Raw genomic sequence first — 72,089 nt, forward strand, 5'->3', positions numbered from 1 at the left:
TGGGCTCTCAAGCTGGCTGCCAACTGCCAGAATGACATCACAATGGGACGTTGCCAACAGTAACAATGGGCTCTCAAGCTGGCTGTCGACTGCCACAATTACATCACAATGGGACATTGAAAACGGTAACGAGGTTCCTGCCCCTCTACCAATATCTGAAGGGGCTGCTCATCAAGTTCTGGTTGCATTTTGGTCCCACGATCCTGGTGTTTTGGCACAAGGCAGGGAGTGGGGAGGGCTGATCGGAGGAGGGGGGAGGAACTCTCATCGCCCCCCCCCCCCCCAAAACCCCCCAACCCCTATCCCCCACTACCCCCCCCCCCCCCCCCCCCGCCCCCGCCCCCCCCGCCCCCCCCCCCCCCCCCCCCCCCCCCCCCCCCCCCCCCCCCCCCCCCCCCCCCCCCCCCCCCCACCCCCCCCCCGCGCCCCCCCCCCCCCCCCCCCCCCCCCCCCGCGCGCATTGGGGGACGGGACTTAATGGGTCCCACTTGGTCTAGTATACACTATAATGAAGGTGTGCACTTAAGAGCAACAATTGAATACAAAACAGTATAAATTGGTGAAGGAATCACTTCTAGCACAAAATTTGTTAATGGCACTAACCATTCAGGATACCATAAGTGATAGGAACTCATATAGGTTAAACCTTACAAAATACTGCACCACTTTACAAAGGCATGTTTAAGCAATTCTGTGGTTCAAATGCTACATAGCTGTTGAATTAACTCTTGTTTCACTTAAAGCTGGGAATGTCTTGAGATCTTTTTTCTCATTCTCTAAAATGGCTGGATTATCATAAGCCTCCAAAGATCTGGCCTGCTTTTCCTTTTTATCACCATTTTCATCATCACTCTTCTTGCAGCAACCACACTTACGAAAACACCGATTGGAACAACATATTGTAGCATGCTGTACCACTCCGTCCCATGGTCTTAAAGAATGAAACCAAATTGGAAGGAAGTTCCATGTTTGCAAAACCTTTGGCAAGTACCTTGGACATTTTGCTTGCATAACGTTGATAACAATAATAACAATTACAAACACCAGAATAGGAACACCTACTCCAGCCAGAACCTGCCAACCAGCAACAGACAGCCCAAATATAATTAGAGGGAGCAGCAGGAAACACAAAATCAAGTAGGTAACAGCAAACCACCTATAGCTGGATGTATAAGTGCCCAAGGCTTTGGCTAGACGAATGGGCACGCGCATGAATGGCAGAGGGTACCAAATGAGGATCCCAGAGATATTAAAAAAGAAATGACACAAAGCAATCTATAAAAATAAAAAACAACTTTTAGTATACATTTAAAGTCTATTTTTCAAAATTAAAAAATTATAATTGAATATTGATTAAATACTTATGTTATCATTAGAACTATTAATAATTATGTACATATAGATTCTTACTTCAGATAGCTATTCATGTATAGAACAGCAAAACATGACCATTAATGTTATTATTCAGTCCTTCCTCTACAGTTCAGAACAATTAAGACCATATTTGATGTCCCAAATTGGATGTTTTGATGAGTTATGAGTTTCAGCAACATAGAACTAAAAGATCTTTGACTTCATTTCTTGCTACACATCATAACCTGTACAGTGCAATGGTGCTGCAGGTAGAGACCAGTCTTCCAGCTCTAGCAATTTGGGATAAATTCTGACCTTTGGTGATGGAGTTTGCACATTTCCTCTCTGACTGTGTTGTTTTCCCTGGGTACCCTTGTTCCACCCCACTTCCCAAAGACATGCTAGTTTGTGGGAAAATTAATAATGGTAAATGTGGCTGAAGGAAATCAAGGGGTTTTCTATCGTTGTATGTGATCTCGATTTTTTTGGGGAAATAAGTGAACCAGTATGAACCTGATGATCCAAATGACACCTTCTTGAAAAAAGTATTTTCGCAATCCCACTACCACCTCCCTGCTCTCTCCACAAAGCTGCAAATTTAAGTTTCTCCTTCTGAAGTATTTTTAAAGTCACTAATAATTCTGGTTTTACCACCATCCAAATGTCAAACAAAAACATCTTACTTCCTCATAGAGTCAAAGTCATGCAGCGTGGAAACAGGCCCTTCAGCCCAACTTGTCCAAATCGACCAACATGTCCTATCTATACTATTTCCACCTGCCTGCATTTGGCCCATATCCCTCTAAACCTGTCTAATTATGTCTTAAACATTGCAACAGTCCTGCCTCAACTACCTCCTGTGGCAGCTTGTTCCATACACCCACCACCCTTGGTGTGAAAAAGGTACCCCTCAGATTCCTATTAAATCTTTCCCCCCTTCACCTTAAGCCTATGTACCTATGGTTCTGGAGTCCCCTACTCTGGGCAAGAGACCCTGTGTGTCTACCTGATTTATTCCTCTCATGATTTTATACACTTCTATAAAATCACCCCTCATCTTCCTGCACTCCTCGGAATAGAGTCCCAGCCTACTCAACTTCTCCTTATAACTCAGACCCTCGAGTCCAAGCAACATCCTTGTAAATTGTCTCTGTTCCCTTTCCTACTTGAAAACATCCTGAGTACTTTTGCAACATATCTCAAATATGATTATCAACTCTCCCATCAGATGGTTAAAATTCCCTAAATTTTCAATCAAAAACATTTATATTCTTGATCTTGGTTAACTATGGGAAAGAGGCAACTGCACCTGGTACAATTGACAGGCAATTATAGTCGGGGTGAAAACATCAGCCAGGATTATTGCGTTTGATCACTCTTGAGCCAATCACTCTCAGAGCAAAGGATAAATAAATCCAGTGATCAAAATGACACATGGGGAAAATATTACCCATTTGAACAAAAGACTGGATCTAATCCTGGAATGGTTCATTGTTGTCATTTGCCACATTTAGTAAAGGATGTTTACAAGAAAGATATGTTCTCTGATTATCAATTCAGGCCTCTGGATTGTCGGACTATACCACTGAACGATCTGCCAAGTATATAAAATAACAATTACTAAAGCAGACTGGTTGTTTGTGCTCACCTGTAAAGAATCAGCTAAGGTTTCTCCTGGACTGGCAAGTGCAGCTATAATAGCAGTAGTGGTTGTACCAATATTGGAACCCAGTGTAAGGGGATAGACTCGCTCAATACTGATCACACCAATTCCTGACAAGAGGGGAAAAAATACAAACATGATACATAAAACACAAAAGAAGGGAAATATTAGAACATTTTAACCACTGATTTCCCCATAAATGTTTTCCTCAAAACTTACCAACCAATGGTGTAAGAGCAGAGGTGAAAATAGAACTGCTTTGAACAATAAAAGTCATTCCAGCACCCACGAGAATGGCAATATATCCTGTCACCCAACCAAATGGATATTTGAAATCTGCAAAAAGATTAGGATTTAATTCAATACGGATTATTTTGCCTGTCAGAAATGACAACATGTAAATTATGGTAAAATAACTAATATATGTTTTGATATTATTGCATGTACATTCGACATTGACATACAGATTAATTGTGTTACATGTATTCAAATGATTAAAGGTCACAATGGCAATTAAATTACATCAATGTACAATAGAGATCAACTCCAACTGCTTTGAAATTTTCCTTTTTAATATTTAAAAAATATTTTAAAAGTTTTGTCTTTTTACGACAATGGTCTTTGCCAGATCCTTCCTATTTATTGTACATTTTTTGCAATATGTTTGAAAGGGATACAATAAAATTGTATTGATCCAAGATTGTAAAATATATTTATATCTTACATGAAGGAAACAATATATCTAAAACTATTGTAAAACCCAATAGTGTCTCTATTTAACATGCCATCATTTTAACAATAATCTCTTTTTATATTGGAATTTTACAGCATATGTGTTACATCAAATTTTTAAAAATCACAATATCAATTGAGATAACTTTCAACCATCTTTGCCCTAGCAGTAACCTAGAAGAGAGTATTGTTGTCCGAGGCCATAGTCTAAGAATGTTTAACATTTATACTCCTTTTATTTCATTGATTTCAGTGGCAGACTACAATCAGGAATTGTAAATTGCAGGAATCCACTCCACTATATTAATTCCCAAACTAAAAAGATTCACATTTCTGCAGCTTCTTATAGATTTTTAAATACATTTGTATTTTAAAACATATTTTAATAATCTCAAAAAGAATAACTCCGGTTGATAAATACCTAGAATGCCCAGAAGTGTTTACAGTTCACAATCTTCAATGTCCAAATGTCTCACAGTGCAAAATATAATAAATTATTTAAGATAATCACAAACTATATAGTATGCAGGTGAAGTGCGAAGAAAAATATACATTTTATCCTAGATATTTAAAGTTTATTTTTTCCGTTTACCTGTATTAATAATTTTTTTGATAACAGCGGCGACCTGTCCTTTTAACATGGAGTTGAGAAGTTTGACAATGAATATCAAGCAGCTGCACAGAATAATCAAGGAGCCTGCAAGAAGGATGAGGCCAATTCCTAGATCTGATATGGAGGCATTCACAAATAAATGGTGACCTAAAATCAAAAAGGTAAACCAGAAACAACATCTCGATTAATTAATCTAATGTATATACTGAAATGCTTCTAAATACCCTTATGTTCAGGAATAATGTTTTATATCGCAGAGTACAGCATCCATACTTTGAAACTGCTTTTGATATTTAGCAAATAATGGGACATGGATGGGTAGACAATTTCATTTACATCACATAAAAACATCTCAATGTGCTTTACACATAAGTAATTAGATAAAAATTGCCAACAAGCCAAAAGTTGACAGAGAGTTAAAGAAGAGATGTAAGCTCAACAATTTTTAAAGAGTGTCTTCTTTCATTTATTCATATCTACCAGTATTCTTCACTGTGCCAAACATGTATTTATACAAACATGACAAAAACCTCTTTCATTTTTTGCTTTTGTTCTTAAATAATATCAAAATAATCGAATGAAACATTCACTTACATTTTTGAATATATATTGTTTCTGATATATTTTTCAGAGTCAAAGTATTATTGCCATCTATCCAACAAAATTCGGGTGATGTGCAATTGAGTGAATTTGGGACAGTCACGTTTTTTTCAACCTACAAGAGAGGAACAACCATTTCAATCATTTTCAGTCACCTTTTCCGTAGCAAATGCTGTCTGAAACTCTACACAATTACATCGGCAGTACCAGATGTTCCCTAACCATTAAAGTACATTAAAGTACATGTAAAGTACTTTTTTTCTATCAACCTTAGAACTATTTCAGTCCTCTTTCTTTAAATTAATATTTATTGCCAATTTTCCATGATAATAATCTTTTATTTTCTTTCTGCTTTGGCATTCATTTATATATAGCAACAACATTCATATCTTTCTCAGCATCTGCACAGATTTTCATTCTTGTTATCTTATTTTCTTCTATATCTTCCTCCTCACAGTTTTTAACCTGTACTTTTTTCATTGGTCGATTTATTTCTTTTGACACTCCTTAATTACTCCTTATTATTGCATAACTTTTGTCTCTCTGTCATCCATTAAATGCCCTTTCAGGTGACTCCGTGATGTGAGGGCAGAATCTCTGAATAAGAAGGTGCCACAATTAAGATAAGGGTAGATTTCTTCTCTCAATGGTCCTTGAGCCTTTGTTCCAGTACATTGTGAAGGCCGAATCCTTGAATTTATTCAACCCTGAAATAAGATTTTTAATCAATAAGGTAATCAAGACTTCTGGGGGCAAGAGCAGGAAAGTGGACCTGAATGTGTTGGATCATTCAGAATTATATTGATTGGTGGAGCAGGCTCAAACTCCTTCCCTGCTTCTTATGGTCTTATAAGTCCACACTAACATATCGCCACCTGCATTTATTCAAAAAGAGCTACAATTTACTATAAAAGAGATAAATCAATCTCAAACGGTGTTTGCAAATGGCTGAATTTTATAAAGCATAAAAAGACAAATAGCATACATGTAGCTATGGGCTGGGTACCTTGAAGAACTCAACTATAGCATGTACATAACTGGTATATTGTGGTACCCAGTCACAAGTGTTGATTAGCTGAGAGTCACTGTTGTTTATACAGGATATGTTGTTTACTTGTTTGTATGGGCCGCAATAAGTTTATTTGGCCTTCCATCACAGCAATGTGATGGATGTTTATGTAAATTATGTTGTGTCTTGGGTCTATGTGTTTGTAATGTATGGCTGCAGAAACGGCATTTCGTTTGGACCTCAAGGGGTCCAAATGACAATTAAATGTATCTTGTATCTTGTATGTAACACAAAAAGCCCTACAGACATTACACCTGCCTTTAACCAGGTTTAAATACTATCTGATCCAATGCCACTATCATTCAATATTTATATTTTTCAAGCTAGCAACAAATGGAGGTAGAAGAGTTGGAGGTGGGGGCAGGGGAGGGATAGGTTAAAATTGCCCAAAAGCTGGAAATGCAGTGGGCAAGTCTTCTGTAAGCTCTGATGTAAATCCTGTGCACAATTCTAGGGAAAGAGTATTTAAAGCCCAATGCTACAGCACTCCCATTCTGACTGGGCACTGGAATTTGAAAGCAACTACTCAGCAGCTACATTGGAGGAAGGCAAGCAATTGGCAAAGGTACACTGGTTAAAGTTACCAAAGTTTTTGAAAGGACTTTTCAAAGGACTTGCATCACTTATTATTAGATTTATTATTGCAAGCTCAAAGACAACGATTGTGTATCAAACACTCCTCCACTGTGACTGTGTCTTGGCCTGAGCAGAGGCAGCTTGGTTTCTGGAGGAGTTCTGTCACCCAAAAAGACATCACACCCGTAACCTTTCAACAAAATATATCACATCTCTCCTCCCTGTCACCCAAAACCCTTCTCCTGTCTGAATCTTCTTGCCAGAAAAAAACAAAGAGAGCCCAAAATTTCTTTCTCACACAGAGATTCCACAAATTGTATCTGGGCCACAGTAACAAAGGTGGCAGCTTTTAAAAGTTTCTATAGTTTGCTTATACCACTCGACTATTATTCAATAACAAATTGTGCTCATTTTCATGATCATGTATCATATATAAGCAGTCACTGAACCAGACTGACAAAGTTGGCATGAGGTAACTACATTTTTTGTTCACTTGCCATTTCATTTGTGGTCTTGCACCATTCTTTGATGAGGCTTCGGTTTGCTGCTGCTGGATTTCCTGTTGCTATATCATTTATTACAGATTTGTCCAACTGAAATGAAGTAATTATTTTATGATTTAGACATGTCAGAAAATACCAAGTCATCGATTTTTCACTGAATATGGAATTCATGCTTTAGGGAAATGAACACAGGCCTTGGGACACAGACTGACAAAGCTCATTGTTGGTTATTCATGGACAAAGCTTATTTGTGGATCTTTTGGTGTTTTCCTGTAGTTTTTTATAGTTGGAGTACTTAATAAGCCTCGTTAGAAGGCACCCTTGTTAGTCTGACAAAAGAGTCGGGTGAGGTAAGGACTTCAGGCCTTGATCCCCAAGACACACACTTAATGTACACCAGCATTGACAGAGGTTCAACAGCTTCAAGTTGACTTTTACAAATATCATTTTTTTATTTCAAAGCTGAATTACAGTTCCATTGTGGAATATGAACTCGTGTTCCCATATTTACTGCCATGTATTTGCATATTGTATATGGTGTAGTGAAAAACAAAATCTCAATATCCTTCCAAGGATCATTATCAAGTAGGATCGGATCAAGACTCTGAGATAGTAAAGAGATAGCAGTTCAGGTTGCCAAAGGTTTAATGTTGGTTTAGAGCAAGAGTTAGGGATGTGGGGGCAGGGGTATAGAAGGTGAGAATTTTAGGGAGAATAATTGAAAAATATAACCATGACAACAACCATATCCAACTTTTCACTATAAACTCCAATCTATCATGGTTTCCATTCAAAATGTTGACAGAGGATAAGGAAGAATAACAATTTAAATTAATAAATCAGCATTCCAGATTTCATGATGGTGTTAATATGCAAATGTTCTCCTTTCAGAGTGAACAATTATAATTGCAGTAGTGAAAGGACTGCAGTTCAAAATATGCTCAACATGCAGAAGAATGCATTCTGCATAAAATAAAATGATGCAATACTGGAATAATAAAGCCTAATTGTGAAACAATGAAGTGTTGCAGTACTACACAGAAGGAAGTCACAACCCATCATATTCATGTCAACAGAATAATCCCATCACTCCCCTGACCCTCCTCCTGTTTGTCCTTGCTGCCCTGTGATGTATCCTCACATATATGACCGCCACTTCCCTTTGATTGCTTTGCCAATTACAGGCACTAAAGGTGTAGATTGCAGTAGGTAATTAACTCTCCATCATGTGTTTGGGATAATGGAATAATCTGGAGCACCCTGTAGAATTTCATCTCGTAACAGTGAAAACATGCAAACTGTATACAGAACACACACAAGATCTGGACCCCAGGTCAGTGGAACGGTGAGGCAGCAACATTAACTGTGCTGGCACAGTGGTCCAGCAGTTAACATGACTGCTTCACAGGTCCAGAGACCCTGATATATCTGTGGTTGTGTCGCTGCATGTAACTGTGTGGATTTCTGCTGGGTGCTTTGGTTCCACCCCACATTCCCTATATGTACTGAGAAGTTGAGTAGCTGTTGTGAATTACCCTGTCAATAGCAAAAGGAATCAAGGAGGAGTCAATGGGCAAGTGAGAAAGGATAAGGTACAGGGCTACAGGGAAATCAGTAGAGGGGCAATGGTACTAATGGGATTATTCTTCTGGGAGGTATCATGGACCCAATGAATTGGATGGCCTCTTTTTGTGTAAAAGTAAGAAGGAACTGATGCAAAAGTTGAACTATTCCTCACTTAATCTCCAAATTGTATAGTATAGTATACAATTTCTTTCACAGAGTTAAGTCAAAGAGAAACATTTATTCCTCACCAAAAAACAATATAAAGCTGCCCCTTGATATATCTCTTCGGCCCAAGTTCACGCTGGAAATATTTGTCCTACTCAACCGGACTATCAGTTCAACGACACTGCGATGCGGGGAATCAAAAAGTTTCCTTTTTGTTTTTACAGATTTTACGATTTTCTTCAAAAATTCTAATGGACAGTATGATGACAATTAACTGTATAAATTAACCATGTATTTATAAAGGAAGTTCAGTTTAAACACTCATCCAGAAGTGGCCCAAATCTCAATACAATGCTCTTTCAGCGCTAAACTACAACGTCTGCCCAATAAAATGCTTGTCCCAATAACACAGTTGGAAACTATAGAATTTTAAATTACACGCTAACACTGATCCTTGGAGTGATCTTATTTATCTTAATGATATAAAGCATTATGATTTATCCGTCAAATAATTGATAACTTTCACTAATATTCTTTATTAGATTCAGTTGCACAATAACTATTTCACACCTTGTGTACTGTAACCTGTAGGAACCTATCAAGGCGATAAAGTAGGAAGAAAAATTGTTTAAAAGGACACAAAATGCTGGAGTAACTCAGCAGGTCAGGCAGCATCTATGGAGAACATGGATAGGTGACGTTTCGAGTTACTCCAATACTTTGCGTCCATTCGTGAATTAATCAGCATCTGCAGTTCTTTGCTTCTACAATAAAAATATTTTCATAGTTTTATTTGATAATATTAGTGTGAATTCTTCATCATCATAGTGGGTGTCATGGAAAGCATAGATGGTGCCCTGTTAAATCAGGCCCACTCAGGGGATATGAGATGTGGACATTTATGACTTACCCACCGTAGTTACACCAATATTCCCCTGAAACGAAGAAACAAGGAAGTTGCCGATGCTGGTTTACAAAAGGAGACACAGAGTGCTGGAGTAAGTCAGTGGATCAGGCAGCATCACATGATAACATGGATTGGCAACATTTCAAGACAGGGCCCTTCTTCAGACTGAAGACTATCCATCTTCTCCTGAGATGCTTCTCCTGGTCCACTGAGCTACCCCAGTCTTCTTACTCTATAAATGATATAGTTAGGGTTTACACTGGGATCCTTGGGTTTGAAGAGGTGAAGGGAGAAAGGAAAGAGGTCTGGATGAAGTCTGGAGAGAAGTTGGAAGTCAAGTAATTAAGGTGCAAACTTTTCCCAACCAGACCTTTGGTTCAAGATCTCCAGGGTATCAGCAGCACCCAAAATATCCCTCCATATTTGTGGCCAGCACAGAACTGAGGCTCGGCAGCCACTGTCTTGCGCTTGACTCTCTGACACACCACAAGGTTCTGGAGAGCTCGGTCTGGCAGTTAGATACTCAGTGTTTCTTCCCACGGCACCTATCCACAGAGAATCTATCCTGGTTTAATATGAATCCACAGCACATGGCTTACCTGCACAATAAGTTTGGTGAGGGGATTGGTAATAACTTTTAACATATCTGGAGCATCTTCACCACTCTGGATATCAAATGACTTGACAATAATTTCAGTGAGATAGTATAGATAGCCAGAGGCTGCTTCTATCGGCAGTAGGATTATCACCGAGAGCCAATTAAAGAAATCATGTACAGTTGCACCTGCAAAGGCTCTAGGAAGGAAATAAATATGATTAGCACATTCACAATCTTTATCATTTTTTACAAGATTGACCCTGGCATCACAACCCAGGCCCCCACCATTCTCTGTGCAATGAAACCTGCCCTGCACATCTCCTTTAAACTTGACCATCCTGTGAAAAGGTTCTGACTGTCTATCCTATCTATGCCTCTCAATCTTATGTACTTCTATTCTATTCACTTGGACCATCTCTGACATTTCTAGATCTCACCGTCTCCATCACAGGTAACAGACTATTGACCGACATCTACTACAAACCTACTGACTCCCATAGCTATCTTGACTACACTTCTTCCCACCCTGCTTCCTGTAAAGTTTCTATCCCTTACTCCCAATTCCTCGGTCTATGCCGCATCTGCGCCCAGGATGAGGTGTACCATACCAGGGCATCGGATATGTCCTCTTTCTTTAGGAAACGGGGGTTCCCCTCTTCCATTATAGATGAGGCTCTCACTAGGGTCTCCTCGATATCCTGCAGCTCGCTCTTACTCCCCCTCCCCCCATTTTTAACAAGGACAGAGGCCTCCTTGTCTCCACCTTCCAACCCATCAGCCGTCGCATACAGCATATAATCTTCCAACATTTTTGCCTCCTCCAACGGGATCGCAATACTGGCCTCATCTTCCCATCTCCACCCCTTTCTGCTTTCTGCAGAGACTGTTCCCCCCCAAAACTCTGGTCAACTCAACCCTTCCCACCCAAACCACCCCCTCCCCAGGTTCTTTCCCCAGCAACCGCAGGAGATACAACACTGTACCTTTATCCCCCCCCCCCCTCTCTACTCCATCCAAAGACCCAGTATTTCCAGGTGAGGCAGAGGTTCATTTGCACCTCCTCCAAACTCATCTACTGTATCCGCTGTTCCAGGTGTCAACTTTTCTACATCGGCAAGACCAAGCACAGGCTCGGCGATCGTTTTGCTGAACACCTCCGCTCAGCCAGTCTTAACCTACCTGATCTTGCCTGTGTTTGTGAGGAAAGGTCTTCATCAAGGCCCCTGCAATCTCCTCAATAACCTGGCATAGACTATGAGGTCCTGGGAGTTGCCACCTTAATGACCCACAAGAGCCCCACCACCACTCTGATCTCACTATCCTCTCTGCCCTTCTCATTAATGAAAACTGATGCAAGGTACTTGTTTGGTATCACGCCTACATCCTCTGAGTCCAAGCATAAATTCCCTCCTTTTTCCTTGAATAGTAATGTGCATGACTTTTTCTTTCTTGTTTTCTCTTGTGAAGCACCTCTACTCACCAATCCTTCTGCCAACGGAACCAGTTTCCCCTGATTTAGTTCATCAAAATCACATGTAATTTGAAACACCATTATCATGTCACGGCTGAAAGGGGAACTCCAATTTCCTTGCACAACTGTAGGTTAGTTCATCTTTGGTTTCATTCTGGTAAATCTGCACAACGCCCCAGTTTAATACTGAACTGCCTTCTCAAATTGGCCTGTTACAGTCCACATCTCAGGTAGACTCCAGCCTCTTTACATATATGCCAATTAGTTTCTACTTTCTCTCCTCCTTCAAGATCAATCACTTTAAAACTCTCTGTATAAATCTAATCTGCACATTCTTTACCAGCCTCTTTGGGCAGTGAACTTCCCAACGGCCGTACAAAACATTCGTGGACTGCCTGCCTAAAAGAATAGGACTTCTGCCCTTTCCTCCCCTCCCCTCCTAAACTGCTTTGTTCGGATGCTGTTAGCTCAGAACTTAAAAACAAGAGTCCACCCGGGGAAGGCATACCTTCTGAATTCAGTTCGGTCTCCAGATTGCATCAGAGCCACGATGGTGTTGGTCACCGAGGTACCGATGTTGGTTCCCATTATCACAGGAATGGCTGATCGCACTCCTAACACTGAGGGGGGGGGGGGGGGGGGGGGTAAATAGGAAAAGTGAGATGAGCGGGAGATTGAAAGTTGGAAGGTGTCTGTCGCTGCCACACCTCTCCAACATTAAAATTGTTTTTTCAAACAACAAACTCAGCGCCAGCGTGGTGGATCTGAGAACACAGTGTACTCACAGCCAGAGGACACCATGCTGACCACGATAGAAGACGATGTGCTGGAGCTTTGAACTAGAACTGTGACCAAGATGCCGATCACCAGGCCGGCCACGGGATTTGACAGAACCGCGTTATCTTTGAAAATATCTCCCGCGGCTTTACCTGCAGAGCAGCAAATAGCAACAGACATTAAAACAAAATGCAGACCATTCTTTCGTGCAGCTGTAAGTGCAGATGAGAGGGAGCACCTTCCGACCCTGTACCCGTGTGGACGAGCAACAAGTGTCCTGCTAACATGGGAAGCCCAATCTGCAAAGTGTTTCTCTCCTAACCTACCATGCAAAGCTGAGCCTGTTTCTCGCCTGTCATTAGCCATTTCCTACCCCTGGTTCTGATTCGATAACAGGGCATAAAATGTTCAGTCGAGAACCCCAGATATCTCACCTCCAACAAGTTGGAAGGCCGAGCTGAGGATGTCCAGCGAGCAGACGAAGAGGTAAAGCAATCCAAACAGTGAAGCGATCTTCAACACTGTGATCAGCACTCGAAACACCTTCATCTTGGTGTTCAGTTCTGTCAACGAGAATGATTATTTAAAGGGTTATTAAATCATTTAAATGATTATTTAAAGAGTCAGGGATCAGTGTTTTCTGCCAGAGAATAAACGCGGACATTGGCTGGGCATTGTACAGGGACAGATAGATACCTGACCACTTGACGCCGGTAGCCTCGAGTTTAGGCAGTGCCCATGGATCCTCAGGCTCATTCTCCGTCAGGGTGATGGTAGAGTTAGCAGGGTGCAAAGTGGTCTCTCCGATTCCTAGAAGATCAAAGATTGATGAGTGAAAGAGTCAATACCAGCACGCTGTGGTCACAACATAAAGATCTGGATACACAAGAAACTGCAGATGCTGATTTTTAAAATCAAAACATGAGGTACTGGGGGAACTCAGCGGGCCAGGCACCATCTCTGGAGGGAATTGATAGATGACCTTTCGGGTCTGGACCCTTTTGACTGAGGTGGGGCGGGGGAGAAAGCTGGAAAAGAGAGGTCGGGAGGGATGAGCAAACCAAGGAGTTGTGGAGGGATCCATTCATCCCTTCCCACCCAACCCATACGCCCCCCAGGTACATTTTCCTGCAATTGCAGATGTAACAGCTGACCCGACACGTCCTTCCTCAGTTCCATCCAGGGATCACAGCTGCGATTCCAGGTGAGACAGAGGTTCACGTTCACCTCTTCAAATCTCATCTACTTAATTCGGTGTTCCCAATGTATAACGTGGCCCCCTTTATATCGACGAGATCAAGTATAGACTAGACGCCCATTGTGCAGAACACTTGCGCTGTGTTTGCCGCTTATTGCCAGGTTTCCCACTCTAACTAACCATTGTAACTCCCTTTCCCATTCTCAAACCAACGTTTCTGCCCTTGGCCTCCTCCGTTGCCAGAGTGAGCCCACAAGCAAACTGGAGGAACCTTGCCTCATATTCCGCTTGGGTAGCTTACAATCCAACGGTATTAATGTCGGATTCTCCAACGATAAATTATACCCCCTACTCTCTTTTTCCCCCCAACCCATCCCCACACCAATATGCCCCATGAACCACTCCCCCAATCCCACCCCAGTCCTGCTTCATTCTCCTCCTTCCAACAGTCTCCTATCTCCAGTTTATTTCCTCTCTTTCCCCTCTGCTACCCACTCCACCCCATGGCTATACTTCACTCCCTGTCTTACACCCCCTTTTTCATCTCCAGCCTTTGTCCACGCATCTACCAATTTAACCCCACTCACCTGTATCCATCTGTCACTTGACAAGCTTTGCCTGCCTCTATCTCTCTTTACCACCTTTCTCTGCTCATCCACCCAGTCCCTTCTACCCCCACCCCTCCCACATCTCCCTCTCTCCATCGTTGTGAAGAGGGGGGGGGGGGGGGGGGGGGGGTCCGGACGCCGCGAAGCATCGTCTGTCGATTCATCCACAGATGCTGACTGACCGCTCCAGCGTTGTGTTTTCCATAAGGAGCGGGTGGGTGCGTGGAGCCCCGACTCACCGTTCATCCTCGGCTTGCAGTCATCGTCGGGCTCCGCGGTATCTGACCTGCCCTGCGAGCCCTCCAGCCCAGCCTGTGACTCCATGGTCGCCTGCAAGGAGCAGTGGTCAGATGTTAGTTCGATTCCAGACGGAGCCTGTTGGAATTTAATATTAGCCCGCTTTTCCCTTCTATTCCTGCAAATTCTCTCAGATAATATTCACCCCGCGAGAAACTCCGCATTAACTTTCTGCTCAATAGAATAGGCAAGGAAAGTCAAGGGAGAAGATAACTCGTATTTGAAAGTCAACGACAGCACAAAGACACAAGAGCTTTGAACGCGCTCTATCTAATATATTAAAATTAATTTAAAAAAACGAATGAGTTTGAAAGCAAAATAGTAAAATAAAGTTATTTTAAATTGATAAATAGTAAACTATTAAGTGTCAATTCCGTGGGGTCTGTCGTTTACATCGTCTGCTCACCGATTCTTGCTGGCAGAAGTTAAAGAAAATCCTTCAATATTGGTTATGAGATCTTTCCCTCGCACCCTGGGCACAGTTTATATATAGTTTGCGAGGGAGCGAACAGAATGACGACGAATCATGTGATGTACTTCCTGAAGAATTACCTGACTGGCCTTTTAACCTAACCTGCAAAGTGAAATATAGCAAGTATATTGCTTTGGAGATAGCGCCAGGTCGGCGTACACTTAAATCTATGCAGCTCTTCAAGATAGCTGTAACTTATTAACAACAGTGATTAATTCTTAGTTTCACAATCAGATCTGTCCACCTGTCAGATGCAGATCCAAAGTTAAAACTTCCATAGGTTATCTATGTTTTGGATAGTTAGAACGTTAGGAAGGCAGAAATTAATGGCACAGAAGAAGGAGATTTTGTCAAGACCTGTCCATTACTGCTTTAAAACTTCCTATTTCTCATCCATTGCACTGTGTACAGTGGTACAGCAAGTGCTCATCTGAGTACTTCTTAAATACCCTGAAAGATTCTGTCTTCGGGCAGTGCGGTCCAGACCCATGCCATCCTATAGCTGATCAATTCTTTACTGACCTGCCCTCTGGTCCTTCTTTACTCTATGTCCCCAACTTATTGACCTATCCACTGAGAATAATATGTCCTTCCCATTCATAGAACAATACAACACAGGAACAGGCCCCTTGGCCCACTATGTCTGTGCTAAACATGATTCCTAGTTAAACTAATCTCCTTCACCTTCATATGATCCATACCCCTCTATTCTCTACATATCCATGTGCCTATCTGAAAGCCTCTTAAATGTCATTATTGTTTTTGCTTCCACCACCAACTCTGTCAACTTAATCCAGGCACCTAAGTCTCTGAAAAAAACTTGCCCTCAAACTTCTGTCTGCAACATGTCTGTAATGTAATGAAACAGTCTGAAGAAGGGTCTCGATCCGAAACGTCACGAATTTCGTCTCTCCAGAGATGCTGCCTGTGCCACTGAGTTATTCCAGCATGTTGTGTCTACCTTGCTCTAAGCGCAGCCACTCTCACCTTAAGGTTATGCCCTGTAGTTTTTAACAATTCCCATCCTGGGAAAAAGGTTCTGACCATATGTCCTATCAGTTAATTTATATGCCCTATCTCATAATTTTATATACTTCTATCAGCTCTCCCGTCAACCTCTGATGCTCCAGGGAAAATAATCCAGGTAGACATAAGGAACTGCAGATGCTGGATAAAAATAACCCACCAAGTGTGGGAGTGACTCAGCGAATTAGGCAGCATCTCGGGAGAACATGGGTAGATTTTGTTTAGTTTGGTTTATTGTCGAGGCACAGTGAAAAGATGTTGTTGCATGCTAACCAGTCAGCGGAAAGACCATACGTGATTACAATTGAGCCATTCACAGTGGACAGATACCTGATAAAGGGAATAATGTGTACAACGTTTAGTGCCAGATAAAGCCATTAAAGTCTGATCAAAGATAGTCTGATGGTCTCCAATAAGGTAGATAGTAGTTCAGGACTGCTTTTGTGGTAAGATGGATCAGTTGCCTGATAACAGCTGGGAAGAAACTGTTCCTGAATCTGGAGGTGTGCATTTTCACACTTCTATACCTTTTGCCGGATAGGAGAAGGGAGAAGAGGGATTGGCCAGGGTGCGACCCATCCTTGATTAGGCTGGTGACCTTGCCAAGGCAATGTGAGGAACAAATGGGAGTCAATGGAATGGAGTTTAGTTTGTGTGATAGTCTGGGCGACGTCCACAATTCTCTACAAATTCTTGTGGTCTTGGATGGAGCTGTTCCCAAACAAAGTTTTGATGCATCTTGATAAAATGCTTTCTAGGCGCATCTGGTGGAGATGTTGGGGTCAACACAATGACCCTTCGCCTAGGGACCCCACAGGAAATGTCACCTATCCATTTTCACCAGAGATGATGCCTGACCCACTGTTATACTCCAGACTTTGTGTCTTTTTTTCAAATTTAAATCACCATCCTAATCTTCTGGATTAGTTTACCATAGGGACTTTATCAAATGCCTTACTAAAATCCATGTAGATAACATTCACTGCCTTACCCTCGCCAACCACCATCATCATCTCCTCAAAAACTAATCTTATCACATTCATCCTAACCTGGCCTCTCATAATGTTAAACACCTCAATTACATTACCCTTCCATGGCAATAATCCCAGCCTAGATTGGTTTTACTTCATATCTAAAACTCTCCAGCTCTGGATATATCATAGTAAATCTCATCTGCAATCTCTGCCATGCAATTACAACCTGTAACATGGTAGCTAGAACTGTTTGCTTTACTGATAATTTATACAGCTCCTCTGTGATTTTCTTATTCTTTTTGCAAGGCCTGCCAATAAAATAAGTATCCTGTCATGCTTTCTTAATCATCTTATCTACATACCCTTCAGGTACATAGAGACAAAGTTTGTTTTGGATTTCTACATTTCTGTTCCCTGCCATTTATTATGTAGGGTCTCTTCAAATGCATAGCTTCATACACACTGGAGTGAGTTGCATTTACTCCTGATCTAGTCCATTGACAACTCCTTAAAGTCTGCAGCATTATTCCCACTCAGCCAATTTTTGATTAATCTACAACAACCTTAATCATGGCTCCCACCTTTTTATGTTTGAATCATTGGCATAAACACAATGCAAGCAGCATTCCAGTGATTAAAACACCCTTTAACCATTACCCTTTGCTCCCAGGCATTAAACCAATTTGGATCTAAATTCCATCAACCCTTCCCCAGCCCACCTGGCCAATCGATCCAGATTTTGCTGCAATCTTTCACAACCATCTTCACTATATGCAAAGCCGCCCACTTTTGTATCATCAGCAAACATGCCAATTTTGCCCTGTATGTTTTTATCCAAATCATTGATGTAGATGACAAACAGTAACGGGCCCAGCACCGAACCCTGAGGCACACCACTAGTCACAGGCCTCCATTCCGAGAAGCAACCTTCCATCATCACCATCTGCTTCCTTCCATGGAGCCAATTTGCTATCCATTCAGCTATCTCTCCTAGGATCCCATGCGATCTAACCTTCCAGAGCAGCCTACCATGCGGAACCTTGTCGAACGCCTTACTGAAATCCATGTACACAACATCTACAGCTCTGCCCTTATTGACCTCTTTGGTCACGGCTTCAAAAAACTCAATCAGATTTGTGAGACACGACCTCCCATGTACAAAACCTATCCCTAATCAGCCCTTGTCCATCCAAATGCCTGTATAACCTATCCCACAGAATACTCTCTAGTAACTTTCCAACTATAGATGTTATGCTCACCAGCCTATAGTTCCCAACATTTCCCCTGCAGTCCTTCTTGAAAAGAAGCATAACATTTGCCACCCTCCAGTCTTCTGGCACCTCTCCTGTATTTAAGGATGACTCGTAAGTTTTGAACATTAGCTAAAGATCCCATGATATTGTCCTGCCCTTTCAAGCTGTGATGCACTTGGCTTGTAAAGCTTGCATATGTGTGTTTCCTAGAACTAGGTCCAATTTTCTTTTTAGGCTGTCCTCAGGGTTGAAAATTACACACGTCCATTCTGATTTTGTAGGTTCTCATGTGGATAATGAGACCATTGTGGGAACCACAAACTCTTCAACAGATGGAGCAGAAGCTAACCAGCAAAGATGGGTAACTTGTGAAGTGCAGATTTCCCAATGCATGACCTTGAAGTCAATCCCATTTGATATGTTCATTCTCTACTAACTCACTATCCCTTTTGGGATAAATAAAGTTCTATCATATCGTATCATATCATACCATATAACCATATATAACCACATAACAATTACAGCATGGAAACAGGCCATCTCGGCTCTTCGTGTCTGTGTCGAACACTTACTCTCACCCAGTCCCTTCTACCTGCACTCAGACCATAACCCTCCATTCCTTTCCCGTCCATATACCTATCCAATTTATTTTTAAATGATAAAAACAAACCTGCCTTCATCACTTCCACTGGAAGCTCATTCCACACAGCTACCACTCTCTGAGTAAAGAAGTTCCCCCTCATGTTGCCCCTAAACTTTTGCCCCTTAATTCTCAAATCATGTCCTCTTGTTTGAATCTTCCCTACTCTCAATGGAAAAAGCTTATCCACGTCAAGTCTGTCTATCTCTCTCATCATTTTAAAGACCTCTATCAAGTCCCCCCTTAACCTTCTGCGCTCCAAAGAATAAAGACCTATCTTGTTCAACCTTTCTCTGTAACTTAGGTGCTGAAACCCAGGCAACATTCTAGTAAATCTCTTCTGTATTCTCTCTATTTTGTTGACATCTTTCCTATAATTTGGCGACCAGAATTGTACACCATATTCCAGAATTGGCCTCACCAATGCCTTGTACAATTTTAACATTACATCCCAACTTCTATACTCAATGCTCTGATTTATAAATGCCAGCACACCAAAAGCTTTCTTTACCACCCTATCTACATGAGATTCCACCTTCAGGGAACTAGGCACGGTTATTCCTAGATCCCTCTGTTCTACTGCATTCCTCAATTCGCTACCATTTACCATGTACATCCTATTTTGACTTGTCCTGCCAAGATGTAGCACCTCACACTTATCAGCATTAAACTCCATCTGCCATCTTTCAGCCCACTCTTCCAAATGGCCTAAATCTCTCTGTAGACTTTGAAAATCTACTTCATTATCCGCAACACCACCTATCTTAGTATCATCTGCATATTTACTAATCCAATTTGCCACACCATCATCCAGATCATTGATGTATATGACAAACAACAGTGGGCCTAACACAGATCCCTGAGGCACCTGACAAACAGTTATCCACCATTACTCTCTGGTATCTCCCATTCAGCCACTGTTGAATCCATCTTGCTACTCCACTATTAATACCCAACAATTGAACCTTCTTAACCAACCTTCCATGTGGAACCTTGTCAAAGGCCTTACTGAAATCCATATAAACAACATCCACCGCTTTACCCTCATCAATTTCCCTAGTGCCCTAACCAGGGGCAATCATGGGCAAGACATTCCCTGCGTCAGTGGGCATGTTGCTTTGCCCAAGTGCTTAGAGCACATTTTTGAATATTTTCTCTATCCTCCCGGTAATCACCTCCCATAACAGAACTCAGGATAGAATAGTCTCAGACAGGCAAATGACATAGCCAGAGATGTCACAGAATGCTGGAGCACCTCAGCAAGTCTGAGCTACCCCAGCAGTCTGTATCTTCTTTTGTAAACCAGCATCTGCTGTTTCTTGTTTCTAAATGGCGTACCTAGCCTGACATAGATGTTAGAGAATAAATAGGGCTTTGATACCGAGGATGATATTCTGGAAGAGAATGCTGACATTCGTTCACTTGCCCCTCCATTAAGTTTGGAGGATTTTGAAATTAGAGTCTTGGTGTATTCTTCTGGTGCCTTGAGATATCTGCTGTGAATTGTCCAGACCTCAGCAGCAGATAGGAGGCTAGGAAACCCCCTCTCACTGAAGTCTTTGACTTTGTACAATGATATCAATCACTACATATGACCTTTATTATCATAAGGTATGTTGTAAAATATACTTGGCTAATAAAGTAGGATCATTATTATGATTATGAACTATAGTTCTCCAGTTCTGCCATCATCCTTGTAAATCTCCTCTGCAACATCACTACTGCTGAACCTAATGACTGAAGTAAAGTAATTGATGAAACAACTGCTGATGGTTGGGCCTGGATAACTTCCCTGAGGAATGCCTAGTCAGCCTGTGATGATTGACCTTCACTGACCACAACTGTGTTCCTTTATCTATATAACTAAAAGTCTGATCTTGACCGCTTTTGGCTCGCTGTGGTGCGATATCCGAGAGATCGTCGCCACCTACGGCCGTCATTTTTGGCCACCTCGCTCAGAGCCCCCCTCCGCCTTCCGGGATCGGAGGATTATTCCCATTGATGAAAAATCAGAGAGATATTAATATTTTTTAAAAAAATCCCCATTCTCTCTGCTGCCCACGCTAGCGGCGGGGGGGGGGGGGGGGGGGGGGGGGGGGGGGGGGGGGGGGGGGGGGAATATAAAACCCGAAAGTGTAGTCCCTCACTCAATCTCTGCCAGTCTGCCAGACCCAGGAAGCGAGAGGGTCACGGCTCTCTGAGCTGCGAATAACACTGAACGCAGGTCTACTCCACGGTGAGTCCCCTCGATGCGACTGTAAGGTAGCTGCTGCCCAATTGTTTGCCTCGCCTTTTTAACAAGTTTGTGTTCACAAAATGAATTTTGGTTGTCATGTGGCTGCAGCCCAATTGTTTGCCTCGCCTTTTTTTTAAAGTTTATGTTCACAAAAAGAATTTTGGTTGTCAGGTGGCTGTAGCCCAATTGTTTGCCTTGGCTTGGCTTTTAATATCGTTGCAACAGTTGGATGCCAGCCCAAGAATCCATTTGGCCCACAATGTCTACACTAGCCCTCTGGAAACCAGTACCTTCGGCCAGCAACTCCCATACTAGCGCAACAGACAGCCCCCCCCCCACTGGCGAGCAATATTGGAATTGGTGGAGAGGTGGAATATTGTGTTGGTGACCAGCCCTCCCTTGTGATGCTGAGACCCAACGGGTCCCACTTAGTCTAGTACAGGATATAACTCCAACCATTGGATTATTTCCCCTCAGATGCAGTGCTGTTGTCCAAAAATGAATAAAGGGATGTATTAAGTAATATCCATATGGCATTCAGTCTAACACCAATGTCAGGGATTATTCAGGAGTTATGGAATTATGTGGATAGCAGGTACTAATATAAACACAAAAAACATCTGTTCAAATGTAGACTACATTCAATAATTAGCTTTGAAATAAAAATGACAGCAGGGTAAGCAAACAGTACTGTCTACAGAGTGCAGGCTAGTGACCCACAGCAGAACACTACTCAGTAAATATAGTTTGAAATAGACATGACCATGAAACGTTCTTGTATGCATCAGTCAGATGTAAGACAATGAGGGTATAAACTTCCTTTATACAAGTTATGGGCCTATGGGTGATTTTTTTTAGGCAACTACGGGTGACTAGCAGTGGTGGCCGGTAGTACTCTCCTCAATCGCGCAAAAAGTCGAAGTGTCTTTCTGGTCGCCGCTAAATTTTCAACATGTTGAAAATTTTTCGCCGATAGTGGGTTTGACGCCAATGAGCGTAGCTTGACTTCTCCTGAAGTTGGTGCTGTCATCTGTTGTCACCAGGATGACGTAGGTTGTCACAGTTTTTACGGCGACCTGCTACGACTATGACATTCGCCGGCAGTTGCCTAAAAAATCGGCAAGTGGGACAGGCCCATTAGACAAGTTATTGGTCATCAATGCAACAATTCATGTGGAGGAAGCATAGATATGACTTGAAACAACCGATCTGGCAAGTTTGAATTGGATATAGCATCAAGCTAATTAAATAAAATGTTTTCAACCTATATTTGGGATCCTGGCCCAAACATCTGTAGTTGTTTCATTAATTATCAGATCATTAGGTCAGCAGTGTGGATGTTCAGGAATTCCATTCACAGTTTTTTAAACAAGTGAATCAGCCTAGCCTGCATGCAGCAACATTCAGACAAGGCTGATCAGTGGAAATAACTTTCAAGGAATATATTTCTTATATAACAAGGCTTGGAGGATATTTGAAGCAAAGGAATTTCTTTTGTGGGTTCGTGAATCTACAGTATATTTTTAAGCAAACTAGTTAATATTCTGTGTGGAGGGAGAAACATTCCCAGTAAAGGTTTACTAAGAACTCTGGCAAAACATTCCCAGTAAAGTTTTACTAAGAAACTCCGTCTCTGGTATAAAAGTACTTTAGAAGTAATTTACTATTAATTGAGTTATCTATTAAGACGCAGCTGATTATAAAAGCTGCTATCCACAATCTTTGCTGATTGGTTCAGTCACAACCTTGTTTTGCCTAAGTGTAGATAAACTCTCAGTGTCTAAAAATTAAAATTCTTATTTTATCTTCAAATTCTTACATGGCCACACAATCCTATCTCTTTAACCACCATCTGCACCACCTGCACCACTATCATCCATTCCTTTCCCATCCTGAAACTCCAGTCCCCTGACTCCAATCTATTGCAATCCCCTCCCTTTCTTCATCCCAGCATTGGCTAACCATCCATTTGATCATCTGGACCTCACATTCAGGATCTTTCCCCCTTAGCTCGTCCAATTTTTTCTGCTCCTTTTATGAACTTCTTCAGGTTCCATCCACTTGTCCCAACATTGTTTGCTCTTGCCAATATATTTCTCACTTTTGTACTTTGTGTCAGAATATTCATTTGGTTACTGACATTTTATATAACACTACTAAATAAATGCTAATTGTTGTTGTTTGGCATTTGTTGTTTGAAACAAAACAAATATCAATGATTCAATGGTTCATTGGTACTTTATTTGTCATATATACCAAGGTACAGTGAAATTCAGTTTTAGAAATTATAGTAGGCATTCGGCCCTTCGAGCCTGCACATTTCAGTATCATGTCATCCAACTCAGACCCGTTTTCTCTCCATACCCCCTGATAGCCACAAGGGCACTTAAATATACATCTAAACCCTCTGTGGCAGAGAGTTCCAAGATTCATCTCGTGAAATACATCTGTAAGGATGTATATCCTTAAGCTGTGAGTCCTGGATAACTCGGGAACAATCAGTATAACAAATCGCAGTTTCTACAAGATCCCTCTCAATCTTCTAAATTCTAGGCAAGTCTATCCATCTTTCCTCATAAGGTCCCAGTTTGTAAGTCTCTGCACTCCCTCTATGGCACTACTTTCAGTACATATGACTTTACTGACCATGAAGGCCCATTGTCCTGGCGTAGTTGCGGGGTCGACCTGGCCAAGCATAGCATAAATACTAATCTCTTCAAATGGTATCATCATTACCTACTAAGTATAATATGAAATGAGTAGTGTTGCATTGCAATGATGTCTTAATAGTCTTAATAGTGTGATGTGCAATACTTCACCCATAAATATTCACAGAGCAGCTATGTATTGGTGGATATTTGTGCATTTAATTGAATAATGAATGCTGTAAATGTAACTCATCACACAAACATAGAAACATAGAAAATAGGAGCAGGAGTAGGTCATTCGGCCCTTCGAGCCTGCACCGCCATTCAATATGATCATGGCTGATCATCCAACTCAGTATCCTGTACCTGCCTTCTCTCCATACCCCCTGATCCCCTTAGCCACAAAGGACACATCTAACTCTTTCTTAAATATAGCCAATGAACTGGCCTCAACTACCTTCTGTGGCATGGCTGATATCATTAGTGAAGTTGGCAACATAGGTGCTATAAAAAAAAAACATACCTCAATGGTCTGTTAATTCATTGATTGTGTTTTACCCCAAATCATTCACATTTATTTGTTTGGCAATTTACCAAAGTTGTTACTACAATTAATTGTAAAACAAACCGTCACAAACAATATTATGAAAAATTGGCTGATTATTGCACATGCACCATTTACTGCTGAATTTACAACTGAAACTGACACCATTTGAACATTTTGAAAAATATGATAGAATTTATGTGAAATGACGTGAAGCAAATTTGCTATGAGCTATCTTTCACAGTTAAAGAATAATTAATCTATCAACAGTTATTAAAGATTGCTACTGTCAAAGATATGCCTCGGATGGACTTTCATATGGTTTCATACAGCCAGCAGTTTCAAATAATTATGTAATTGTTCTTTTTTATAGCACCTATGTCGCCAACCACTAATGATATCAGCCAATGCCATTAACCTGATTTTTTATTCAGCACTGTACAATATAGGTGTGCTTAGATACAAGTTGGATTAAACATTAACTGTGTGGTAACTTAATGGAAGAGACTGTCGAAAGGGTAGCAAGAACCTCGCCGGTGCGACGTGGAGGTGAGTAAGCCCAGTGCGGTGGCGAGGTGAGTAGACCCGGTGCGGCGCGGAGGTGGGTAAGCCCGGTGCGGCGGCGAGGTTCGGCGGGGGAAACAGGTTAAATAAACTACATACCTTTTGCTTTGTCCTGCACTTCCAAGGATCTTTGGAGCAAATTCCTCTCCACAACGAATATAAACCTCACCACCAAAGCCTCCGGAATTGCAAGCGATGGTAGGTTTTGTAACAACGCCACTATCGCACAGTGCCACTGATGGTAGGTTTTGTAACAACGCCACTATCGCACAGTGCCACTGATGGTAGGTTTTGTAACAACGCTACTATGTCAAAAGTTTTATACACCTTGGTGGAGCGAGCCGAGGGCCCCCTAGATCTCGAGGCCCTAGGCTTAAGCTTGTCTACCTTATACATAAATCTGGATCTGCTGATCATCCCCAATCAGTACCACATTCTGCCTTCTCCCCATATCCCCTGACTCTGCTATCTTTAAGAGCCCTATCTAGCTCTCACTTGAAAGTATCCAGAGAACCAGCCTCCACCACCCTCTGAGGCGGAGAATTCCACAGCCTCACAACTCTCTGTGTGAAAAGGTGTTTCATCATCTCCGTTCTAAATCGTTTAAGCCTTATTCTTGAACTGTGGTCCCTGGTCCTGGACTCCCCCAACATCGGGAACAAATTTCCGGCCTCTAGCGTGTCCAAGCCCTTAATAATCTTATATGTTTCAATAAGGTACCATCTCATCCTTCTAAATTCCAGAGTATACAAGCCCAGTCGCTCCATTCTCTCAGCATATGACAGTCCCGCCATCCCGGGAATTAACCCTGTAAACCTATGCCGCACTCCCTCAATAGCAAGAATATCCTTCCACAAATTAGGGGACCAAAACTGCACACAATAGTCCAGGTGTGGTCTTACTAGGGCCCTGTACAACTGCAGAACGACCTCTTTGCTCTACTCCTCTTGTTATGAATGCCAACATGCCATTCGCTTTCTTCACTGCCTGCTGTACCTGCATGCTTACTTTCATTGACTGATGAACAAGGACCCCCAGATCCCGTTGCACTTCCCCTTTTCCCAACTTGATACCATTTATATAATAATCTGGCTTCCTGTTTTTGCTACCAAAGTGGATAACCTCACATTTATCCACAATAAACTGCATCTGCCATGCATCTTCCCACTCACCCAACTGCCCACTCACCCAAGTCACCCTGTATTCTCATAGCATCCTCCTCACAGTTCACACTGCCACCCAGCTTTGTGTCATCTGCAAATCTGTTAATGTTACTTTGAATCCCTTCATTTAAATCTTTGATGTATATTGTAAATAGCTGCGGTACCAGCACCGAGCCTTGCAGTACCTTCCTAGTCACTGCCTGCCATTCTGAAAGGGACCCGTTAATCCCTACTTTTTGTTTCCTGTCTGCCAACCATTTCTCTATCCATGTCAGCACTCTACCCCCAATTTCATGTGCCCTAATTTTGCCCACTAATCTCCTATGTGGGACCTTATCAAATGCTTTCTGAAAGTCCAGGTACACTACATCCAATGGCTCTCCCTTGTCCATTTTCCTAGTTACATCCTCAAAAAATTCCAGAATATTAGGCAAGCATGATTTCCCCTTTGTAAATCCATGCTGACTAGGACCGACCCTGTTACTGCTATCCAAATGTGCCGCTATTTCGTCTGTTATGATTGATTCCAGCATCTTCCCCACCATGTCAGGCTAACTGGTCTATAATTCCCTGTTTTCTCTCTCCCACCTTTTTTAAAAAGTGGGATAACATTAGCTACCCTCCAATCCACAGGAACTGATCCTGAATCTATAGAACATTGGAAAATGATCACCAATGCGTCCACAATTTCTAGAGCCACTTCCCTAAGTACCCTGGAATGCAGACCATCAGACCCTGGGGATTTATCAGCCTCCAGTCCCATCAGTCTACCCAACACCATTTCCTGCCTAATGTGGATTTCCTTCAGTTCTTCCGTCAGTTTCACCGAATGATCGTTGAGGAGGTAGCGAACATAGAACAGTACAGCACAGAAATAGGCCCTTTGGCCCACAATATTTATGCTGAACATGGTTATATTAAACTAATCCCCTCTGCCTGCACTTAATCTATATCTCTCCATTCCCTGCATATTCATGTACCTACGTATCTAACAGTTTCTTCAATGGCACTGTCATATCTACTTCCACCACCATCCCTGACAGCATGTTGGTTCTAAAGCTTGCAAAAAAATGTCTATTGATTCTAAAGCTTGCAAAAAAATGTCTCTATTGGTTCTAAAGCTTGCAAAAAAAGTCTATTGGTTCTAAAGCTTGCAAAAAATGTCTATTGGTTCTAAAGCTTGCAAAAAAATGTCTATTGGTTCTAAAGCTTGCAATAAAATGTCTATTGGTTCTAAAGCTTGCAAAAAAATGTCTATTGGTTCTAAAGCTTGCAATAAAAATGTCTATTGGTTCTAAAGCTTGCAAAAAAAAATGTGTATTGGTTCTCAAGCTTGCAAAAAATGTCTATTGGTTCTCAAGCTTGCAAAAAATGTCTCTATTGGTTCTAAAGCTTGCAAAACAATGTCTATATGATTCTAAAGCTGCAAAACAATGTACTATTTGCTCTAAAAAAGCACATACCCTCGCTCCCCTCCCCCCCCCCCCCCCTCCCCTCCCCTCCCCTCCCCTCGTTGGCTTGGCTTGGGTGTGAAGTTGAAAGCCACTACTCACTGCAAATGGTGGCTTGGGTGTGGCTTGAAGTTGAAAGACACCACTTACTGCAAATGGTGGCATGAAGTTGAAAGGCACTACTTACTGCAAATGGTGGATTGGTTGCTTTGGCTTGAAGTTGAAAGGCACTACGTACTGCAAATGGTGGCTTGGTTGCTTTGACTTGAAGTTGAAAGGCGCTACTTACTGCAAATGGTGGCATGGGTGTGGCTTGAAGTTGAAAGGCACTACTTACTGCAAATGATGGCTTGGGTGTGGCTTGAAGTTGAAAGGCACTACTTGCTGCAACCGGTGGCATGAAATCGAAAGGCACTACTTACTGCAAATGGTGGCTTGGGTGCTTTGGCTTGAAGTTAAAAGGCACTACTTACTGCAAATGATGGCTTGGATGTGGCTTGAAGTTGAAAGCCACTACTTACTGTAAATGGTGGCTTGGATGCAATGGCTTGAAGTTAAAAGGCATTACTTACTGCAGATGGTGGCTTGGAAGCTTTGGTTTGAAGTTGAAAGCCACTATTACTGCAAATGGTGGCTTCGTTGCTTTGGCTTGAAGTTGAAAGGCACCACTTACTGCAAATGGTGGCATGAAGTTGAAAGCCACTACTTTCTGCAAATGGTGGCATGGGTGCTTAGCTTGAAGTTAAAAGGCACTACTGTAAATGCACTTTCTTCCTGTTTGCACTGTATATTGATTTTAGATAAAACGCTACCACTTACGGCTGTGATTTCCGGCCATCTTACTCAGTCCCCCTCCGCTGAGCAGGTGCAGAGAATTCTTCCCATCAATGAAAAATAAAAGTGTTATTAGTTTAACAAAAAAATGTTGAGAATCTCTCTCCTGTCAATCACTCCATGAAAGCCACACTTTTTCCGGTGGGGGTGAGGGGGGGAGGGGTTATAAAACCTGGAAATGTGGGTGTGGCTCAGTCTCTACAAGATGGAGGAGGGAGAGGTCACAACTCGCTGTCTTTAGTGGCTTTGCACCCTACTTCAAATGGTATGAAACTGCACTTGAATTTGGTGGCCTTGCACCCTGCTAGAAGTGGTAAGACACTGCACTTGAATTTGGTGGCCTTATACCCTGCTTGAAATAGAATTTCAAGGATTAGCCGTGAGTCAACTACCAGCCCACCAGCCATGAGTGAGTGAGTTGCCAGCACAACAGGCTTGATTGACTGAGACGCCAGCCCAAGAATCCATGTGGTGCACAATTTGCATACTAGTCCTCTGGAAACCAATCCCTTCAGCCCACAACACCCATACTAGCGCTCCAGAAAGCCCCCCCCCCCAACTGGCCACCAATATTAACATTGGTGGAGAAGTGGAATATTGCGTTGGATGACCAGCCCTCCTGTGTGATGCTGGAACCCAACGGGTCCCACTTAGTCTAGTCTCCTTTAAAATTTGCCCCTCTCAGCTTATAGCTATGACATCTAATATTTGACATTTCTAATATTTGACATTGGCAAAAAGGCATCCTCTCAATGCCCCATTATGGCTCCCTTTACAAACCTGACTTCTTAACCAACAGAAAATGTATTAATTTCTTAAGCTGATATCGGAGTATCAGGAGAATAATTTCTTGAAGGTAAAGGTCACATTTCTAGGCAGGTCCGCGCCTCCTTCATCTTGAGGGAGTCTGCCCTGATGGATGTTTCCATCAGCAAACATTGTCTTTGTTGACTGACTCTAGGGAACAAGAGCAACAAGAGCATTTTCTACCTTAGTGAATAGTACCCATTGAGTCGAATGTGTTTAATGTGTTCAATTACACCTGCAGAGTAGAGATCCTTAAAAGAGCAGATATGTTGTTGGTAAGACTGTGCAGCACGCAGCACACAACTTAGGGAGTGAATATGTTTTCTGTTGGTAATAAAAGTAAATTCCCAGGTGCCTATACTCACAGGAAGTTTGAATGAGGAAATACTGGAGACACTCAGCAGGTCAGAAAGTTCATCATGATGAGTTTTCATTGGCTGCATCAGTCTGGCATATATGCCAAGACTCGGTCAACGTTGGACATAATGAGTGACTATACACTATTTAAAAAATCAGCTACTGTAAGAGCAGAGGAAACCATAATATATTGATCTGATTGGCATGTAATGAAATGAATTGAGGTGCTAACTCTTCAAGATTATTACATCCATTCACAATCAGTGATGAGAATGTTTTTATGGTACTCCAACTGAATTGATTTTAAGGAACCGCGCCAAATAACCATTCAAAGATACATGGATGAGAATAACTTATGGCATCTCAATTAATGGAAGCTCAAAATTACACTCAGAACAGTTGGATGGATGTGGTCAATGTAAACATAGAGTAATTACTTTTGATTAATGTTTTTATTCCTGCTACTGTGGTGGGTGTGGGTGTGGGTTGGATAGGGAGCTCCTGGAGAATTGGCATCTTTGGGAAGATGCTTACTTCCACCATGGAGCATTGTTCGTACCTCTCTGGCTTTTGCCCAGATCCCTCTCATAAGGTCGCTATTACTATGGTTGAGTGGTCACAACAATGGGGCATGCAGTTCAATCCTTCCAAATGTGAAACCATGCGTGTCACCAGGAAGAGGAATCCAGGCGAAACATCTTACAATATCCTTGGGGCCACCCTCGAAGAATCCAAACAGACCAAGTATCTAGGCATCAAATTACAGAACGATCTACGTTGGAATGGTCAGACTCATCATGTAACGGTGAAAGCAACAGCTGTCCTAAACTTTCTGAGGTGCAACTTTCATCATCGTTCAACTTCTATCAAGGAGAAGTTATAATTCACCCTTGTTAGACCACATTTGGACTACGCAGTTGCAGCATGGGATCCATACACAAACAGAAACATTTCTTCCATCGAACGGGTCCAAAGGCAGGCAGCTCGATTTGTTACAAATACCTACGAGAGAGAAGCAAGTGTTACCAAACGTCTGAATTCACTGGGGTGGAACACTGTCCGAGACAGACGTAAACCTCACCGTTTGACCTGTTTTACAAATTGTTAAATGGTCAGCTCGACATAGTTTAGCAAACCTACACCAAACACAAACCGATTAGGAGCAGATGAGGGCATTCGATCCAATTTGAGATACCAGGCACCAAAGATATGTACAGCAATTAATTCTTATCCGGCACAATTAAAGTCTTCACCCTACCATAGTTACTCAACCAGACGCAACTAAATTTAAGGTAGCTCTTCTTCTCTAAGAATCATTTTTTGCTTAAGTCCACCCTCCGCCACCTCCAGTTTAAATTCCATTTGGAATATTTTGGAGGACCAAGAACTGAACCAAGAACCAAGAAAAGTATTGCAAAAGCATAGAAACATAAAAAATAGTAGTAGGAGTAGAAATAACAGGATTAGGCCATTCAGCCAGCACTGCCATTCAATGTGTTCATGGCTGATCATCCACAATCAGTATCCCGTTCCTGCCTTCTCCCGATATCCCTAACTCTCCTAACTCTCTTTTGAATGCATCCAGTGAATAAACCTCCATTGCCTTATGAGGCAGAGAATTCCACAAATTCACAACTCTCTGGGTGAAAAAGTTTTTCCTCATCTCAGTTCTAAATGGCCTATCCCTTATTCTTAAACTGTGGCCCCTGGTTCTGGATTCCCCCAACATTGGGAACAAGCTTCCTGCATCTAGCGCGTCCAAACCCTTAATAATTTTATATGTTTCTATAAGATCCCTTCCCATCCTCCTAATTTCCAGTGAATATAAGCCCATACGGTCCATTCTTTCATCGTATGACAGTCCCGCCATCCCAGGAATTAACCTCGTGAACCTACTCTGCACTCTCTCAACAGCAAGAATGTCCCTCAAATTAGGAGCCCTAAACTGCACGCAATACTCCAGGTCGGGTCTCGCCAGCACCCTGTACAACTGCAGAAGGACCTCTTTGCTCCTATACTCAAATCCTCTTGTTATGAAGGCCAACATGCCATTAGCTTTCTTCACTGCCTGCTGTACCTGCATGCTTATTTTCAGTGCCCTGTGTTCTTGGACACCCAGGTCTCATTGTACCTCCCCATTTCCTAATCTGACACCATTCAGATAATAATCTGCCTTCTTGTTCTTGCCACCAAAGTGAATAACCTCACATTTATCCACATTATACTGCATCTGCCATGCATCTGCCCACTCATCCAACCTATCCAAATCACCCTGCAACCTCATAGCATCCTCTTTACAGTTCACACTGCCACCCAGCTTTGTGTCATCTGCAAACTTGCTAATGTTACTTTTAATTCCTTCATATAAATCATTAATCTATATTACTAAAAGTCTATAAAAGTTCTTGACCGGTTTTGGCGATCTGTGTGGCGATTTCCAAGAGAACGCCGCCACATACGGCCGTCATATTTGGCCACCTTGCTCAGAGCTCCCCTCCGCCGTATGTGTGCCGAGGGTTTTTCCCATCGATTAAAAATGACAGAGATATTAATGATTTTATAAAATTCCCCATTCTCTCTGCTGCCCCTGTTGGCGGCAGGGGGGAGGGACTATAAAACCAGGAAGTGGTGTGCCTCAATCAGTGGCTGCAAGCTAGAGGAAGGCAGAGGGTCACATTTTTCTGAGCTGTGAATAACATTGAACACATGTCTACTCAAATGTAAGTGTCCTTAGTGGTTCTAAAACGCTTGCAGAATGTGTCTATTGGTTCTAAAAGTTTTGCAAAAAGTGTTTATTGGTTCTAAAATGTTTGCAAAAAGTGTCTCTTTTGGTTCTACAATGCTTGCAGAATGTGTTTTTTTGGTTCTAAAATGTTTTTTAGGTTCTCCCCTCCCCTTTTCCTGCTCCCCCCCCCTTTACTTTCCTCTCCCCCCCCCCCTCTCCTCCTCTCCCCCCCCCCCCTCTCCCTCCCTTCCCTCTCCTCTTCCCCCCTCTCCTCTCCTCTCCCCCCCTCTCCCCCCCTATCCTCTCCCCCCCCCCTCCTCCCCCCCTCCTCTACCCCTCTCCTCAACCCCCCCCTCTCCTCTCCCCCTCCCCCCCTCTCCTCTCCCCCCCCTCTCCTCTCCCCCCCCCCTTTCCCCTCCTCCTCCCCTCCCCCTCTCTCTCCCCCTTTTTCTCCCCCCCCCCCCCTCCATCCCCTCCCCCACCATTCCTTCCTCCCCTAAACCCCCTCCCCTCCACACATCCCTACCCCTTTCCCTCCCCCTCCCTGCTCCCCACCTCTCCCCCTCCCCCCTCTCCTCCACTCTCCCACCCTCATCCCCTCTCTCCCCTCTCTCCCCCCCCCCCTCTCCCCCCCCTCCCCCTCCTCCCTCTCTCCCCCCCCCCCCCCTCTCCCCCCCCCCCTCCTCCCCTCCATCCCCTCCCCCACCCTCCCCTAAACCCCCTCCCCTCCCCAAACCCCCTCCCCTCCACACCCCCTCCCCTCTTCCCTCCACCCTCCCTTCCCCTCCCTGCTCCCCACTTCACCCCCCTCAGCACACCCTCTCTCTCCCCCTTACTCTCACCCTCTCTCTCTCCTCCCCTCCTCCCCCACCTTTCCCCCCTCACCCACCATCCCTCTTCTCCTCCTCTCCACCCCCCTATCCCTCTTGCCCCTCTCTCTGTGTCTCTGTCTCTCTCTCTGCCTCTGCCCCTTCTCTCTCTGCCCTCACTCTCTACCCCCCCCCCCCCCCCGCCCCTCTAGATGTGACTGCAATTTGGGGGCTATGCGTCAGTAGATAGGGTGATTATGGGGTAAAAGGAGCAAATTAATAATATTAATATAATATCAAGTGGGTAATTAGCATGAGTGCGGGGGGGTGGGGGGATAGTTAGTGTGTGTGACGCTGCGTGCTGCCTCCCGCCCCCCCCCCCACAACCGCACGTTGGGGGAACAGACCCAACGGGTCTGCACTTGGTCTAGTATATATTGTAAATAGCTGCAGTCCCAGCACCGAGCCTTGCGGCAACCCACTAGTCACTGCCTGCTATTCTGAAAGGGACCCATTAATTCCCACTCTGTTTCCTGTCTGCCAACCAATTTTCTATCCATGTCAATACTCCACCCTCAATACCACGTGCTCTAATTTTGCACACTAATCTCCTGTGTGGGACCTCATTAAAGGATTTCTGAAAGTCCAGATACACTACATCCACTGGCTCTTCCTTATCCATTTTACTCATTACATCCTCAAACAATTCCAGAAGATTAGTCAAGCAAGATTTCTGCCCTAATAAATCCATGCAGACATGGACCAATCCTGTTATTGCTTTCCAAATGCGCCGCTATTACATCTTTAATAATTGACTCCAGCATCTTCTCCACCACCGATGTCAGGCTAACTGGTCTATTATTCCCTGTTTTCTCTCTCCCTCCTTTCTTAAAAAGTGTGATATCATTAGCTATCCTCCAATACACAGGAACTGATCCAGAATCTATAAAACATCAGAAAAATAGGTGCAGGAGTAGGACATTCGACCCTTCAAGCCATTCATTGTGATCATGGCTGATCATCCACAATCAGTACCCGTTCCTGCCTTCTCCCCATATCCCTTGATTCCACTAGCCCCGAGCACTCTTTTAACTCTCTTTTGAATGCATCCAATGAATCGGCCTCCACTGCCTTCTAAGGTAGAGAATTCCACAAACTCTCTGGGTGAAAAAGGCTTTCCTCATCTCAGTTCTAAATGGCCTACCCCTTATTCTTAAACTGTTACCCCTGGTTCTGGATTCCCCCAACATCGGGAACATGTTTCCTGCACATAGCATGTCCAATCCCTTAATAATTTTATGTTTCTACAAGATGCCCTCTCATCCTTCTAAATTCCAGTGAATACAAGCCCAGTCGTTCCATTCTATCATCATATGACAATCCCACCATTCCGGGAATTAACCCCGTGAACCTATGCTGATCACCAATGTGTTCACGATTTCTTGAGCCACCTCCTTTAATACCCTGGGATGCAGACCGTCAGACCCAGGGGATTTATCAGCCTTCAGTCACATCAGTCTACCCAACACTATTTCCTGACTAATGTGAATTTCCTTCAGTTCCTCCCAAAGCAGACCAAGTGTTAAGAATCCTGAGATGAAAATCTATGTCATATTGCAAATCGTAATAATTTCCAAAGTAACATGGCAACTGTGACATGAGTCGTATCCCTCTGCTCAATGACATCAATGGCTCAATGGTGACATATTGATGATCTTGAATATCTTCAAGCCATTCGAAAGAAGCTGTTCTGAAGAATATTCCAGTATGAGGAAGGGTTCTCACTCACCTATTCCTATATCTTTTCTCCAGAGATATTGCCTGACCCGACGAGTTATTCCAGCATTTTGTGTCTAGATTTAAGCTATTCCTGTATGACACAGATCTCTAATTAAATCAGAATGGTGACTACCAAACAGTAGGATGTCTTGTAGCTTCTATCTGAGACAGTTGTTTTTATGTCAGCAGTGCTTTGTTTGTGACAGTGTTCCAGCCATGGAACTGGTATGGTATCCAATTTCTTGTACTTTATTGAAGCTGCACTCAACCAGGCAAGTGGGGAGTTTTCCATCCCACCTCTGACTTGAGACTTGTAGATGGTTTACGGGCTTTGGCGAATTTCGAATTTAGTTACTCGCTGCAGGATTCCAAGCCTCTGAACAGCTCTTGTAGCCACCAGGTGTATATGACTACTACTTACAGCTTTTTATCTATTGCAACCTTCACCTGGTCCACCCTGTTTTGACGAATGCAATCAACTTGGCGTGCACAATAAAACAAGATCAAATAGAACAAGTTGTCCTACAACTTTAGGCTGTGCATGCCATACGCAAGAAGAAGATCGATGGCAACCCCTCTGGTATTGGAAGTGGGGGATTCAGTGATGGTAATGCCATTGAATGTCAGGGGCAATTGCTGGATTTTCTCTTGTTGGATATCGTTATTGCCTGGCAATTGAGTGATGCGAGTGTTACTTGCCACCTGTCAGACTAGACATGGATATTGCCTGGGTTCTGCTACATTTACACAGGGTTTAGGGTATAGGAAACAGAATTTCACAGTTTGGAAAATAGCCAATAGTAAATTTTCTATGAACACAACCCTTCTGTTGCACTTGGGTCACCGATATAGATGTATTTACGAAGAGACGAGAAGGATTTAAGGGATAAAGGAATAGAGAGCTGTATTGATAGCTTTTGTAGAATAAATTAGGAAAAAGTGTCAGGTTAAATGTTGGCAAGGATGCATTGGTCAAATGGATGCATTGGTCAAATCCTTATCATAAATACTATGTATTGGTGTATAAAATACAAAATACTGGAGTAACTCAGTGGATCAGGCAGCATCTCTGGAGGTCATGGATAGGCGATATTTCAGTTCGAGACCCGATTTCAATTTGAAACATCGCCTAATCCACTGAGTTACTCTAGCATTTTGTGCTTTACTCAGGGTTCCAGCATCTGCAGTTCCTTTTGTCTCTATAATTGTATGTACTTTGTGAATCATGCATAACAAAATCACAAACCTGTTTATTAATGATAAACTCGCTCTATCAAGATTTTCAGGCAACCTAATTTATATTCACTTAATTCTTATCACAAATTTGCATACAAATTATGCCTATTCATTTGCAGTATTTTTACAAAAAAATTGTTGCCAGTTATATTCTTTGCAAAATTATACATTTCTTTTTCTGTGACCAACACATTTGCATGATTTAACTTTTACATTTCACTTCCTAATTGCATTTCCTCACTGAATTTCAGAGAGATTGATGGAAAGGAACAGCATGGAGGTAGGAATGGGGAGCAGGATACAGTGATGGGTGAGTGAATGTGAGTGGGTTTAAAAATCTTATAAATCTTTTTGGCATCATTTTGCATCCACAAATTAATTGAACCATCAAATAATCTTTCCTTTTCAAGTTTAAGAAAGAACTGCAGATGCTGGAAGGGACTCTATCCCTACTCCCAATTCCTCCGTCTACGCCGCATCTGCACCCAGGACGAGGTGTTCCAAACCAGGGCATTGGAGATGTCCTCATTCTTTTCGGAATGGGAAATCCCCTCTTCGTCTATAGACGAGGCTCTCACCAGGGTCTCCTCTATATCCTGGAGCTCTGCTCTCACTCCCCATCCCCCCACTTGTCCTCACCTTCCACCCTACCAGCCGTTGCATACAACATATAATCCTGCAACATTTTCGCCACCTCCAACGGGATCCCAACACTGGCCACATCTTCCCATCTCCTCCCCTTTCTGCTTTCCACAGAGACCGTTCCCTCTGTAACTCCCTGGTCAATTTGTCATTTTTCACCCAAACCACCCCCTCCCCTGGTGCTTTCCCTTGTAACCGCAAGAAATGCTACACTTGTCGTTTTACCTCACCCCTCGACTCCATCCAAGGACCCAAGCATTCTTTCCAGATGAGGCAGAGGAGGTTCACCTGCACCTCCTCCATCCTCATCTATTGCATCCGCTGTGCCAGGTCTCAACTGCTCTACATCGGTGAGACCAAGCGCAGGTTTTGCCCAACACCTCCGCTCAGTTTGCAATAACCAACCTGATCTCCCAGTGGATCAGCACTTCAACTCCCCCTCCCATTCTGAATCTGACCTTTCTGTCCTTGGTCTCCTCCATGGCCAGAGTAAGTCCCACTGCAAATTGGAGGAGCAGCACCTCATATTTCGCTTGGGTAGATTACACCCCAGCGGTATGAACATTGACTTCTCCAATTTCAGGTAGTCCTTGCTTTCTCCCTCCCTCCCCTCCCCTTCCCAGCTCTCCCACAGCCTATTGTCTCCTCTTCTTCCTTTCTTTTTCCCGCCCCCCGACATCAGTCTGAAGAAGGGTCTTGACCCGAAACATCGATTATTCCTTTGCTCCAAAGATGCTACCTCACCCGCTAAGTTTCTCCAGCATTTTTATTTTCCCTTTCATGTGGTTGTTAAAAGGAAATATCCATTAATAAATGTCAGTTTCTGCTCCTTGACCTTGTCTATTAGTTTTAAGGTTAGTTTATTGTCCCGTACACCGAAGTACAGTGAAAAGTTTTTGTTGCGTGCTAACCAGTCAGTGGAAAGACAATCCATGATTACAATCAATCCATTCACAGTGTACAGATGCATGATAAAGGGAATATTGTGAATAACGTTTAGTACAAGATAAAGCCAATAAGGTCTGGTCAAAGATAGTCCGAGGGTCTCCAATAAGGTAAGTAATAGTTCAGGATTGCTTTCTAGTTGTTGGTAGGATAATTTAGTTGCCTGATAACTGAATTCCTATTAATTGCTATACATCTTATTGATCCATACTATTCAATTATATGGTCTCCCAAATGGCTGTTCACTTTCCCTTTTTGAGTTAATTACCTACGCTGTTTTGTTTTTTTTTGTTAAGCCCTGCTCTGGTGACATAGTAATTCTTGTCGTTTGGCATGGATAGGTGTATGGGACTGGGATATCATAGCAATTACAGAAACATGGTGGAGGGAGAGACTGGACATTGTTCCAGGTTACAAATGCTACAGGAGAGATAGAGATGGAGGTGTAAGAGGAGGAGGAGTTATTTATTTGATGAGTGAGAAAATCATGGCAGTACTTAAAGGAGATATTCCTGGTTCAGTGAAGCTATATGGGGGGAACTAAGATGGAGCGTGATCACTTTGAGGAGATTTTACGATAAGCCCTCCAATAGTTCATGGGAAATAGAGGAAATATGTTGGGAGCTCACAGACAGCTGTAAGAACAATAGGGTTATAATGAAGGATTTTAACTTTCCAAATGTTGAGTGGAACTGCCTTAGTGCTAAGGGCTCTTTGGGGTGGAATGGGGTGAAATTTGTTCAGTGTGTTCAGGCAAAGCCCAATCTTCTCTGGGAAATAAGGCAGAGCAGGTTACTGAAGAAGTAGTCATGAATTGAAATTGACCCAGAAAATTGATGAGTGCAGACTGGTAGGCTGCATGGATCTGAGCAAGGGTTTTGACAAGGTACAGCATGGTAGGCTGGTCTAGAAGGTCAGATCACAGGCAATCCAGTGTGAGCTACCCAAATGGAGAATAGGAAACTGAAGGATGACCTTTATAGAGGTTTATAAAATCGTGAGATGCGCAGGTAAGGTTAATAACCACATACGTTTCCCCAGGATAGAGTCTAAAAAACTACAGGGAATAGATTTAAGGTGAGAGGTAAAATATTTAAATGGGACAACTCTTCCACATAGCAAAGGTGCATATATGGAATGAACTACCAGCGGACGTGGTAGAGGCAGGTACTATTACGTGATGCAAAGATAGGGTAGATTGTGGTGATATTTTTAGTGCCTGTTAATCCAACTGGGGACATGTTGTAAAAGACAAATAAAACTGCAGAGGTTGAGATCAGAAACGTAAGCAAAAATGTTTGAAGAGTTCAGCGAGTTGGATAGTATCTGGGAAAAGAGAAACCAGGCAATATTTAATGTTGATGACAGTTCATTAGAACAGGAAGTGCCTTGTGCTATCTGATCAGGAGAAGAAGCTGGGCCTCTTATAATGGTAGATAAGGCTGGTTCAGAGTTCGCAAGATAAAGCAAGCAAAACTGAACTCCATCCTGACTCAAAATGATCAAGTGATACGGTTCACAGGGTGGACTTTTTGAATGAACAAAGATTAGTGAATTTAAGGCACAGATAGGTCATAAAACCTGTGCCGCACACATTTGGCAGGATTTTTGTTCTTTATAGGACATCAATTTGCTTAATTTAGAAAGTTGTTCACCTAAATTAGTCCAAATGCTTGAGCTGCCCATACACAGTACCATCTTATTTCAGGAGTGGGAATTGGGAAGATCAGGGAAAAGGACGTAAGCCATATTTGAGAGAGCAATGAAAATGTCAGATTTAATTATTTTGTAAAACCTATGGCACAAAGAATACATTGGGTAGCATCTACTTTCATTTCCAGATGTATTTTAATGACCTTCTGCCACTTGTCTTTGTATCATCTGCATAGGTGAGGGGTAAAGATTATATAAGAGTCCGAGGAGTAACTTTTTCACACAAAGGGTGGTGGGTGTATGGAACAAGCTGCCAGAGCAGGTGTTTGAGGCTGGGACTATCGCATTGTTTAAGAAACAGTTAGACCGGTACATGGATCGGACAGGTTTGGAGGGATATGGGAGGGATATGGGCCAATCCACAACAATGGATTCAGCGCATGCTGAATATGCATCATCAGTGAGTGATCAAATCATGCTCGGGTGATGTACAGGAATTCCCAGGGCATTGTGCTGACTCCTTTTATAGCTTATGATTTTTTTTAATGGTCTCAATAAGGGTATTTAAACACTTCTTTTCAGTTTGTTGATATGTTTTGGCAACAGATTGCGTGTTGAATTAGATAAGATAAAAGAATGTGGTCATAAACAGCAAACAACACCAAAAGAAAACATTTATGAGCTGCACACATGCAAAACTTCAGGACTAGAATATGTGCTTATCTATGCAAGGATGATGCTCCCTAATTTATTGAATAGAGTCATAGAGTCACAGCGTGATACAGTGTGGAAACTGACCCTTTGGCCCAACTTGCACACACCAGCCAACCAGTCCCAGCTACACTAGTTCCACTTGTCTGCGCTTGGTCCATATCCCTCCAAACCTGTCCGATCCATGCACCTGTTTCTTAAACGATGCGATAGTCCCAGCCTCAACTACCTGCTTGTTCCATACACCCACCCATATGTGAAAAGGTTACTCCTCGGACTCCTATATTATCTTTTCCCCCTCACCTATGCGGATGATACAAAGACAAATGGAGAGGCAGGTAGTGTTGAGGAAGCAAGGAGTCTGCAGAGAGACTTGGATAGGTTTTTGAGAGTGGGTAAAGAAATGGCAAATGGACTACAGTGCACCAATGTGTATAGTCTTGCACTTTGATAGAAGGAATAAAGGCATAGACTACTTTCTGAATGGGGTTAGGATTCAGAAATCGGAGGTGCAAAAGGACTTGGGATTGCTGATGCAGGATTCCCAAAAGGTTCATTTGCAGGTTGAGTCGGCAGTAAGGAAGGCAAATGCAATGCTAGCATTCATTTTGAGTGGACTAGAATATAAAAGCAGGGATGTAATGCTGAGGCTATATCGGCACTGGTGAGGCCACATTTGGAATATAGTGAGAAGTTTTGGGCCCCAAATCTGAGGAAGGATGTGCTGGCATTTGAGAGGGTCCAGAGGAGGTTTACGAGAATGATCCCAGGTATGATTGGGTTAACATATGAGAAACGCTTGATGGCTCTGGGCCTGTACTCGTTGGAGTTTAGAAAGATGAGGGGGTCTCTCATTGAAACCTACCTGATAATGAAACTCCTCATTAGAGTGGACAGGGAAAGGTTGTTTAAGTAATAGGAGAGTATAGAACAAGGGGACAAAAACTCAGAATAAAAGGATATACCTTTAGAATGGAGATGAGGAGAAATTTCTTTAGCCAGTGGGTGGTGAATCTGTAGAAATCATTACCACAGACAGCTGTGGAAGCCAAATTAGGTATTTTTAAAGTGGAGATTGATAATTTCTTGATTAGTAACAGCGTTAAAGGTTACAGGGAGAAGGCAGGAAAATGGAGTTGAGTGGGAAAATAGATCAGCCATGACTAAATGGCAGAATAGACTCGATGGGTCGAATGGCCTGATTCTGCTCCTATGTCTGGACAGAGCAACATAATTAATGTAGAGACACTAGAGACTGCACATGCTGGAACCTTAAGCCAAAAACAGAGCATCTGAAGAAGGCTCTTGACTTCAAACATCGTCTCTCCATTTCTCTCCGTAGATGCCGCCCGATATGCCGTGTTCCTCCAGCATTTTTTTTTTTTTTTTAATGTTTCAGGTTAATTACTTTTTTTCAGTCCTGCATAATTTCAGCGTTTTCCGTATTATTTTGGAAGGTTTTGGAGTGGAATTAGGGGTGTTCATTAATCTCTGTGATAAAGGCATTAATTTTGTTGGAGTTTTTTTAAATTGCAAAATAATCAAACAAAACTGCCAGAATTGTGACATCAGGCACAAAGACAGTGAACTGGCGACGTGGAGATGAATGGGGGCGAGAGCTAGCAGAGAGAATTGGTGAAGCTTGAGCTATTCAGTTACAATTAAAGATTCACTCTGCATCGGTCGGCGGGGGCGCTGCGAGCCGACAGCCCTGCCAGCAGCGTGTTTGTTTTTCTACTTTTTTTGTTTTTTTAGCGTGTCTTAATGCATGTTTTTAATGTCTCTTGGTCTGTCTTGTGTGGGGGGGTAAGGGGGAAACCGTTTTGGTCGGCTCCTCCACGGAGAGGCGACTTTTTCCATGTCGCCTCCCCCGTGGCCTAACATAGAGGATCGGTGCGGCCTTTCCCGGAGACGTGCCCGGGGCTTCAGCTGCGGGCGCAGCGAGGACACTTTGATCATGGAACGGGCGAGCCCTCGCTGGGGGTCGCCGGAGGGGAGTGCTCCGTTCGCTGGCTCGCGGCAGCCTGAAGCCGCGGTCTGCAGAGTGCCAGCTGGCGGCGTTGGGGACCCGGGAGGAGAAGAGCTCCGACCGCCGGCCCGCGGCCTACTTCTACCGCGGCGCGGCGGGGACTTACCGTCCGGACCGGGGTCCGTCGCCGGGGATCTCTGGAGAGCAGCTCCGATCGCTGGCCCTGCGGTCTGCGGTGCTTCTTGCTGCAGCGCTGCGGGGACTTTAGATCTTCGACCGCCGGCCTGCACCAACTTGAAGCCGATTCAGGACTTACCTTGTCTGAACATCTGGATGCCCACAGCGGCGACTACGGAGGGTTGAGGTCCCGACCACGGGGGAAAATGGAGTACTACTGACCAAATTTTGTGCCTTCCACCACAATGATGAATGCTGTGGTGGATGTTTGTATTAAATTTTTATTGTGTATTGTGTGTTCTTTTTTATTGTACCGCTGCTGGCAAATTCAGTTCAACATGTTGAAAAATGTCCACGAAAGCCCCGAGTACCTACGAGCAGCTATTACCATAATTCTCGGAGTTAGAATCAGGGGAAACTCGGGAGAGCTCTTGAATTAGCTCGTACAGTGGGACAGCCCCTTTAGTGACAACAGTGTCACTTAAATACATATTTAAAGTGTAAATGAAATTCAATTTTGTTTTCTGAAGTTAAATCTGATTAATTTTCTAATCACTTGTTTGTGAAAAACAGATCAAAAGGGATACATATCTTATATAACAAGGTTTGGAGGATTAGTTCAATTTGATATAAAGTTTCCTTTGTTGGTTCATGAATCTACGGTATATTTTTGAAGCAAAATATTTAATATTCTGTGTGGAGGTAGAAACTATCCCAGTAAAGTTTCACTAAGAACTCTGGCAAAGTGCCTAAAGATTAAAAATGGCTGATTTGAAGGGCAATAATTGATCCAGTCTACTGTGCAAAACCATGGTCTCTGGTATAAAAGTGCTTTAGAAGCATTTACAGCTACTATTAATTGAGTTCAAGGTCTAATATTAATTCATGTAATATATTACAAGTAGAAATGGTTCAATCTCGGAAGATCTTTCCTGGTCCGAGAACACTAACACAATTATCAAAAAAGCTCATCAGCGCCTCTACTTCCTGAGAAGATTACGGAGAGTCGGATTGTCAAGGAAGACTCTCCCTAACTTCTACAGGTGCACAGTAGAGAGCATGCTGACCGGTTGCATCGCAATTTGAGCGCCCTGGAGAGGAAAATACTACAAAAAGTAGTAAACACTGCCCAGTCCATCATCGGCTCTGACCTTCCTTCCATCGAGGGGATTTATCGCATTCGCTGCCTCAAAAAGGCTGGCAGTATCATCAAAGACCCACACCATCCTGGCCACACACTCATCTCCCTGCTACCTTCAGGTAGAAGGTACAGGAGCCTGAAGACTGCAACAACCAGGTTCAGGAATAACTACTTCCCCACAGCCATCAGGCTATTAAACCTGGCTCGGACAAAACTCTGATTATTAATAACCACTTTGTTATTTGCACTTTACCAGTTTATTTATTCATGTGTGTATATATTTATATCATGGTATATGGACACATTTATCTGTTTTGTAGTAAATGCCTACTATTTTGTTCTGGGTGCTTAAGCAAAGCAAGAATTTCATTGTCCTATACAGGGACACATGACAACAAACTCACTTGAACTTGAACCTTATCTTTACTCTTTAGACATTCTAGCTGCTCTCCTGAAAAATGATTGCTTTGGAGCATCTATATTCCAGAAAGCTTGTTACTTTTACCATCAGTTATCATATTAAATCTTCCTTGAATTCATATTATTGAATTCATAGTATTTGTTTGCTGACCTTTTGCAGCATCTTCACTGAGGTTAAGCTGTGTGTTTGGAGTGGTGGGAAAATTGACGCAGATTATTTTCATTGAAGAAAAGAACCCAGAGACCATTGTTGCATTCCAAGATTATCATGGAATAACAGACAGTTCAGACAGCGTAGTATATATCCTAACAAATAACTCACTCAATTTTCCACAATCGGTGTTCAATTCTGAGTTCCTCATTTTTAGGGGAATAGGGACGTGGACCAAACACAGAGAGAATGACCAATAATGAAAGAACCTCAATGGAGACAAGGACATCAGAGGTGAAAATGAGAGCATGAATGAGCACTGTGATAACCAACGAGAAAAGTAAGAAACAATATATCCTTTTTGGATATATATTTTCTTGACTCCTAGGTGATGAATACTGATTTGCTTTTTTGTCACCTCAACCTATCAATAATTAATGTGAACCTTAAACGCAAGATTTTGAACCTTTGCAACTAGTGGCATTATAAGAGAGCTCAGACTCAAAGTCCCTACTTTACATTAGCACAGATTACGGATGAAACCCTACACTTTCTCAGGACACATTTATCTGTTTTGTAGTAAATGCCTACTGTTTTGTAGTAAATGCCCAAGTCTCAGCTAAATAAAAAAATATTGATCTCTTGGTGTAGCTTGAATTGCCATTACCAACAATTTTATGCTGAAAGTAGTAGACAAAAACTACTGTGTAATCACAAGATAACCAAATGAGGTAGAATTCAGATCAATAGTACACGGCAGCACCTTCAAGAAGGGAGTGTGAAAGAGGTAATTGGTTCATGAGTCTGATAGTTGTTCTTAAGGTTGTCTGTCTGGACTTTTAGGCTCCTATATCTTCACCCAGATGGGAGAAGACAGAAATGGAATAGCCAGGTTAAGGCATCTTTGATAATACATCCAGACTTCCTAATGCAATGCATCATGAAGATGAATTGGATGGAGAAGCATTTGATAGATTGAGCAGTCTTCACCAGTATCTGCAGGTTCAGGTGGTTAGGAGCAGAGTAGTTGCCATACCAGGCTGAGAGGCATCCCATCAATATAGTCTCTATGGTGCATCTGTAAAACATATGGTATAATCGGCAAACTTAATGATCGTTGACACTGTACTCAGCCATACAGTCATGAATGGGAGCAGGGGATTGAGCAACAGCACATGTGTTCCTTTCTACTTCCTCTGGCATCTTATTCCATGTACCCACCACCATCTGTATGAAGAAGTTGCTCATCAGGTTCCCATTAAATCTTTCACCTTAAACCCAAGTCCGCTGGTGCTTGATTACCCTACTCTGGGAAAAAGACTCAATGCATTCACCCATCTATTCCAATCATGATTTTATACTCCTTTAGTGTGGCACAACACTAGTAGAGTTGCTGCCTTACAGCTCTAGAGACCCAGGTATGATCCTGATCACGGGTGCTGTACATATGGAGTTTGTATGTTCTCCTTGTGACTGTCTGAATTTCCTCCCACATTCCAATGACATGCAGGTATGTACGTTAATTGGCTTCTGTAAACTGCCCCTGGTGTGCAGAATGTGAAGCTGGGATAATGTAGAACTGGTGTATACTGTAAGTGATTGTTGGTAGGTTCGGACTTGGGCCAAAAGTCCTGATTCCATGCTACATCTCTATATTAAACAAAACTAAAAGACCATTCCTCAGCCTTTTGCACCAGGGAATAAAGGCCTAGCCTGCCAAACCTCTCCCTATAGCTCAGGCCGTCGAGTCCTTGCACCATTCTTTTATATCTTCTCAGCACTCCTTCCATCTTAAGAAAGCTAATGCTGGCGATGCTGCCTGATCTGCTGAGTGCTTCTTTATTTTAGTTTTAGATTTTCAGCATTTGCTGTTTTTTGTTCACAAAGTCATTGATGTTAACTGACGTTGAGGCTATTTACGGGGAGAAATCAATTCTCTCCCGTTAGAATTTTTCCCAAAAGAAAGAAATGTATCTCCACTGTGCTGTATCTCACAGTGGTACTGCTTCCATCACAAATCCAAGTACCTTTCCCTTACACAAATGTACCCACAGACACCCTTTAATCCAGTAAATTGGCAGGCAGGCATGCTTGATACAAATGTATTGGACTTCATGGTGTTTCATTTGTGAGAACATACCAATAATACACTTGTATAAATATTTAATTAACATTTTGAAGAAAAATGTTCAAAGAGTGAAATGTTGTTGAACTGTCCATAATAGGGGATTACACTATTTAGTACACTAGTTGCACTAGTACACTATTTAGGATGAGCAACACTTGTAAAAACAACAGCAAGTAGATTTTGTTAATGTTTTACTTGTGAACCAAATTATGTCAGAAGATTTATAACAAAAATGGTTGTTTAACCATAAATAGTATCAGAGATGTTGTTAATTAGAGAAAATTATTATCCTTTCTATATAATTTTGTTATTAACTCTGTTAACGTTAAGTCACACCACCGCGAGTTATAATATGTATGGCATTGGAAACCATAATGGACTTTGTGAAAGTACTTTATTCATGTAGAATCATAGAATTATTACAGCACAGAAGGAGGCTCATCAAATCCATGCAGCCCCCCTAAAGAGTATCCCATCCCTTAACTTTCCCATAGCTCTTCATCGCCTGCTAGGTTGTGAATTAGATAGGTAGAGCTCTGAGGACTAGCGGAATCAAGGAGTATGGGGAGAAGACAGGAACAGGGTATTGATTGTGGATGATCAGCCATGGTCACATTGAATGACGGTGCTGGCTCAAAGGGCCGGAAGGCCTACTCCTGCACCTATTGTCTATGTATCGATGTATGTAATTCCAGATCTTAACCAATCACTGTTAATATTAATCCTGACAGTGATAATTGTACGCACACAAGAAGCACACAAAGTATGACAATGTGGAGGAAAAGAGGCTTTCAATTTACTATAGTTAATAGATGCAAAGGAAAATTATTTCATTAATTAGAAAAAAAAGTCCATCTTTTAAATTACAAAAAAATGCTTTCATAGAAAGGTCTCTAGTTTGGATTCAGCAGTACCACTCGCTGCATTGCTTAACTTAGTCTACCCATGGGTCTAAAACCTACTGATTTGCCACAGTGGATTTCTCTGCAAAGCCCTCTTCTCAGTTCACATAGGCCTTTAATGAGCAATGTTCCAAGTGAGTTTGTGCAGGGAAACACAGTGAAAATTCAGCTTTGATGTTGCAAACTCACAAATCTGAAGAGAGGTTGCAGAAGGAGATCAGGAACACCATGAAAACCATTACCAGATAAAAGTTCTAAATGTTGTACATGTCTAAATTTCTAAATCTCATTGTTGGTGATCAGAGTGGTGCATTCTCCACTCTGTGGCAGGTCACGGGAATATACTATTTTGTATAATAGTGGTAGGGGTTTGTTTAGATGTAGTGGTTTATTTCACGAGGCAGAGAATGGGGAATCCTTGGAATTCTCTACTCCAGTGGGCAAGCACTTACTGGGCAAGGTTTTCTAACCATTACTCGCTATATATACATATATATTACAGCACCTTCATGAAGGCTTGACAGGTGTGAAGAGGCAGTGCCCGCAGAAAGTGCAAGTGGGGAGAGTGGCCTGCTTAACATGTTTGGGCACACTTCCAGAGGACAGTACATCTGGCAGACACTGGCAGCCACAATAGACAATAGACAATAGGTGCAGGAGTAGGCCATTCGGCCCTTCGAGCCAGCACTGCCATTCAATGTGATCATGGCTGATCATCCCCAATCAGTACCCCATTCCTGCCTTCACCCCATATCCCCTATCTTTAAGAGCCCTATCTAGCTCTCTCTTGAAAGTATCCAGAGAACCAGCCTCCACTGCCCTCTGAGGCAGAGAATTCCACAGACTCACAGCTCTCTGTGAGAAAAAGTGTTTCCTCATGTCCGTTCTAAATGGCTTACCCCTTATTCTTAAACTGTGGCCTCTGGTTCTGGAGACATTACAGCACAGGCATGATACAGTAATGGAGGAGGGAGTAAGAAAATTGTTGCAGTTAACTTGCTCAAAAGCACCTTGTACCATTAAGTGTCCCGAGCATTAAAATTTGCTTATCAGCCAGTTGCTTAGATACACATTATTCCAAATCAATATTTCACATAGCTTTGCTGATGTCACTGCGTATATAATATGTCTTATCTCAATAGTTAGGAAGTGATTTTCATTGAAAGCCACATCACTGTTTAAGTGATAAGCTACTGAAATACAACTGAACTGTTTAGCACTCAGTCACTTCCAGACATGCAGAGGCCCGCAGGCTTGATGTGTGTTGCTGTAACCTGTGGCATTTAAAAATGTTTTTTTTCACAGCTGGAAACAATAACATTATCATCATGTAAAAAGGCTTCCAGATCACAAACCCTCTCTCGCTGCAGAGGTTAACCTGAATATTTCTTGAATTTCAGCAATTAGAAAGCGTAGGAAGTGATGAAAATTATTGCCAACCATAAAACTCAGGCCCAGGATTGTTACATCTCATGTCTTTCTCACTCATTCTCCCATAGACTTTCCAGAGCCTACGATCAATTAATCTGTCAGCATTGCATCAATGACACAATGACTTAAGGGGCTGTCCCACTTGGGCGACCTAATTGGCGAGTTTAGGAGAGTTTGAAAAAAATGACCACCTTTGACTTCCTTCGACTATGTTGAAGACCAGCTTCGACTAGCTACGACTAACTTCGGGAAAATTGGACACCGAATAGTGGAGACTGAAGACTACCTCCTTCGACCCCCCTTCGACCTCCCTTCGACTATGATGAAGACTATCTACGACTACCTTTGACTGCCTTTGATTACCTTTGACTACCCTCGATTACCCATGAATAACATGATGACCTATTACGAGCTACTACGACTAAACCTACGAGTAAAAAAAGTATCGATTTTTTCCATGGCGACCTTTTTTTACTCGCAGGCATTTTTTAACATATTGAAAAAACCACGGTGACCTAGCTGAGGCCTCGAGTACGCGGAGACCACTCTTGAGCATGAAGGGGAGTTATGAAGACCTATAACCTTGTGTCCACCATGCTGCGAGTATAAGTCGGGGCCAAACTCGCCAGAACTCGCGGATTTAAGTCACCCAAGTGGGACAGGCCCTTTACAGATCAAAAATGGCATCAGTTGTGCAAGTCCAACTTGGTTGAAGAGCAGGAAGGGAGTAAAGTTGAAGATATATTGTCACTGAATTTAAAGTTTTAAGTCAGGAGCTCAGGTGCTGACTTAGAATCAACATTATGATCATAAAGAATAAATGTTTATAAGGAGCCTGCATCCAGATGATGGGGAAAAACAGCACAGGTCTCAGCGGCCCAGAAGTTGTGGTTGCTCAGAGATTCTACCTTCAGATGTGGGTTTTAATGCAACAATCTTTGGGGGAAGGTAATGCATATGAAGAGTGAAATACAAAAGGCAGACTTTTGTCAGAGACTTAGAGACCCAAATGTCCTTTGATGGTCAACTCCTTCAATGCAATCATGAACCAGAGCATTAATCCAAGGCTGATGTTAAAAGACTCGGTTGACTTTGCATCATCACCAGACTTTAGTAAACAAACTACTGTTCTCTTGGAAAGTCCGTTTGTTACCTTGGACGCTGAGACTATTGCCAACATGACAGTGAGTTTATACATTAAAGGGGTTTGCTGGATAGGTAATTACTCTTGTTCAGGCAATTTGAATGGAGTAAGCCTGAAATCACAGCGGCAGACAGGCAGAACAAATATGAAATTTTGAAAGGATTTGGCTGGGGTGATAATGGAAAGTTGCTTGCCTTAGTTGGAGAGCCAGGACTATGCAGCAGATCAAGGATCAGGCATTTTGGACCAAGGTAAACTAAAATGTCTTCACTCCGAGGATGTGAATCCTTGAAATTATCTGTTCTGGGGGTTCGGATAGCTTTCTGAGAATACTCAAGTTTTAAACCAATAGATTCTTGCATACCATACAAATGCTCTGATAGGACATGGGGGTCACTAAGGTAGAAGAATCATCACAATCTTTCTGAATGTGAGGCAAATCTATCTGCCCTCTTATTTCTTACATTCTTAACATTGGTTTGCTTGTGTTTGCAATATGGGATTACTTTAGTTGTAACATTCAGATTCAATTTTAATTTTAATTGTCATTGTCAGTGTACAGTACAGAGACAACGAAATGCATTAGAGACAACGAAATGCATTGGAGACAACGAAATGCATTGGAGACAACGAAATACATTGAGGTATTCAGAGGTTCAGTGGATGAATCAATTCCCAAAGCATTATTTTGAATAAAACTAACAAATCATTGTTGACAAATAGAAATAAAAATTGGGTGGGTGCATCGTACATAAGAAATGAAAGCAAGTCTAAGCCAAAGGAGCCATGAACCTGACAGTGCTTATGCATTGTCATCTTATGCATCTTATGCATCTTAATCAAAGTTAAATGTTATATTTGTTTTCATAAAGTGGAGTTATAACCCCACTTCCCGACCCTCAAGGAGGGAATGGCATGTCCCAGTCCACACCCATCAACTTTTTCCGCTCATGAAACAATGAATTTAAGTTTATAAAAGTTCACATTGAGTTTTCTTAAAGAACATTTAAAACAAAGAACTACCTTCGGTCTCGGATGTTTCTCTTTGCAACTGTATTTATACATCTCTGGAATTTGCTTATGATTCATTATTGTATCACTTCCATTGGTTTCATATCCATCCGTTAATCCAGGGGAGAAAATTGGCAGAGCTCTTGTGCATAATCTCAAAAGTTTTATATTCTAGCTATCAAACCAAGCAGTCCATTTGCACTTCTAAGGAAGCTTCTACTTGTATTATAATCTTTAGGTACATGCTTTTATACTCATTTGTGAATGGTTCAAAATGAAACCGGTGATGACTGGATCATGCCAAGGTTGCTAATAAAGATCAAATTATTTTAATCTGAATACTGTGATGAAAGGACTCTCATGCCAGACAGCTAACCTTTGTAAAGTATTCCCTTCAATAAAGAGACAATTTCTGACGCCTTCAAAGGAAGTTATTACGTTTAATATTTAAATGTAATAATCATAAATCAATATCGAAATGTTATCAAATATCAGGATAGAACTCGGAAGCTTACAGTATGAAATGATTTTGAGTAATAAATTAACATAATTTTAAAATGTTCAATTCTTTTGAGTTCAGACAATGTCTTCCTATTGAACAAAATATGTGACATTTAATCCCAGGTCCAATACTTTTTAGCTATCTAGGACTTTTGTATGACTATCTTTAAACATGAACATCCTTTAAATAGTCAGTTACCATTTACCATTAACTAGTCATCGGTTACCATTGAAAAATATTCTTTCCCTCCTGGACATGTAACAAAAAAATCTATCTGTTATTGTCCACTATAACCGAGCAAGGGAATCCCTCCAACCACCTAGTGGTCTCTCCGTGAAGCAACAAGTTGTTTTCACATACAAAGTTATTTTAACTAACTAAAAATCTATTTTTGTTACTGTAAGCTAAAAATACTAAAGGCTTAATAGAGAATCATTGCACAAGTGGCGATTAAAGCAATTTCTTGTCAATTTCATTCACCTCCTGCAGTGTAATTGGCATCCTATGTTCTTAAAGAGATAGTGGCATCTGATTACTGTGGGGCCACTCCATCTGCTATAACTGAAATCCATTATAAAGAGGCCTACAATAACAAGGGTAGACTCTACAGTGTGTACTACGAACCCTCTATCTGTTGCAACTAAAAGGACCATTGTTAACTTTTGCTCATTGATTACTTCAGCAGATGTATTGACTTTAACTTCTACTTTAAATTCAAGTGTTGCAATTTCATAACCTGCATCATTTTGCCCCAAATATAAGCAAAGCCACCTTACTCTCCATCACATGAACCTTTATGCTCAGAGAAATTTATGCAATACTGCCTAATAGGCCTGTCCCACTTAGACGATTTTTTAGGCAACCGCCGGTGACTGCCAAGTTGCCGGCAGTCGCCAAAAGACCGGCAACTGCAACGGCGACTGTCAGAGTGGAATCCACACATACATCGCTTCCTTCACCAGCCCGTTATGCAGGCGGGAGACAGGGCAAGTGGGGGGAGCGTGATACAGACACATACTGCGATGAACAAGAAGGTTAGCGCTGTAATTAAGAAGCTAAAAAGCACAGGGTACGGTAAACCTTAAAAAGAGGGAGGGGGAGAGAGGGAGAGAGGGTAGAAGGAGTGGAGACAACTTTTAAGAAGCCAGAGATACACGGCTGTGAAGCTCAGCGGACATTAACATTACCGGTCGGTTATCCTTGGTTCTTAAAACTACTGCTTACGGTTTTTTTCCCCCCAATGAGCCAATGAAATTCACCGGTCAGCACCGGCTACAACCTATGAGAACCTAAGAAAACCTTTGACCTCCTGACAACCCACAAGGACCTCCTGGCGACCCACCTGTGGCACAACAATTCTCGCTACTCTCCACGGCGGCTTCATTCTAGTCACCACCATAATGAGACCACGACTAGTTCCCAGAATGCGGTTACTCCTCACGACCATGAAGGTGACACCCCGGCAACCACCCGCGAACATGTGGCGACCATGTGGCGACTGCATAGTCTCCTGCAGTCACCTAAAAAGTTGTCTAAATGGGACAGGCCCATAAGACACCAGCAAAGTTTGGGTAGCAAATAAATGCGGGCCTGAAGGCTTTATTTAACAGAAAATAGTGTCTTAACTTCAAAACTTTCCACATAGGTAGTTCAAGTTTTCATGAAAGCAATCTTGGAGAAATGTATTTTCCATTTATAATCGGAGAAAGTTCAATACCTGGTAAGCTTCTGAACTCTAGATAGTTCAATACCTGGTAAGCTTCTGAACCTGTCAGCTGCAATCGATTTTGTTATTGCTTTACAATATTACAGGTTTAAAGGTGGTTCAGACTTATTAACCTATTGCACCATTCATCAGCAGTGTATGGTTATATATCATGTTTATGGTTGCATAAATCATTTTAGCATTTTTGACCTTTTGAAATCTTAATGTTATCAATTATTATTGATTGTGGATTTGTAATAAATTAATTATTCACGTAACGTCTGAAGGGATGGCGTATGGTGCTCTTAATTGAAGATGCATTGGCTTAAGATGTCCTTGGAATGTGGGGAATCACACTACACTTTAAAATAGATATTTTTGTAAAGCATTGGGACGCTGCTACATAATGCTGGTCTTATTATTTTGTTAAGGTAACCTCTCTTCACTGCACCACAGCTTAATGCCACAAAATCCGCTGTAAAATTTCCTGCAAGTTGATCTCTGTCCGATGGTAACCATAAACACGATAACACAGCTAGCCATGAACTTTGTCCATGTCGGCCAATTCAGTTTGAAGAAACTGTGATCAGCAAGGAATCAGGAAAAGAAGGGCAAGTGAAAACTAAGCAGAACAACAGAAAATAATTAAAGTTTGTGTTTAAAATTTGGGCAGTACTTTATGAAATTGTACACAAAACTCTGGACTACAAAGCTAAAGTAGAATATTTAAAGTCAATATAACATGAGACCTTTATCGGCTGCGTCACAACTTATGATTTTGTCCAGATGACTGGTTATCATCAGGAGCTTTACAGATAACTCAGCTTTGTAAGTTTTATTAACTTTCCACATAATAATAATAATAAATGGGATTTATATTGCGCCTTTCTAGATACTCAAGGCGCTTTACATCGCATTATTCATTCACTCCTCAGGCACACTCGGTGGTGGTGAGCTACTACTGTAGCCACAGCTGCCCTGGGGCAGACTGACGGAAGCGTGGCTGCTAATCTGCGCCTATGGCCCTTCCGACCACCACCACACACTCACACACATTTACACACATTCACACACATTCACACGCAGGCAAAGGTGGGTGAAGTGTCTTGCCCAAGGACACAACGACAGTATGCACTGCAAGCGGGATTCAAACCGGCTACCTTCCGGTCGCCAGCCGAACACTTAGCCCATTGTGCCACCTGTCGCCCCATGTCACATGGCTTGCAACATTATTATTGCGTATTACTTCAAAATGCAAAGGTTTAATAGACTATAGAACTGTACATCACATAAGCAGGCCCTTCGGACCATGTCTGTGTTGACCATGATGCCACTTTAAACCACACATCTATCTGCATGTGATCTGTATCCCTTCATACACTCCTGCTCAGATGTCTGTCTAAATGCTTCTTAAAGGTTGCTATCGCAAATTCTCCTACCACTTCCCCCGGCAACATGTTCTAGACAACTACACCTATAACTTTCCTTATAAATCTCCTTTAAACTTTAATCCTCTCACCTTAAACCTATAAACCTACAAACTCTAGAATTTGACATTTCCACCCTGAGAAAAAGGCTGACTATCCACTGGATCAATATTTCACTTTTTCTTTTTATACCTCTACAGCTTTGCAGACGGCAGTACCGGGAACCCTCTTTTTTTAATTTTTTTTATTTTTATTTTTTTAAACTTTTTATTTATTCAATTATTAAAAAATAATATTTACACTACAATAAAACAAGCCAGAACCCACCACCATAAATCCAATACAAACATATATCCATAATAAACTATTATACAATTATGATACAATCCTTATTGAGGATACATTCAACACCCTGCGGAGCCCAGCGGTCCCGGAACTCCCTCAGGGTGCCCACAGACAGGGCGTATTCCCTTTCTAATCCCACCCGGGCACGGACGTAACCCCGGAAAAGGGGCAGGCAGCTGGCCCGGGTAGAGCCCTCCGCCGCCTGGCGCCGTGACTCGCGGATGGCCAGCTTGGCCAGGCCCAGGAGCAACCCAACCAGGACATCTTCAGCCCTACCCTCTCCCCTACGCACAGGGTGTCCAAAGATGAGGATGGTGGGTGAAAAATGCAGCCAGAAGGCAAGGAGCAGCCCCTTTAGATATTCAAACAGTGGCTGCAGCCTCACACACTCCATGTACACGTGGTACACAGACTCTTCCAGCCCGCAAAAGTGGCAGGCGGCTGGCGAGTCTGTGAACTGCGAGAGAAACAGGTTGCAGGGAACTCCTCGGTGCAATACCATCCACCCCAGGTCCCCAATGTAGAGGGGGAGAATCCCTGCATAGCGGGACCCCCAACCGGGAACCCTCTTGGAAGGATCGGATGGCTCGGTGTACTGCAGTATGTGTGGGAGTCGTTGGAAACATCAGATGCAATGAACAAGGGCCAGTAGGAGGATGAACCGAGGTAATGTTTAGTTTTGTTTAGTTCTGAGATACAGCATGTTAACAGGCCCTTTGGTCCACCGAGTCTGTGCCGACCAGTGATCCACATACACTAGCACTATCCTATACACTAGGGACAATTTACAATTCATACTGAAGCCAATTAAGCTACAAATCTGTACATCTTTCGAATATGGTGGAAAGACCATGTGGTCACAGGGGGATTCAGGGAGAGCTAGCTCATTAGATAGATCAAGTCAAGTCAAGTCACATTTATTTATATGGCACATTTTGTGAAGGTTAGGGAAGCAGGAACAAGACCACCATGCTTGGGCATCCCAATCAGTTTATCATGAAAGCAAACAACTGCCACCTGTATGGGATCCAGGGAGAGCTAGCTCATTAGATAGATCAAGTCATGTCAAGTCACATTTATTTATATAGCACATTTTTGTGAAGGTTAGGGAAGCAGGAACAAGACCACCATGCTTGGGCATCCCAATCAGTTTATCATGAAGCAAACAACGCCACCTCTTCGAGTTCCTAACATTGCCATCTGGTCTAAGTGGTGGATGGAAAACCCCTTGAGCTGGAGCACTATGTCCAGAGAATTTAAGGCAAGCCATGCCTTTGTGAAACAGAGAACACAGCAGTCTCTCATGTCCCCCTGATATAGCAGTCTTGCTCTTGGATATTTTTATCTTGTTTTCTAGTAATCGTACAAAAGGGGGGGGGGGGGGGGGGGGGGGGGGTTTAACATGCTCCTACACTTCAGTCAGTCTAATGATGCGCAGGCTAGTTTCATTTGGCTTCATCGTCAACACAGAGGTGGTAGACCTGGGCCTGTTCCTGCGCGGCACTGTTCTATATTATTTATGGTCAATGTTCTATGTTTAATATGAATGGATTCATATTAAACATAGAACTATGTTATGAGAAGGGTAAAAAGCTGTTGAGAAAAAATATTTTAATTCATCAGTCAGTCAGGTTTAACAGCAGCTTCAAATTCCTAGACATTAACATCATAGATGATCTGCCCTTGGCCCAGCACATTGACATTATCATAAAGAAGTCGCACCAGCACCTCCACTTTTTAAACAATTTTAAGAGATTCAGCATATCTCAGAATCCTCTAACAAACTTATGTACTGCAGAAGGTATCCTGACCAGTTGCATCATGGCATGGAATTGCAATTTCAAAGCACAGGGACACAGGAGACTGCAGGAAATGGCAGGCTTAGCCTGGTCCATCATGGGCACAGCCCTCCCCAACATCGAAAGTAATCTACATGAGGCGCTGTCTCAAGATGGAGCCATCCACAGTATCATCAAAAATCCCCACCATACAGACCATGCCCTCTTCTTGCAACCATCAGGAATAATTCAGGCAGAAGGTGCAGAAGCTCAAGTTCCACACCATGAGGTTCAGGGCCAACTACTTTCCTACAACCATCAGGTTCTTGAACCAACTTTCACAATCCCAATCTTACCTCAGGAACATTATGACACCACCATGAATTGTTTTCTAACTGCATTTTGCATTAATGGCTTGTTTTTATTACATAGTCCTTTCATTTCACTGTATTTTATGTCCAATATAAATGTTTCTGTGTTGTCTGAGTCTATGTGTGTCAATACATTCCAGGCATCTACCACAGTGTAAAAAATAAATTGCACACATATCTTTAAACTTTCCTCTCAACTTATGCCCTCTAGCCTTTGACATTTTCCACTCGAGGAAAATGATTCTGACGATCTACCCCATCTATGCCTTTCATGATTTCGTGTCACTTTTCAGTTTCTGATGCTTCAGAGAAGATAATCCCAGTTTGTCCAACCTCTTCATATTACTCTTCATAATACTCTCTAATCCATATAACATCCTAATGAATCTCTTCTGCGCCCCATATACTTCATGAAATGGAGTGACCAGACTGCACACAATGCTCCAAATGTGGTCTAATTAAAGTTTTATACACCACTTAAAACAACCTCCATGCCAAAACACTCCACTGCGGCAAGGCGCAACGACTTCCACCCAGTTGCACTTACTCCCATCATCACAAAGTGCTTCGAGAGGCTGGTCCTGGTACACCTCAAAGGCTGCCTACCCCCCACATTGGATCCCTATCAGTTTGCCTACCGCAAGAATAGGAGTACGGAGGATGCCATCTCAACGGCACTTCACTCCGCCGTCTCCCACCTCAACAACAGAGACACTTACGTAAGAATGCTGTTCATCGATTACAGCTCAGCATTCAACAACATTATACCCTCTAAACTGATCACCAAACTCGGTAACCTGGGCATCAACCCCTCCCTCTGCAACTGGATACTGGACTTTCTAACCAACAGACCCCAGTCTGTGAGGTTAGACAAGCACACCTCTTCAACCCTCACCCTGAACACCGGCATTCCACAGGGCTGTGTGCTGAGCCCCCTCCTCTACTCCCTCTTCACCTATGACTGCACACCTGTACATGGTACTAACACCATCATCAAGTAGGCAGATGATACAACGGTGATTGGCCTCATCAGCAACAACGATGAGTCGGCCTATAGGGAGGAGGTCTAGCTCCTAGCAGCATGGTGCGCTGACAACAACCTGGCCCTTAACTCCATGAAGGCCAGGGAGCTCATTGTAGACTTCAGGAAGTCTAGGGGCATCACGCACACCCCCATCCACATTAACGGGATGGAGGTGGAACGTGTTTCCAGCTTCAGGCTCCTGGGGGTCAACATCTCCGATGACCTCTCTTGGGCCCACAATACCTCAACTCTGGTAAAGAAGGCTCACCAGCGTCTCTTCTTCCTGAGGAGACTGAAGAAGGTCCATCTGTCTCCTCAGATCCTGGTGAACATTTACCGCTGCACCATCGAGAGCATCCTTACCAACTGCATCACAGTATGGTATGGCAACTGCTCGGTCTCCAACCGGAAGGCATTGCAGAGGGTGGTGAAAATTGCCCAACGCATCACCGGTTCCACGCTCCCCTCCATTGAGTCTGTCCAAAGCAAGCGTTGTCTAGGGAGGGCGCTCAGCATCACCAAGGACTGCTCTCACCCCAACCATGGACTGTTTACCCTCCTACCCTCCGGGAGGCGCTACAGGTCTCTCCGTTGCCGGCACAGCAGGTCCAGGAACAGCTTCTTCCTTGCGGCTGTCACACTGCTGAACAATGTACCTCGGTGACTGCCAATCTCCCCACCCCCGGACACTCCTCCCACAGGAAAAAACACTATGTCTGTATATATGTAAATAGATTTATTTATTGAAATCATATTCTATGTCGCTCTTCCAGGGATACCTGCATTTCGTTGTCTCTGTACTGTACACTGACAATGACAATTAAAGTTAAATCTGAATCTGAATCTGATACAGCAGCAACACGACTTCACTGCTTTTATACTCAAAGGCCAGAACAATGATGATGAACATGCCGAACAACTCCTTAACACTCCTATAACTTATATTGCCACTTACAAGGAGTTAGGGTCTTGCATAAACTTCAATATGACTGGTAATGTCAAACAGGACAGCTAGGTGGCCAAACAGGCCACTTACATAACTGTCCATGGGGTCATTTCAGTGCCATCCCTCATGGGTTGACATTTTAGAAAGTACCTCAGATTGTGGGAGGAAACCCACACAGTCACAGGGGGAGCATGTAAATTTCACACAGACAGCACTGGATTGAACCCGGGTCACTGTGAGGCAGCAGCTCAACTAGCTGTGTCATTGTGCTATCCCACACCTCTGTTATGGGGTAATGTTTCCTCTGTTAACACCCCTCGTAAATTTGCATAACTCAATCTCCTGTTCTCCAAGGAAAACATCAGCATATCCAAACTTCCCTCATAGCTGAAATGCTCCATCCCATGCAGCATTGCCTTTGAAACCTCTTCAGCCCAATTGTGGATAACAAGGGAAATCAGGGATAGTATCAAAGCGAAGGATGATGCGTACAAATTAGCCAGAAAAAGCAGCATACCGGAGGACTGGGAGACATTCAAAGACCAGCAGAGGAGGACAAAGGGCTTAATTAGGAAAGGAAAATAGATTATGAAAGAAAACTGGCAGGGAACATAAAAACTGACTGCAAAAGTTTTTATAGATATGTGAAAAGAAAGAGATTAGTTAAAACAAATGTAGGTCCCTTGCAGTCAGAAACAGGTGAGTTGATCATGGGGAACAAGGATATGGTGGACCAATTGAATAACTACTTTGGTTCCTTCTTCACTAAAGAAGACATAAATAATTTGCCGGAAATAGCAGGGGATCGCGGGTCAAAGGAGTTGGAGGAATTGAGTGAAATCCAGGTTAGCCGGGAAGTGGTGTTGGGTAAATTGAATGGATTAAAGGCCGATAAATCCCCAGGGCCAGATAGGCTGCATCCCAGAGTACTTAAGGAAGTAGCTCCAGAAATAGTGGATGCATTAGTAATAATCTTTCAAAACTCTTTAGATTCTGGAGTAGTTCCTGAAGATTGGCGGGTAGCAAATGTAACCCCACTTTTTAAGAAGGGAGGGAGAGAGAAAATGGGGAATTACAGACCAGTTAGTCTAACATCGGTAGTGGGGAAACTGCTAGAGTCAGTTATTAAAGATGGGATAGCAGCACATTTGGAAAGTGGTGAAATCATTGGACAAAGTCAGCATGGATTTATGAAAGGTAAATCATGTCTGACGAATCTTATAGAATTTTTCGAGGATGTAACTAGTAGCGTGGATAGGGGAGAACCAGTGGATGTGGTGTATCTGGACTTCCAGAAGGCTTTCGACAAGGTCCCACATAAGAGATTAGTAAACAAACTTAAAGCACAAGGCATTGGGGGTTCAGTATTGATGTGGATAGAGAACTGGCTGGCAAACAAGAAGCAAAGAGTAGGAGTAAACGGGTCCTTTTCACAATGGCAGGCAGTGACTAGTGGGGTACCCCAAGGCTCAGTACTGGGACCCCAGCTATTTACAATATATATTAATGATTTGGATGAGGGAATTGAAGGCAATATCTCCAAGTTTGCGGATGACACTAAGCTGGGGGGCAGTGTTAGCTGTGAGGAGGATGCTAGGAGACTGCAAGGTGACTTGGATAGGCTGGGTGAGTGGGCAAATGTTTGGCAGATGCAGTATAATGTGGATAAATGTGAGGATATCCATTTTGATGGCAAAAACGGGAAAGCAGACTATTATCTAAATGGTGGCCGATTGGGAAAGGGGGAGATGCAGCGAGACCTGGGTGTCATGGTACACCAGTCATTGAAGGTAGGCATGCAGGTGCAGCAGGCAGTAAAGAAAGCGAATGGTAACATAGAAACATAGAAATTAGGTGCAGGAGTAGGCCATTCGGCCCTTCGAGCCTGCACCGCCATTCAATATGATCATGGCTGATCATCCAACTCAGTATCCCGTACCTGCCTTCTCTCCATACCCCCTGATCCCCTTAGCCACAAGGGCCACATCTAACTCCCTCTTAAATATAGCCAATGAAGTGGCCTCAACTACCCTCTGTGGCAGAGAGTTCCAGAGATTCACCACTCTCTGCGTGAAAAAAGTTCTTGTCATCTCGGTTTTAAAGGATTTCCCCTTTATCCTTAAGCTGTGACCCCTTGTCCTGGACTTCCCTAACATCGGGAACAATCTTCCTGCATCTAGCCTGTCCAACCCCTTAAGAATTTTGTAAGTTTCTATAAGATCCCCTCTCAATCTTCTAAATTCTAGAGAGTATAAACCAAGTCTATCCAGTCTTTCTTCATAAGACAGTCCTGACATCCCAGGAATCAGTCTGGTGAACCGTCTCTGCACTCCCTCTATGGCAATAATGTCCTTCCTCAGATTTGGAGACCAAAACTGTACACAATACTCCAGGTGTGGTCTCACCAAGACCCTGTACAACTGCAGTAGAACCTCTCTGCTCCTATACCCAAATCCTTTTGCAATGAAAGCTAACATACCATTCGCTTTCTTTACTGCCTGCTGCACCTGCATGCCTACCTTCAATGACTGGTGTACCATGACACCCAGGTCTCGCTGCATCTCCCCCTTTCCCAATCGGCCACCATTTAGATAATAGTCTGCTTTCCTGTTTTTGCCACCAAAATGGATAACCTCACATTTATCCACATTATACTGCATCTGCCAAACATTTGCCCACTCACCCAGCCTATCCAAGTCACCCTGCAGTCTCCTAGCATCCTCCTCACAGCTAACACTGCCCCCCAGCTTAGTGTCATCCGCAAACTTGGAGATATTGCCTTCAATTCCCTCATCCAGATCATTAATATATATTGTAAATAGCTGGGGTCCCAGTACTGAGCCTTGGGGTACCCCACTAGTCACTGCCTGCCATTGTGAAAAGGACCCGTTTACTCCTACTCTTTGCTTCCTGTTTGCCAGCCAGTTCTCTATCCACATCAATACTGAACCCCCAATGCCTTGTGCTTTAAGTTTGTATACTAATCTCTTATGTGGGACCTTGTCGAAAGCCTTCTGGAAGTCCAGATACACCACATCCACTGGTTCTCCCCTATCCACGCTACTAGTTACATCCTCGAAAAATTCTATAAGATTCGTCAGACATGATTTACCTTTCATAAATCCATGCTGACTTTGTCCAATGATTTCACCACTTTCCAAATGTGCTGCTATCCCATCTTTAATAACTGACTCTAGCAGTTTCCCCACTACCGATGTTAGACTAACTGGTCTGTAATTCCCCATTTTCTCTCTCCCTCCCTTCTTAAAAAGTGGGGTTACGTTTGCTACCCGCCAATCTTCAGGAACTACTCCAGAATCTAAAGAGTTTTGAAAGATTATTACTAATGCATCCACTATTTCTGGAGCTACTTCCTTAAGTACTCTGGGATGCAGCCTATCTGGCCCTGGGGATTTATCGGCCTTTAATCCATTCAATTTACCCAACACCACTTCCCGGCTAACCTGGATTTCTCTCAATTCCTCCAACTCCTTTGACCCGCGGTCCCCTGCTATTTCCGGCAAATTATTTATGTCTTCCTTAGTGAAGACGGAACCAAAGTAGTTATTCAATTGGTCAGCCATATCCTTGTTCCCCATGATCAACTCTCCTGTTTCTGACTGCAAGGGACCTACATTTGTTTTAACTAATCTCTTTCTTTTCACATATCTATAAAAACTTTTGCAGTCAGTTTTTTTATGTTCCCTGCCAGTTTTCTTTCATAATCTATTTTTCCTTTCCTAATTAAGCCCTTTGTCCTCCTCTGCTGGTCTTTGAATTTCTCCCAGTCCTCCGGTATGCTGCTTTTTCTGGCTAATTTGTACGCATCATCCTTCGCTTTGATACTATCCCTGATTTCCCTTGTTATCCATGGATGTACTACCTTCCCTGATTTATTCTTTTGCCAAACTGGGATGAACAATTTTTGTAGTTCATCCATGCAGTCTTTAAATGTCTTCCATTGCATATCCACCGTCAACCCTTTTAGAATTAATTGCCAGTCAATCTTGGCCAATTCACGTCTCATACCCTCAAAGTTACCTTTCTTTAAGTTCAGAACCATTGTTTCTGAATTAACAATGTCACTCTCCATCCTAATGAAGAACTCAACCATATTATGGTCACTCTTGCCCAAGGGGGTACGTACAACAAGATTGCTAACTAACCCTTCCTCATTACTCAATACCCAGTCTAAAATAGCCTGCTCTCTCGTTGGTTCCTCTACATGTTGATTTAGATAACTATCCCGCATACATTCCAAGAAATCCTCTTCCTCAGCACCCCTGCCAATTTGATTCACCCAATCTATATGTAGATTGAAGTCACCCATTATAACCGTTTTGCCTTTGTCGCACGCATTTCTAATTTCCTGTTTGATACCATCTCCAACTTCACTACTACTGTTAGGTGGCCTGTACACAACACCCACCAGCGTTTTCTGCCCCTTAGTGTTGTGCAGCTCTACCCATACCGATTCCACATCCTCCAAACTAATGTCCTTCCTTTCCATTGCATTAATCCCCTCTCTAATCAGTAACGCTACCCCACCTCCTTTTCCTTTCTGTCTATCCCTCCTGAATATTGAATATCCCTGGATGTTCAGCTCCCAGCCTTGGTCACCCTGGAGCCATGTCTCCGTGTTCCCAACTATATCATAGTCATTAATAGCTATCTGCACATTCAACTCATCCACCTTATTACGAATGCTCCTTGCATTGAGACACAAAGCCTTCAGGCTTGTTTTTACAACACTCTTACTCCTTACACAATTATGTTGAAAAGTGGCCCTTTTTGATTTTTGCCCTGGTTTTGTCTGCCTGCCACTTTTACTTTTCACCTTGCTACCTATTTCTTCTACCCTCATTTTACACCCTTCGGTCTCTACGCTCACACATTTAAGAAACCCTTTCCCTTTAACTCCATCCTCCACTGTCCCATTCAACACCCCACCCCCCTTATTCAGTTTAAAGCCACCCGTGTAGCAGTGGCAAACCTGCCTGCCAGAATGCTGGTCCCACACCTGTTAAGATGCAATCCGTCCCTTTTGTACAGTTCCCCCTTACCCCAAAACAGATCCCAGTGATCTAAGAATCTAAATCCCTGCCCCGTGCACCAGATCCTCAGCCACACGTTCAGGTCCCGTATCTCCCTGTTCCTGCTCTCGCCAGCACGGGGAACTGGAAGCAAACTGGAGATAACAACCCTGGAGGTCCTGCTTTTCAACATTTTTCCGAGCTCTCTAAAGTCACGTTGCAGAATATTCATCCCCTTCTTTCCGACATCGTTTGTGCCGACATGCACTACCACTTCCGGATGTTCACCTTCGCCCTTGAGGATTTTCTGCACTCTGTCCGTGACATCCTGGATCCTGGCACCGGGAAGGCAGCACACCATCCTCGCATCCCGTCTGTTGCCGCAGAAACCCCTGTCCGTACCTCTCACGATGGAGTCTCCCACTACAATGGCCTTGCCTGCCTTAGGCCTTTTTGGTTTTGGCTCAACAGCCCTATTCGCATCACAGGCCAGTCCACCGCTCACGTCTTCTGTCCCAACAGCTTCTAAGCGGATGAACCTGTTTACAAGAGGTACATCACCCGGGGACATTGGCATTCCATGCTTCCCTCCCTTTCTCACTGTCTCCCACCTTCTCTCTTCCAGTACCTTAGGTGTAACAATCGTACTGTAGGACTTGTCGAGGAACGACTCCGTTTCTCGTACGAACCGGAGGTCATCCACTTGCTTCTCCAGTTCCCCAACACGGCCCTTCAGGAGCTCTACCTGGATGCATTTTTCGCATTTGTAGCAGCCAGAGGCACCAGCGGTGTCCTTGACCTCCCACATACTGCAAGCATCGCACTGAATCAGCTTGCCTGACATCTCCTTCTTTCGTCTCCCTCTCAAGCGTATTGCGTGGTCTCCTCTCCTCAGCCTCCTCTCCGAAGACTCTCGAGCCAAAGACTCACACTTTTCTCACAGGGCACTCTCGAGCCAAAGACTCACACTTTTCTCACAGGGCACTCTCGAGCCAAAGACTCACACTTTTCTCACAGGGCACTTCCCTCACTAGGCCGCTCACTCACTGCCGCTCGCAAAGAGCTGTCCTGCTTAAATTGACTGATAAATTGCCTGATTTACCAATTTACACAGCCAATTCCTCAGTTTTCAACTGTTTTCACCCCTCTCCTCACACTTGGGCTAGAGCCAATCAGTGGTATCTCTTGCTAATCTGTTGCTGCTGTTGTTCCTCCCAAATCTACAGCAGTACTGGTATGTTAGCTTTCATTGCAAAAGGATTTGAGTATAGGAGCAGGGAGGTTCTACTGCAGTTGTACAGGGTCTTGGTGAGACCACACCTGGAGTATTGCGTACAGTTTGGTCTCCAAATCTGAGGAAGGACATTATTGCCATAGAGGGAGTGCAGAGACGGTTCACCAGACTGATTCCTGGGATGTCAGGACTGTCTTATGAAGAAAGACTGGATAGACTTGGTTTATACTCTCTAGAATTTAGAAGATTGAGAGGGGATCTTATAGAAACTTACAAAATTCTTAAGGGGTTGGACTGAAGGTGGCAGTCTAGATGCAGGAAGATTGTTCCCGATGTTGGGGAAGTCCAGGACAAGGGGTCACAGCTTAAGGATAAGGGGGAAATCCTTTAAAACCGAGATGAGAAGAACTTTTTTCACACAGACAGTGGTGAATCTCTGGAACTCTCTGCCACAGAGGGTAGTTGAGGCCAGTTCATTGGCTATATTTAAGAGGGAGTTAGATGTGGCCCTTGTGGCTAAGGGGATCAGGGGGTATGGAGAGAAGGCAGGTACGGGATACTGAGTTGGATGATCAGCCATGATCATATTGAATGGCGGTGCAGGCTCGAAGGGCCGAATGGCCTACTCCTGCACCTAATTTCTATGTTTTCTATGTTTCTATTGTCCTTCATATAGTATGGATCAGAATTGCAGACCATTTGTGACCTCACTAATGTTTGTATTCTTTGCCAGGGGATATTCTATTCCCTGGCAAATGAAGTATTCTCTATACCTTCTTCTCCATCTATCTATCTGCGTTGCCACCTTCAGGGATCCTTGGATCTTGTAGACCAAGATCCCATTGTTTCTCAGTTCTGCTATTCATTGTAGATGACCAAGCCTTATTAGCTTTCCCAAAATGCACCACCTTGCACCTACCTGGATTAAATTCTATCCGCCATTGATCTACCCTTCTTGCCTACTCAATAAATCATCATAAATCAGCCTGACTATCTGTCTCACTATCAACAATACCACCAACTTTCAAGTCTTCTGCATACTGATTATTCATATGTGCTATATTCATTTCCAAATAGATCATGTATGCAATAAACAGTAAATGTCCCAGCAACAATCCCTGTACACCAGTGGTCACAGTCATCCAATCACAAAAAGACTCTCCGTCCTCACTCTCGGCTTCCTATCACCAAGTTAAGTTTAGATTCAATTTTACCCCAGATTCCCATGTGGCCCCTAGTCAAGGATCTTACTGAAGGCCATGTAGACCACATCAACGACACTGCGATTAATAACCTTCACCACTCTCTCAGCCAGTACCAACTGATGAGTCAATTGGTCTGTCTTGCTGTCAAAGATAACAGAAACCCACTTTGTTCTCTTTGCCCCTCCCTCTTCTTTGCAATTTAAAACAAGCTAATTTCCTGATGTTTTGGAGCATTAATGAAGATCATAAACCTGAAATGTGAACTTTGTTTCTCTTTCCACAGGTGTTATCTGACCTCGGTATTTGTAATATTTCTGTCTAAACATACAGTATGTATGAAGCATTGGCTGAATGGTTTTCACAATTACATTTTCTGAAATGTTCTGCTGATAAGCATCCAAGAACACTTTAACTCTTGTGCAAGACAATTTTAAAAACGCCTTGTCTGTACTCATTTTTACTTATCTTGTGGTTTAATGTTTCAACCTCTGTGCTTTGTGGAATATTCTGATGTGTACAGTTCAAAGATCAAGCAGCCATAACAACTGTATATCTCATCAGGTGCGTTTTGGTTATTTCTGTCACATTTTAGACTACCATAATAATAAACTGTCCAAAGATCACATTTGATTTCAAATTGAAGGCTGGGATTTTCCCTCTGAAACAGACATTACACATTCACAAGTTACAGAGATAGTGTAAATATAGAAACATAAAATATATAGAATTCTCTAACTAATAGCCAGAGCAGATGCTATGTCGACTGTCCAGAATGGCCATGCAGAAAGTGAGAAAATACAAATATATGATAAGGCAAAATAAAGTGAAATATATTGTAGGTAGTTAGTTATGTTAGATGATTATGAAGCTCATGTTCCATATTAACAATTCAGAACCCGAGATTAAATCAACCTGTCCTCACTGGGGATTTTAAATTCAGTTAATAATTGAAACTGGAATTTAAAAACAATTCTTGCAATGTTGATTGTGTAACTCCTGGAATGTCATAAAAATCCATTGGTTCGCTCAACCCCAAATTAATTGTTATGCAAATTATTATCTCTTACGAGTTTAATGAAGGAAGATGTATCAGCCTCTGCCCAAACATTTTAGCAGGCCTCTCAGTGATATCAAACTCATATGGAAAAGTTTACAAAGCACAGAAAGACCACTCTGTTTTGGTGCAGGCAATTGATGGTATATCTGAGGTTACACAAAAAAGCTGGAGAAACTCAGCGGGTGCAGCAGCATCTATGGAGCGAAGGAAATAGGCAACGTTTCGGGCCGAAACCCTTCTTCAGACTGATCGGGGGCGGGGGTGGGTGGGGACAAGAAAGGGAAAAGGAGGAGGAGCCCGAAGGCTGGGGGATGGGAGGACAGTTGGAGGGCAGGAGGGATCACAGATGGGGGACAGTTAGAGAGGAGGTTGTGAAACTGTCTCCGGAGAGAAGAGGAGAACTTCTTCAAGGTAGGCATATCTTGAAGAGATAACGCAGTAGAGTATACACAGTGTTTAAGAGGGAACTGCAGATGCTGGAGAATCGAAGGTTACACAAAAAAGCTGGAGAAACTCAGCGGGTGCATAGATGCTGCTGCACCCACTGAGTTTCTCCAGCTTTTTTGTGTAACCTTCGATTCTCCAGCATCTGCAGTTCCCTCTTAAACACTGATGGTATATCTGACCCTGGCAAACAGATAACATCATTAATTAAGCTGTCTCAAAGTTAAGGACCAGGATCAGGTTCAACAATGACAACCCTGGTTTACAGCTCCGCCAGTCTAACGATGAGGCCTACAGGAGCGCGGATGCCGAACTCTACAGGCAGGCTAAGTACAAGCTGAGAAGAGGAATCAGAGCTGCCAAGGAAAGGTACTCTGAGAAGTTGAGGAGCAAGTTCTCAGCTAATGACTCTTCTCCAGTGTGGAAGGGCTTGCAAGAAATCACCAGTTACAAGAGGAAAACCCCCTGCTCCTTGGACAATCGTCAGCTGACCAATGACCTGAACGAGTTCTACTGCAGGTTCGATAGACAGAAACATAACCCCCACCCACTCCTCCCCATTTACCACTTCACACTACTTACAGCATGACCCCAGTCTGCAAAGACTGGACCCTTCCCCACACACTCTTTCCCAATCATCACATCATCCTCTACTCACCTCCTCCTTGCTGCCCAACATCAGCCTGGTCATGTCTCCATCACTAACAATTGAGGAGGTGGAAAAGTTATTCAGGAGACAGAAAAACTGGAAATCTCCAGGACAGATCTCCAGAAATCTCCAATGTTTCCCCCTCTACCCTGAAGCTCTGTGCCGAACAACTGGCACCAGTCTACACTGACATTTTCAATCGGTCCCTGCAAACCTGCCCTGCCCCTGCCTGCTTCAAAGTCTCCACCATTGTTCCCATACCCAAAAAGCTAAGGATTACTGGTCTTAATGACTACAAGACTGTCACACTGACCTCTGTAATCATGAAGACCTTTGAAAGACTTGTCCTGGCCCATCTGAAAAATATCACAAGCTGGATCCCCTGCAGTTTGCAAATAGATCAGTGGATGACGCAGTCAGCCTAGGCCTGCACTTCATCTTCCAGCACCTAGATCCCCAGGGGGCCAATGCAAAGATTTTGTTTGTTGATTTTAGCTCTGCATTCAACACCATTGTGCCGGAGCTACTACACTCCAAACTCTCCCAGTTGACTGTGCCTGAACCCCTCTGTCAGTGGATCATCAACTTCCTGACAGACAGGAAGCAGCATGTGAGGAGGCTGGGAAAGCACATCTTGGACCCACGGACCCTCAGCATAGGAGCACCGCAAGGCTGCGTACTCTCCCCTCTCCTCTACTCTCTCTACACCAACGACTGGTCCTCCACAGACACCTCTGTCAAGCTTCTCAAGTTTGCGGATGACACAACCCTGATTGGACTGATCCAGGATGTGGGGAGGAATCTGCCTACAGACAGAAAGTGACACAGCTGGCATCCTGGTGCCATCGCAACAGTCTGGAGCTCAGTGCTCTTAAGATGGTGGAATTGATTGTAGACTTTAGGAGAGGTATTCTTCCCCTCCCCTCCCCCCACTCACCATCAACAACACCACAGTCACATCTGTAGAGTCTTTTAAGTTCCTTGGAACCATCATTTCCAGGGACCTTAAATGGGAAGCCACCATCGACTCCACAGTCAAAAAGGCCCAACAGAGGGTGTACTTCCTGTGGCAGCTGAGAAAACACAATCTGCCACAGGCAATAATGATCCAGTTTTATATTGCCATCATAGAGTCTGTCCTCATGTTCACCATCATGGTCTGGTTTGGCTCAGCCACCACGCATGATATCCGGAGCCTGCAACGCATCGTTCGATCAGCCAAGAAGGTTGTTGGCTGCAACTATCCCCTCATCGATGAACTGTACACTGCGAGGGTCAGTAAGATCATCTCTGACCCTCTCACCCTGGCCACAAACTCTTTGAAGCACTTCCCTCTGGAAGGCGACTCCGGACGGTCAAAGCCGCCACAGCCAGACATAAAAACAGCTTTTTTCCAAGAGCATTAGGTCTACTCAACAGTCAAAAGTCTGTTGCCTTCTTTTGCTCTGGTATTTTATTTCATTCTTCACATGTTTAAATTATCTTTTATTTTTAATTGTCTACTGTGTACCGTGTTGTTACTTGTAAGCAAAGCACCAAGGCAAATTCCTTGTATGTATATATATTTGTATATATAAAAAAAAATATTCAATCCTATTCAATTCTAAATTAAGAGCTTTTGCATTGATGAGTCAAAAAATAGGCTGATATAAACCTACACACAGAATTGCACCATCCAACATATTTTATTACCAACCCTGGTAAGTCCTGTACCCCTGGTGGGCAGATCTATAAAAGACGGCAGCTCCATCCATCCATCAATCATCCACCCATCCATCCACCCATCCATCCACCCATCCATCAATTCATCCATCCATCCATCCATAAAACTCTGATCTTATCTTCCGGCTTGGCGGTCTTTCTATTTGCGCAAAAACGGTTTGCAATAGTGCTACGATTTTTCGCCAGTTCACTCAACATTTCCATCGTTTCCATTGCCAGACTATCAAGTTTCGTTCCGATCGGTTAAATGTCATAAAAGTTAGCGAGGTTTAAAATCTTAAAAACCGCACGTGAGCAGATCGATCTCTTCTCCTGCCAATCAGCGCTGCGCGGATTAGTCTCTTCCCCGTCGGTCTGTCCCTTCCTGCGCCATCGCGTCTGTACTGGAGATGAGGATAGCTGGCGGAGTTTTCCAACCAGACTTTCAGAGCGGCCAGAAGCAGCCCCGCCCCGCCCCAAGCAGCCCTGCCCCAAGCAGCCCCTGCCCCAAGCAGCAGCCCCACCCCAAAGCAGCAGCCCAGCGTTGGAGACCCGACCCAGCCCAGCGTGGGAGACCCAACCCAGCCCAGCCCAGAGTCAGATATGTCGCCAAACGGAAAGCGGAGACTCTGATCCCGGCGGAGGAGAACGACCAGCGACCAGCGCCTGCTGTGAGTCTCCATCGCACCGCCAATTCCAGCCACTACCCCTCTGGTCCCCCTCGCTGGCTATTCCACCCCTCCCCCGTGATGCCTCCTTCTTCCCCATGGCTCTTCCCCATGTTTTCTCCGAGCTCACTCCCCCCCGCCGACACACCCTTCTCCCCCCACTCCTCCCCCCACCCCACACCGACACACCCTTCTCCCCCCTCACCACCCACAACCTCCTCCCACCACACACCCCCCCCCCCCCCCCCCCCCCACCACCCACCCCCCCCCCCCCCCCTCTCCCACCCCAGAATATTGCGTTGGGGAATGGGTTGTGTTGGGGGACCTGGGCTCCCTTGTGACTGGGACCCAACGGATCCCGCAGTCTAGTACTTGGAACTGATAATCCTCAACATTGACTCGAGACTGGCTTGAGGCTGAACAAGGGTAGGACATTTCTTGCTGATTACCACCTACTGCTGTCCTCCATTTGATGAATTGGTACTCCACATTGAACAGTAATTTGAAAAGTAGCTAGGCAAATACTGATATAGAGTGTCCTCTAGGTGACAAGCTATTTATCTACCACCACACATAGTTCAGTAGCACCTCCATTGACTGAGGTGGCCCGAGTCCAGCACAGCTGGCGGCCTGGTGCCATCGCAACAACCTGGAGCTCAATGCTCTTAAGACAGTGGAATTGATTGTAGACTTTAGGAGAGCTCCCCCTCCCCTCGCCCCAGCCTCCATCAACACCACCACAGTCACATCTCTGCAGTCTGTTAAGTTACTGGGAACCATTATCTCCAAGGATCTTAAATGGGGGGCTACCATCGACTCCACAGTCAAAAAGGCTCAACAGAGGATGTTCTTCCTGTGGCAGCTGAGGAAGCACAATCTGCCACAAGCAATGATGGTCCAATTCTATACGGTCATCGTAGAATCTGTCCTCACCTTCTCCATCATGACCTGGTTTGGCTCAGCCATCATGCACGAAATCAGGAGGCTGCAGCAAATCGGCCGATCAGCTAAGAAGGTTATTGGCTGCAATCTTCCCTCCATTGATGAAATGTACAGTGCAAGGGCCAGGAAGCGTGCGGGTAATGGGGCTGTCCCACTGTATGAGCTAATTCAAGAGTTCTCCCGAGTTTCCCCTGATTCGAACTCGGAGAATTACGGTAATAGCCACTCGTAGGTACTCATGTTGAAAAATCTTCACGAGTCTTCCCAAGTTTACCGCGTTTCCCGAGTACCTGCTGTTAGCATTACGAGCCGCTAAGAGATGTCCTGAGCTCCGACGTACCCGCTACATACATTCTACGTGCTTACCTCGAGTTTGATTTTTTTTTTAACTTGGGAGAGCTCTTGAATTAGCTCGTATA

General features: G+C 43.2%; 1 protein-coding gene across 1 annotated transcript; it reads right to left on the bottom strand.

Annotated features, from left to right (window-relative positions):
- Positions 1–441: 441 nt before the first annotated feature.
- Positions 442–15,177, bottom strand: LOC129698763 (sodium-dependent phosphate transport protein 2B-like). The gene is made up of 13 exons (XM_055638002.1): positions 15,103–15,177; positions 14,639–14,729; positions 13,290–13,403; positions 13,028–13,156; positions 12,602–12,745; positions 12,325–12,436; positions 10,347–10,542; positions 7,104–7,199; positions 4,956–5,076; positions 4,341–4,508; positions 3,236–3,352; positions 3,002–3,126; positions 442–1,275 (listed from the first exon to the last, which is right to left on the bottom strand). The coding sequence occupies exons 2-13, from the start codon at positions 14,721–14,723 to the stop codon at positions 706–708; spliced, it is 1,977 nt and encodes a 658-aa protein (XP_055493977.1). The 5' UTR covers positions 14,724–14,729; positions 15,103–15,177; the 3' UTR covers positions 442–705.
- Between the last annotated feature and the right edge of the window lie 56,912 nt (positions 15,178–72,089).

The sequence above is a fragment of the Leucoraja erinacea genome, chromosome 1, assembly GCF_028641065.1.
Source record: "Leucoraja erinacea ecotype New England chromosome 1, Leri_hhj_1, whole genome shotgun sequence".
Classification (NCBI taxonomy): Eukaryota; Metazoa; Chordata; class Chondrichthyes; order Rajiformes; family Rajidae; genus Leucoraja; species Leucoraja erinaceus.

Coding starts and splice junctions, on each gene's coding strand:
- LOC129698763 (XM_055638002.1), bottom strand. CDS start 14,723: ATGGAGTCACAGGCTGGGCTGGAGGGCTCGCAGGGCAGGTCAGATACC. Junction 13,157..13,289: donor TACCGGCGTCAAGTGGTCAG/GTATCTATCTGT, acceptor TCTCGTTGACAG/AACTGAACACCAAGATGAAG. Junction 5,077..7,103: donor GCAAGACCACAAATGAAATG/GCAAGTGAACAA, acceptor CCTCTCTTGTAG/GTTGAAAAAAACGTGACTGT.